This window comes from Mauremys mutica, chromosome 9 (assembly GCF_020497125.1).
Source record: "Mauremys mutica isolate MM-2020 ecotype Southern chromosome 9, ASM2049712v1, whole genome shotgun sequence".
NCBI classification, from domain to species: Eukaryota; Metazoa; Chordata; order Testudines; family Geoemydidae; genus Mauremys; species Mauremys mutica.
In genome coordinates, this window is record NC_059080.1 from 40,056,504 (window position 1) to 40,128,592 (window position 72,089).

At 44.6% G+C, this 72,089-nt stretch overlaps 1 protein-coding gene across 3 annotated transcripts; it reads left to right on the top strand.

Annotated features, from left to right (window-relative positions):
- The first annotated feature begins 1,062 nt into the window (after positions 1-1,062).
- LOC123377047 lies at positions 1,063-28,274 on the top strand. 3 transcript variants are annotated; one of them, XM_045029438.1, is made up of 7 exons: positions 1,063-1,186; positions 1,561-1,638; positions 11,185-11,359; positions 12,724-13,131; positions 22,192-22,320; positions 23,316-23,362; positions 27,248-28,274. In XM_045029438.1, exons 3-7 carry the CDS (start codon positions 11,317-11,319, stop codon positions 27,389-27,391), a joined length of 771 nt encoding a protein of 256 aa, XP_044885373.1. In that variant the 5' UTR covers positions 1,063-1,186; positions 1,561-1,638; positions 11,185-11,316; the 3' UTR covers positions 27,392-28,274. The 3 variants fall into 3 exon arrangements, 2 of the variants coding, with proteins under 2 accessions (XP_044885373.1, XP_044885374.1); XM_045029439.1 differs by having other exon boundaries at positions 11,292-11,359; XR_006582052.1 differs by having other exon boundaries at positions 11,185-11,256.
- The last annotated feature ends 43,815 nt before the right edge of the window (positions 28,275-72,089 follow it).

The following is a 72,089-nucleotide window of genomic DNA, read 5'->3' on the forward strand; positions in this document are numbered from 1 at the left end:
TGCATGTTCCAAAGGTGAATCAAACAATTTTGGTCCAAAATTCCACCACCAGGTTTAGTGCCCTAGTTAACACTGGGTATAAATTGCACAGATAGAACAACTAATACTCAAGTGTTTTTCAAGGTTGGAACCATCTCTTTGTACAAGACCTAGGACAATGAGGCCCTTATCCATGGTTGAAGATCTAGATGTTACTGTAATCCAAAATAATAAAAATCAAGAGTTACCTGTTTAGATTTATTTCAGCACAGATCTAAACCAGATGCTCAGTACTTTAGACGAAGTATAATTTTATTTTCATTTCTAAATTGTGGACATAATATTAAAGGAAGGAAAAAGAGTAATTGCCCAGGAGGCTGCTGCTTTCTATACATAAAACCATGTATCAGACATTCCATTCTTAGCAAACACAAGTACAAAGTGACCATGGGTCAAATAACATTTCAGTTGCACACTAATTGAATATAATGCAACTGCATAGAACAGAGCTTTAAACACGTACCTACAATTCCCTTCTGATGTTCTGCAACAACATGAATTACTACCATTTAGGGTTGCCAACTTTCTACTTTCATAGAACTGAACACCCTTGCCCTGCCTCGTTCAGCCCCTCTTTCGAGTCCCCACCCAGGCCCCGCTCCTTCTCTGAGGCTCCACCCCTGCTCACTCCACCCCCGCCCATCAATCTCTCTCCCCACCCTCACTCACTCACTCATTTTTGCCGGGCTGGCTCAGGAGGTTGGGACGTGGTGAGGGGCGCGGGCTCTAGGATGAGGAGTTCAGGGTGTGGGAGGGGGATCCGTCCTGAGGCAGTGGGTTGAGGTGTGGAAGGGGGTATGGGCTCTGGCCTGGGGGTACAGGTTCCAAGGTGGGGCCATAAATGAGGGGGTTCAGAGTGCGGGAGGGGGCTCCAGCCTGAGGCAGTGGGTTGGGATGTGAGAAGGGGTGAGGACTCTGGCTGGGAGTGTGGGCCCTGGTGTGGGGATGGGAATAAGGGATTTGGAGTGCAGGAGGGGGCTGATGCTGAGGGGTTCAAAGTGTAGGAGGGGGCTCTGGGCTGGGGTAGAGTGTTGGAATGTGGGGGCGTGTCAGGGCTCCAGCTGGAGGTGCAGAATATGAATATGACCTCCAGTTTGGTTAGCAAATCATTTATGAACTGTTCCTGATTTCTGCATATTCATTATTTGTAAGTATTCACCAAATAGTTTCTATGAAAAATTTGCAGCCTGTTGATTACTTGCACATTGTTCAACTAGTATATCTTCCATTCAGCATGGGTGTTGTATGAGTGGTTGCCTAGGTTGCATGGTATTGTTGCTGTTTTGACTTAATTTTAAAACCTTTCAATCATCAACTTCTGTAACAGGTTTTTGGATGAATAATCATGGAGACTAAATTTTGAGAAACTCCTGGCACTTGCAAGCGTCGTCAGAAATTCCCAGCAGTTGACTAAATATTTGCAAGTGGTGGATAACAGGACCTCACAAATCACGTTGAACTGAACTAGGCAAAGCAATTTGCTAATCAGTGTGTTTTGGTTTTTATGTCTTTCTGTTTAAGAATTTGACCAGCTTTGCACCTAGTGCACTCAGCAGACACTTCAGAGTGGAGAGAATGGTTGCTTCAGAAAATATTAAGGTTAGTCAACAAATATGTTTCTTTACTTTAAAAGGAGAGAATAAAAAAATGAGAAAAAAAGTCAGTGTAAACACTCTGCTTGAGCTCATTTCATGCACATATATCCGCATTCTATTCTGAAGAGCTGACCCATTACCACATTTGCTCTGTCTACTAGCTGCTACTTGTGTGTGGGCTGAATTTGTGGCATCTTTTACTACCACACCATATTTGCTGCTGCTGCTTGGAACTATTCTCTGCATGTTATTCATCTTCAGGCTGCTGCCCAGAAGTTGTATCTTTGTAGCTGAATTTACTGCTTTGTACAACTGTTATTACTTACAGAAATGTGAGGGGGTTTTAAAGGCACAAGGTACAAATTTCAAGGATGAATGGTGGATGTTAACTCTGTTCAAAATGATTAGATCAGAATGAGAGGAATTGAGGGAGAAATGGCCGTCCCATTTCCATTCTCCCCTTTGCTCAGTGAAAGCAGCCCTATTTCACTGGCCTAGTTGCTTGCTGGGAAAGAAGGCTCAATCAAGTGGCAATTTGCAGCATGAGGCAATATGGCCCAGAATGAAATTGTGATTTTTTTCATGACGTTTCAGAGATTGTTGTTGTATTTTCCACACAGCCCTTGCTGACATCCAACTCACTGGCCTTATGATGGGATGAGATGGGAAAATATGACAGAACATGAGTTCTGAAACTCTTAACTATGATAGCTCGGAGTTAATCATAGACTTTAAGGTCAGAAGGGACCATTATGATTGTCTAGTCTGACCTCCTACACAATGCAGGCCACAGAATCTCACCCACCCACTCCTGTAACAAACCCCTAACCTATGTCTGAGCTATTGAATCCTCAAATCATGGTTTAAAGACTTCCAGGTGCAGAGAATCCTCCAGTAAGTGACCTATGCCCCACGCTGCAGAGGAAGGCGAAAAACCTCCAGGGCCTCTGCCAATCTGTCCTGGAGGAAAATTCCTTCTCGACCCCAAATATGGTGGCCAGCTAAACCCTGAGCATGTGGGCAAGACTCACCAGCCAGCACCCATGAAAGAATTCTCTGTAGTAACTCAGATCCCACCCCATCTAACATCCCATCACAGGCCATTAGGCGTATTTACCGCTAATAGTAAAAGATCAATTAATTGCCAAAATTAGGCTATCCCATCATACCACCATCCTCTACATAAACTTTTCAAGCTTAGTCCTGAAACCAAATATATCTTTTGCTCCCACTGCTCCCCTTGGAAGACTGTTCCAGAACTTCACTCCTCTGATGGTTAGAAAACTTTGTCTAATTTAAAGTCTAAACTTCCTGATGGCCAGTTTATATCCATTTGTTCTTGTGTCCACATTAAATCATTCCTCTCCCTCCCTGGTATTTATTCCTCTGATATATTTATAGAGAGCAATCATATCTCCTCTCAGCCTTCTTTTGGTTAGGCTAATCAAGCCAAGTTCTTTGAGTCTCCTTTCATATGACAGGTTTTCCATTCCTCAGATCATCCTAGTAGCCTTTCTCTGTACCTGTTCCAGTTTGAATTCATCCTTCTTAAACAAGAGAGACCAGAACTGCACACAATATTCCAGATGAGGTCTCACCAGTGCCTTGTATGATGGTACTAATACCACCTTATCTCTACTGGAAATACCTCTCCTGATGTATCCCAAGACCGCATTAGCTTTTTTCATGCCCATATCACATTGGCAGCTCATAGTCATCCTGTGATCAACCAGTATTCTGAGGTCCTTCTCCTCCTCTGTTACTTCCACCTGATGCGTCCCCAGCTTATAACAATTTTTTTTGTTATTAATCCCTAAATGCATGACTTTGCACTTTTCACTATTAAATTTCATCCTACTACTATTACTCCAGTTTACAAGGTCACCCAGATCTTACTGTATGATATCCCAGTCCTTCTCTGTATCGGCAATACCTCCCAGCTTTGTGTCATCTGCAAACTTTATTAACACATTCTCACTTTTTGTGCCAAGGTCAGTAATAAAAAGATTAAATACAATTGGTCCCAAAACCGATCTCTGAGGAACTCCACTAGTAACCTCCTTCCAGCCTGACAGTTCACCTATCAGTATGACTCTGTTGTAGTCTCCCCTTTAACCAGTTCCTTATCCACCTTTCAGTTTTCATATTGATCCCCAACTTTTCCAATTTAGCTAATAATTCCCCATGGGGAACTGTATCAAATGCCTCCATACCCTCATTCCCATTTGTCATCCTACCATTATCCCTAAAATCCTCATTAGCCTCATTAAAGACTGAGGCAAAGTATTTGTTTAGATATTGGGCCACGCCTAGATTATCCTTAACCTCCACTCCATCCTCAGTGTTTAGCGGTCCAACTTCTTCTTTCTTTGTTTTCTTTTTATTTATATGGCTATAGAACCTTTTACTTTTGGTTTTATTTCCCTTTGCAAGCTCCAACTCTACATGGCTTTTGGCCTTTATCCCTATATGTTCTGACCTCAATAAGGTAGCTTTCCTTGCTGATCACTCCCATCTTCCATTCCTTGTAGGCTTTCTGCTTTTTCTTAATCATCTCTCTGAGAAGCTTGCTCATCCAGCTTGGTCTACAACTCCTGCCTATGAATTTTTTCCCCTTTCTTGGGGTGCAGGCTTCTGATATTTTCTGACTTGAAGTAATTCCAGGCCTCCTCTTCCTTTAGATCCACAAGTTCTTCAGTCCAATTCACTTCCCTAATTTCCTTAATTCTTTAAAGTTAGCCCTTTTGAAATAAAAAACCCTAGTCCCAGATCTATTTTTGTTTATCTTTCCATTTAGTTTGAACTGAATTAGCTCAGGATCGCTCGAACCAAGTTTGTCTCCTAAAACCATTTCTTCTATGAGATCTTCACTACTCACCAAAACCAAATCTAAAATGGCATCACCTTTTGTAGGCACATCAACTACTTGGTGAAGGAATCCATCAGCTATCACATCCAGGAAAAACTGAGCCCTATTATTATTACTGTTGTGTATTTGGTTGTCATGGTTTTGTTGCTATGGCAACTGAGTTAGATTATTATGGGTTAGCTCAACCGGTTTCAACCGGCCGAGGAAGCTCTCTGTATATATGTAAATAAAATGGAGGTTTTGGTTAGCTGCCTGCTCTCTGGCCTCAAGTGATTGCTTCCTACACCGGCTGCCCCAAGGATATAACACTGGCGACGAGGGTGAGACTCCGGTGCTGCTCCAGTAACAGAAGGAAGTAGAAGTTAAGGTAAAGAACAAACAAACAAAAAAGCTGCTTGTTGCACTGACTGTGAAAGTGAAACTAAAAATCATGGCTACTCTGACCAGGCCCCTGGAGCCTTTTGATGAGAATACAGAGCAGTGGCATGTGTATACTGAGCGTTTTGAGCTTTTTGGTATTGCAAATGACATTACAGAAGCGAAGAAGGTGCCAATATTCTTAACTGTTGTAGGGGCTAAAACCTATTCTCTGCTACGCAGCTTACTACACCCTGTTAAGCCTGAGACTAAATCTTACAGTGACATTGTGGAAATCCTGGGGTCTCATTTCTCCCCAAAACCACTGGTAATTGCTGAAAGATATAGGTTCCACAAAAGAGACCAAAAGGAAGATGAAACAGTTGTACAATTTGTAGCCATTTTAAAAAAGCTAGCAGAACACTGTGAATTTAAAGAAATGTTACATGATGCCCTGCGTGACAGGTTAGTGTGTGGCCTGTACAGTGAAGCTATACGGAACCGCCTACTGACAGAGGCTCAGCTTACCTTACAGAAGGCTGTTGATATTGCTGTCTCCATGGAACTGGCTACAAGGGAGGCACAATACATCGGTGCACCCCCTAGGGTGCAAAAAGTGTCACAAGAACCGACCCACAAAACTGTGCAGAGTCAAGAATGTTACCGCTGTGGTAAGCCGGGTCACCAGGCATCAGAATGCTGGTGTAAGGACCTGGTGTGTCGACACTGTGGCAAAAAGGGACACATTGAGTGTGCCTGTAAACAAAAGAAAAAGAGGCCTGTGGTCTGGCCGACAAAAAGAGGAACCCTGCATACCCTAGAGCAGACCCAGGATGATCATGGTGACACCTCATCGCAAGAGGAAGTGCCACTGCATGTTTTGTCTTTGGCAATGGGCTCACATGAATACTGGGTAACCCCGTTATTGGATGGCAAACGTATACGCACGGAACTGGACACCGGTGCAGCCGTCTCACTGATCTCCGAGACTGTGTATAAAGAAAAGCTACAGCATCTTCCGCTTAAGGCAACAAAAACTGTTCTGAAGACGTATACGGGAGAAGCTGTGCCTATGCTGGGCACTATTGATGTTAAGGTGGAGCTCAATGGAGGCAGTCTACCCTCCTTCTCTAGTCTAGTGTGTGTTTTATTTAGGGGATGTTCTTATTAGGGGGGGAGGAATATGTTGTGTATTTGGTTGTCATGGTTTTGTTGCTATGGCAACTGAGTTAGATTATTATGGGTTAGCTCAACCGGTTTCAACCGGCCGAGGGAGCTCTCTGTATATATGTAAATAAAATGGAGGTTTTGGTTAGCTGCCTGCTCTCTGGCCTCAAGTGATTGCTTCCTACACTGGCTGCCCCAAGGATATAACAATTACTAGCACTTGTCCTCCAGTCCATATCTGGGAAGTTAAAGTCTCTCATGATCACACAATACCCATTAGTATTTACTTCATTAAAAATATTAAAGAGGTCTCTAGCCATAACCAAATCAGATCCCAGTGGTCTGTAGCACACCCCAAGCACTATCTCAGGGGAGGATCTAGTAGCTCTCTTCCCCAACGTGATTTTTGCCCAGACAGACTCTGTCTTATCTATTCCATCACTTCTTATTTCTTTACAGTCTACCTCATCATTGATATACAACGCTACTCCACCACCTTTGCCTTTATTTCTGTCTTTCCTAAACAGCACATAACCTTCAATACCTGTATTCCAGTAATGACTACTGTTCCGCCATGTTTTTGTTATCCCTATAATACCTGGTTTCACTTCCTGCACCAGTAGCTCCAGTTCCTCCATTTTGTTATCTAGGCTCCTCACATTAGCATACAAACATCTTAATGTTTGCTGTTTTGCTTCACTCACATTCTTTACCCGATTAGGCACAGACATTCTACTGCTAGTATCACCTATTAGACTGGTATCTACACTTCCCTTCCTCCTTATGTCTATTCTCCTACCCACGGCTGTATCTTTTCTTACTTCGTTTTCTTCCCTCTCAATATTAAAATCCGGTGTGGAGCTTACCTGGACATCTCCCAATCATCTCCCCCAAATTCCTAGTTTAAAGCTCTCTTGATCAGTTGTGCCAGCCTCCATCCTAGAAGTCTATTTCCTTCCCTACTCAGGTGAAATCCATTCTGAGAGAACAGTCCTCTGTCCATGAATGCTTCCCAGTGGCCATACATTCCAAAGCCCTCCTTATAGCACCACTGCCTGAGCCATCTGTTGATCATCATAATCTTGTCACACCTTTGTTGCCTTTCTCTAGGAACAGGCAGAATCCCACTGAAGATCACCTGAGCCTCGATATCCTTAAGCATCTTCCCCAGCCTGGCATAGTCTCCCTTGATACGTTCCAGCGAGAATCTAGCTGTATCATTTGTTCCCACATGAAGGACAATCAGTGGATTCTTTCACGCTCCCATTAGGATCATCTTCAGCCTCAGGTCCACATCCTATATTTTAGCACCCGGCAGACAGCACATCCTTCTGTTCTCTGGATCAGCTCTGGTTACAGGCCTGTCTATTCTTCTCAGTAATCCCTTTGCTATGCAATAAATTGCACTGAGGATAACAAATACGTTCTGAGGGAGAGAATATCTGTTATCCTCTATTCACATGCCTCTTCATCGGAGCCTAGTCTACAGTACATTACTTGTAATACCCTGTGAGTGGAGCCCCACCAGTGATACCAACAATGGACGCTACAGCATCAATGATATGCAGGCATTTTTACCACCTTCCCTGAGCAGGTCTAGATGACACAATTGGGAAAAAAAAAAAAGAGGTCTCCAAACCTCTTTCCTCTACCATTGTCACCACCAGTCAGTCTGCATCTGTTAGGAATAATTATGGGTAAGACAAAAACTCAAATTCAGACACAACCTAGACGTGAACTAGTGGGGGGATAAAACCCGTTCTTCCACCAATACTAAATGACAGCTAAACTTCGGCTTCACTGTGCCTGGTGGGATATTTGGAGGTTTAAGGTTATATTCTACTCTCAGAACTCTGGAGGAATGCCATGGAAGTCAATGGAATTATTCTAGTGTGTGTAAGAACAGAACTGGACCTGAATCTGTTACTGCAATAATAATGTAGGTTTGTGTGTTGGATAATACAATACATCTCTGTGGGCCCCAGCATGACGTAATACAAATGCATTGTGTAAAAGAACAGGCTTGTCACATAGCTATGTCCACTGGCCATGGTAGTGACAAAGATTGGGTTAGGTGATAAGAGGGTTTTCTCTCTGTTTCAAACACCTGGTGGTCACAGCTCAGTGAATACACAAGAAGAGAAAGCCCCATCTTTTCTCAGTCTCAAAACCAGTGAAGCAGGAAGCTGGAGTCGCTTTAGCTAAAGCAGAGTTATCATTGTGGTTAGCATGAGCTCTTGAAGGGCTGCGTGTCTGAGTAAGGGGGCAACTACGTTGCCTACAGGGAGTTGTCTCGTATATACAGAATTCCACAGGAAATATTTACTGTCTTTAATATTCAGTACACTGAATTATATTTAAATTGTTGTATTCCCTATGTCCTTTCTGGTGATATAGAAGTTCCTCTTGGGACAATTAGAAGGCTCTGTGCATGGGTTGATGTTGCAGCATTTCATTCACCCCATGCAATTAAGAGTTTTTGCTTGAGTCTCTAAGTAACTGGGCCAAATTCCACTGTCAGTTAGAACTTGCAAGCTTGTTGAAGCCTGTAGGGCAGCACTCGTTAACTGATAGCAGAATTTGCTCCTCTAATTGAACCTGGTCAGCTCTGTTTTAGAAATGATGTCTCCTTCTCTTTCGTATCAGTTTCATGTCATCTGGCATTACCAGTTATAGACACCAGTGGCTAAGGAAAATTACAAACAGGGTTTCAGCTCCATGTGGATGAGGATATGCCTTGACTGTTAGTTCAGTGTGTGGCTGGATGGAGAGAATATCCATTATCCTCTCCCAAAAGTGCTCTCCTATTTATACATTCTTGCTGTATTTATTGGAAGCAGGACTGGTAGAAATTCTAAGAAACCTGGGGTTTGACTGCTTCTTATAGTCACTGCCTCAATATTTATTTGGTCCCAGAAATACACTGAAGTTGACACCTCACCAAGAGTGGGAAGTTGACTGGACTTCATAATAGAGTTAGTTGAAAAACTAAAGTTTTTTTTGGACAGTTGTAGAACAATTCATGTTTTTCACCAAAAAGTGTCTGCTTTTCTCAGAAAAAAAAAAGACTGTTAGAAAAATGAAAATGGAAAATATTTTGATTATCAGTAGAGCTGGTTGGGAATCTTCCATCAGAATAAAAAACTGAACAATAATCAGAATCTTTTTGTGTGGAATTAAGAGTAAAATTGGAGGGGTTTTTTTATTATGGATATGGAGAAGTACAATTGGGTAACAGACCCTGAAAATTCCATGCCTATTTATGAACCACATTTTGGCTTTGTGATGAAGTGTGACACATCTCAAGTAACTCGGAAGGAGGAGATACCTGAGAACAGCTTGAGAGAGTAATTTGTTTTGAACTGGTGTTACAGAAACCAAACAAAATGATAACATGGATATTTTCTTTTCAAAATGGTTGGATGGATTATTGGCATTAGGCAAAATACATTCATTCAAGTTTTGTGACGATTTGACTCTTTGTTAGTAAGTCATCAACGATGACACATAACTGAAATTAACTACTAGTGTTTCTTCTAGGAACAGAATTCTTGAAGTAGCTGTATTGGCTAATATACCAGCATACAGAATAACTCACATAGGTACTGTAAAGGATGAGTTCTGAGATGTGGGTCTAAATACTGTTGTGCTCTACTTCCACACACATGGAGATCAGGGTATTTAATTTTTGGTGGCTGCTAATTCTGTTTGTGTAAAACTGAGTAACTAGTGAGACTTGAACTCCAACAGGTTGGATGGGTTTAGTGTAACATGGCTTAATATTAGGTTAGGCAATCCTTCTTCTCAAAGTAGCATGGAGCTAAACCACAGGAGATTTGTAAATAGGTACTAGGCCCAGAAAATTAAGAGCTAAATGAAAGTATTTTCCCATCTATATAAGCATACTTTAATGAAAGACTAGTTAGGTATATTCTCCTTGCTTCCTCCCCCTATTGCCCTCAGCACTTTCCCCAACGTTTTCTGATTAATTAGTGGTCTTATGTAGTCTTTCCCCTGAATTAAGTTTGAGGATCCAGCTATGTTTTTCTTTAAAGTACTTTCTCTAATTATTTTAAAATCTAAGAAGTGACACATTCTATAATGCAACCGGAGCTAAAACCTATTTTAGGGCATGATTCCAGAAAGCACTTAGGTCCCAGTCCTGCAAAAACTTGCTCGCATGCTGCTTAACTTTGACCACTGTAAGTAAGTCTGTAGGAGTGTTCGATTATTTACAGTGAGTAAAGTTAATCACATGAGCAAACTTTTGCAGAATTGGAGTTTTAATCATGTACTTAGGTCCCATTAACTTATTTTGAAGGAAAGCACATGCTTAGAACTAACCATGTGCTTAAATACTTTCCTGATACTAAGGATGCTTTCCTAAATCAGAGCCTTCAAATATAACGTACTGGTATTTTTGAATAATTTGCCTTGTGAGGCAAGGTAGTAATTGTTAATCACAGTTGCTGCTGTGTGGGGAATTTTTAAATATCCCAACTAAGAGAAGATGGTGTTTATGGGTTTTTGTGCTTCTTTTTACAGAAGGTCTCTTTTTTTTTTTCCTGCTTATTTTTGTATATTAGACGGCCTGGTCTTATCTGCTTTGTTTTTCCTCCAAGAAACTATGAAAACTGGAAATAGAATTATGACATCATGGGTACCAAAGAAGTGTAACCAGGTTGAGAGGGAAAGTGATTTTTATTCAAGACTGTTTAAAACTTTGTTTTATTTTCGCATCTACTAAATACAAATGCCCTGCCACCGCTTAAAAAAGAATCTCTTTGTTAGATAACACTGCCTCTTCAGAGAAGGTTTGAAAAGTGTTATGGTTCATCTCCTCTCAGAGATAGCTATGCAATACAGAGTTTGAGCCCAGTGGGTGTAGAATTATGTGCAAGGGGCCATATTCTGCTCTGTTACTCCAATGTAAATTCATTGACTTCAGTGGAGTTACTGTGGATTTACACCAATATATCTGAGAACAGAATTTGACTCACAATGAGGTTCAGACCTTATTTTAGTAAGTACTAAGTTTAGGAAGAGGTCAGCTAGATTCTATTTCAAAACTTCTGCAATTTTGCATACCTGTTTCAAGTGAGGGGGCAAAAAGCTGAATCTTTTACATTTATAAATAAAGCCCTTTGCCTATTGTAGAGACCCTGAGAGCGTCAGTAACTTCCTTCCTGGCTGAGATGATATTTCAGAGACGTTCACTTGGACTATGAGGTCAGTAATGAGGGGCTCTCCTTTCTCTGCTTCAGCCACATATACTGATTCTGAGGAGACATGAAGTCATGCAGGAGCTGCTGGTCTATCCTGCTGTTCCTCGGTAAGTACAGGAAGGGGAGAGATCTGAAAATGCCTCATTGGAAATGTTCTAACTTGAACTTGATGAATAGGCTCTGCATCGTTTCTAAATTGTAACCAGCACTTACATAGTTTCACATCATGTGAAGAAAAGGGAACTGGTTGGTACAGTCCAAAAAAGGTTTTCTGTTTGTATTTGATTTAATTTAATAGCCTGTAATGGCTTGATTGTATTAAACAGTTAAGCCTTGGGGGCACAGTGAGTATACAAGGTGCAGCATATGATAAGATTTTATTGTACAGGCATCTTTTCTGAATGGGTTCATTTGCTGTTAACTATTACAACCTACTTTACCTTATTTCCCTGTAGATTAGTATGGACGCTATTTGAACTGGTTTCTATTGGTTTGAAGCTCACACATTGTGGACTGGGTTCACTGCTGTAGGCAGAGGTCTGTCTTCAATGAGAGGATGAAGTTTGATTAACTTGAACTTCCAAGGAGAAGACCCCTCTCCCCGGCACCTCCTAGCCCAGTCCTTCCTTTCCTCCTTTTGATGTCTTTGGAAGGGAATGACCCATCCCCCACTAACCTAGTACTAAGCAACTTCTTCCATCTCCCCTGTGGGGGTCTCCAGGGTGTACCAAGGAGTCTCTGCACCGAGGAAGGTCTTTGGGGCCAGCTTGGTACAAGTTATTACATCTCCAAGCCCTTCAAGGGTCTTCTCAGAGGCAGGAGTCAGCTGCACTTCACCCTCCCTCTTTCTCCCAGTGCAGATGCCAAGAGAGTAACCCATTAGCCCTTACTCTTTTTTATTAAATGAGTAAAAACTAAACATTCTTGAGATCTTTGGGTTATTTAAGAAAGCCTATTTCCCAAAATGATGGAATCACATTTCTCACTATTACTGTCATGACCTGCCCATTGTTGGTTTATTCATTGAAACCCTGGAAACAGCTTTATTCTGAGAGATTTCATGGGGCCCAACCGTCTCCTCACATGCACATACACAACTTCCACTGACTTCAGTTGGAACAGCCCCAGATGTCTGAGGATGAGCATATCCCTGGAGATTTGTTATTCACCATGAACCAAGGTTACTGCCTTCTCCTCATATGCAGATTTCGTTCTGTTCAAATTTGCAACCCAGTGTACCCATATAAAGCACTGTTCTTGGAGCTACAAACACGATACATGCAGCTAGAGTTTACATCAGTGTGCCCAGTTTTGGTGCAGTTTGTAACACTGCATATTTTGTGGGAAGCTGTCCTTAACAATAGCTTTAGGTTATTATTTTTACAAACACTATGAATTATTATAAGGGGGAAGTTTTCTCTGGTGCCAGGTGCAGGTGATTTGCTGATCTCTGTCTGTGTGTTTACTGCAGGTTCCTCCCAGACTCTTCTCATTGACATTCTTCAGGATTCCATCAATGGAACTGTCAGTCATTCTGTCCTTCTGCCCGTCTACTATAGGCTCCAGCGGCCATTTCCCTCTCCTCTGTCCATTCAGTGGTATTTCAGTAACACCCCTAATCCACTCACCAGCTACACACTGACTAACTGCTCTGTCAGTGCTGAGGGGATTCCTACCCATTGCTCTGGATATAATTATACACATGAAGCATACCAAGGCCGGACTGAATTTTTTCCTGGAAATGCTTCTCTGCTCCTTCAGAACCTTCAGCTCAGCGACAGCGGAGTGTACAGCGTCACCTTCAAAGTACCACAGCAAACCAGAAATATCACATTAACTGTATCTGAATCTCACCTGAACCATGGAAATGCAGACGATGGTATGTATGTAACTTACAATGCACACAGCACTGAGGAAATCTGTCCATCCATTGGTAACAGTGACAAGCAGTTCCCTCCAACGTGCATCATTTTGTGCTTATGTACATTAAACCACTTCTACTATATCGTTACTTAATTGCAATAATAGCCTCTTGTGAAGGACTTTACAAAGGATTTTGGAAAGTACAAGTAAATAATGCCAAATATTATTTTACGGATGCACTGGGAGAATTCTAGCAGAGTTGAGAGGCAAATGTTCTTTCCCAGATGCCAAACTGACTGGTTTCTATCAGATCATGTTAATTGCATCAAAGGTAATTTCATCATAGAGCAGCTGCTTCCTCAGTTTCCTCTTACTCATTGGGTAGTTTAGTCATTTGGCCAAACCCCAAAGATCCTTCCCAACTGGGATAAAAGCAAGAGTCCAAACAAACTAACTGAGTTATTTCCAGAACCCGGTGATGGAGACTCACAAACAGCTATTGATCTCTTCTGGCTTCCCCCAGTCTCTAGTTTTCTAGCCCAAAACAAAACTTTCTAAAGTTGCTTTACCAAGTCCATCTAGGCCGCCCACAAATTTTTCCTAAACCCTTATTGGGCCTTTTGCTTGGAGAAACTAATAACAGGTCTTATTTCCTTCAGGTAGAGACAATCACAATAGAGCCTGACTCTTCTCTGGTGTGTCTCTTACTAGAACAAATGTTCTTTTATATTCCTGCCCCTCTGCCCAGGATACATTGCTCCCCGGTCTACTATTCTCAGTCCCTTTGGATTAGAAGTCCCAGGATGCCTTAGTCTTGGGATCAGGGACCAGGGACCAGGGACCAGGAACTGAGAACCAGATCTGGAACAGGACTAAAGTTGTACGTTTAACCCCTTTCATGGGACCAGCTCACCCAATGACATTCATCTAGGTGCCTTATAACATTCTATAGTTATTAGTTCCATCAGCTTATTTAACTGTAATTTACAGGATCATCTGTATTACATTTAGCATTTATTAATAAATACATTAATAAATATTTTCCATTGTTCAATAACTCATTTAATGATACAATTAGCTGGCTTTAATCATATGATTTTTAGCAGCTCAGCCACTTCATTCTTAGGATCTTTTAGAACTCTTGGATGAATGCTACCTGGTCCTGATGACTTTTTTCCTCTTTATCTTCTCAGTGTGTTCCAGCACCTCTTTTGACACGTCAGTCTTTGACAGTGCTTCTATTTTATTGCCTGAAATGAGTGCAGGTGAAACCCTGTCCCCAGGATAGGTATCTCCCCAATGTACACTGTGTGGAAGACTGATGTAGTAGTCATCTAAGCCAAAAGTTCCAAGACTGTTCTCACTAATTTTGGATACCTTCATTTTGGATACCCAAACTGGGGATTCTTAGGGCCTGATTACCAGGGGTACTGAGTACTCACAATTTGCGATTTCAAGTGCCTGTGAGAATTAGGTCTTAACCAGTGTTGCCAACCCTTGTGATTTTATTGCAAATCTCATGATATCTGGTGCTTATCTGAAAGCTCCTGGAGTCATGTGAGAATCTCTGATTTACATTAAAAAAAAATTCTAGCACCCTATAGTTGTGGAGAATACTTGAAGACATGTTTCCTAAAAGCTAAAAAGCCAGAAGGGAAATAAAGATTTCATATCTATTTTTTTTAAAATCTCATCATTTTAAAGCCAATTTCATTATTTTTTTCTGGCCTGAGTCATGAATTTTGAATTCTTGGGGTTGGTAATCATGTTTAAGTCTCACAAATAGGGAGCTCAAAAACTGAAATGCCCAAAATCAGAGGACACTTTGAAAACCTAGGTCTGAGCTTTTCTAAAATATCCTTAGGCTAGCATCTGATTCTCTCAGGCTTCGTACACCAAACACATTTACGTAATTTGGAGCAGTTTCTTTTTATGACTTTGGCTAATTGTTCATCATATTCCTTTTTAATCCCCCCTCATTTCTACTTTACAATTTATCAGCTTTAGCTCCTGGTCCTTTCAACTGGTTTCGCTTTTGAAGTACACCATTCCTGCTTGAATATTCACTGATTCCCTGACACCTGCCTATTTTTTCTTGACTTGCATATTCCTTGTTTTATTTATTAGTATGGATGCCCCTCTTATTTGATATGCTGTTTCATTAGCGTCTGGGCTGATTCTATGGATTTTAAACTCTTCAAATTTTTCTTTAATTACTTTCTAATTGGCATCCTCTTTCTTTTTTTTTCTTCTTCTTTTTCTTTTTTAAATCCCCCTTTCTAAAGCTTAACGCGACAGGACTAGTTTTTGATATTTTCCCCTCCCACATAGATATTGAATTCAATTATATTTTGAGTATTATTATATTACACAGTTGCTCAACTATCGCTACTTCTGAAACTAGCTCCGGTGAGTCAATTGAGACTCAAGCGAGAATAGCCTCTCCTCTTGTGTGCTGTAGAACTAGCTACTCTAAGAAGTAATGTTTTGTGGCATTGAGAAATTGCTTCTGCAAACTGTCTCTCAACATGTCATTTGCTTAGATGATATGCAGTGTGCTGAAGTTATCCACTGTCACTGTTTCAATAGATTTTGTGGCTTCTTTGATTAACTTTGTTGATCTGCCAATTGCTATCATTAATGTGGTTAGAAGGCAAGTAGTATAATCCAGTATTCCTGTTATATTCCAATCATTTTTAGCCATGCACATGTTACCGAATGCTTCTATCCCCTCAGAAATGCTATTTCTTTAGATGCTACTGGAATCATTTAGGTACAGGGCTACTGCTCCTGTCTTTACAACCAAATCTGTCCTTCCTATATAGTATATTTCCATGTATTACCATATCCCTTTGGTTGTGGTCATCCACTGTGTTTCTGGGAACACTACTAGGTCTTTTTGCATTGTTTTAGACTGTTCTTTCCAACAAAACAGTCTGAAATTTGATATATTAGACATGGGATTAAGCAAGGTAGCATCTGAATCTACTCACACAGCTAATGGCACTCAGAGAAGTGAACATCAGGAAGGGACTAACCACACCCTTATCCTGTTCCAACTTTCTCCTCCTCCAGGCTGAGATCAGAATGTTACTACAATACCATCAGAGGAAAGGAGCAACCAAACAAACCCCCACTCTTAGAATTCATGGATCTAGAGGATTTTGCACTGCAAAGCTGGAGAGCTGCTTATCTGTGGATCTGTTTACACTGCAAGTGAAGGTATGATTGTAGCATGGCCAGGCATACCTGTGATAGCTTTAATCTAGCCAGCAGGGGTACCAACAGTGTACATGTGGTGGCACAGGTTGGCAACTTGAGTGTGTACCCAGGTTCCTGGGTGGGTTTGTGCCACCACGTCTTCACCATTATTGTAACCCTTGCTAGCTGGATTAAAGCTCTCATGAGTATTCCTACCTGTGCTACATCACCTTCTATTGCAGTGTAGACTTACCCTATGAGCCCAGTCTGTCAATGGTCTGGTCAAACACTAAACTTTCTCCTATCCACATCCATTGACACATTGTTCCTAAATGTCCCTATCCTCTCCATTACCCGCACAGATTGTCATGGCTTACTGATAAACAGTGACCTATGAAATGTGAGAACAGGAGGCTTGATCACCAGTGGTGGAAGATCCACATGGAATTTGACCAATGATGGTGTAAGGAATATGTGATCCTAGACCATGATTGGGAAGAAAACAGGGATCTTTCTTTTCTAAAGCAACAGCACCTGGCAAATTTTGGCCAAAAGAACAGTTCTAGACAATGACCATGGTCAATCCAGACTGCCTTGTGCCTACCATAGACCTGAGCACCTTCTTCTCTGAGGAGGTCTCCTCATATTTTGCAGGGAAAACTGCACATATCCTAGACAGTCTCTCACCCTTTGAGGTTTTACCTTGAATTTTGTGTTGAAATGAAGCATCAATTCAAAATCATCACATTTCATTTGGTTTTGCTAGAGCCATGTGGAATTGTGCATGATTTCAATTCAAAGCCATAAGTCAGCCTAGGTTTCCTAGAAAGGTATGTGCGCCTTCTGAGGATCCAAGTCTGAGTTTCCAGGTTGTAACAAAATCCAAAAATAGCTGAGTTTTGTGCGGTTTCAACTTTCATTGCAAACATTTTGCACAGTGCCAATACTGAATCAAACTAATTAGTACTGTATGTAAATCATAGAATCATAGAATCATAGAATTCAAGATCAGAAGGGACCATTATGATCATCTAGTCTGACCTCCTGCAAGATGCAGGCCACATAAGCCGATCTACCCACTCCTTTAGCAAGCGACCCCTGCCCCATGCTTCGGAGGAAGGCGAAAAACCTCCAGGGCCACTGCCAATCTGCCCTGGAGGAAAATTCCTTCCCGACCCCAAATATGGTGGTCAGCTGAACCCCGAGCATGCGGGCAAGACTCTCCAGCCATACCCTCTGGAAAAAGGTTAAGAATATCATATCATTGATCCATTGTACTATTTACCAGTGTGGCACTTAATTGACCTATTGACTAAGCCCGTTATCCTATCATACCATCTCCTCCATAAACTTATCTAGCTTAATCTTAAAGTCATGGAGGTCCTTCGCCCCTACTGTTTCCCTCGGTAGGCTGTTCCAGTATTGCACTCCCCTGATGGTTAGAAACCTTCGTCTAATTTCAAGCCTAAATTTCCTGACTGACAATTTATATCCGTTTGTCCTCGTGTCTACATTAGCACTGAGCTGAAATAATTCCTCTCCTTCCCTGGTATTTATCCCTCTGATATATTTAAAGAGTGCAATCATATCTCCCCTTATCCTTCTTTTGGTTAAGGAAAACAAACCGAGCTCCTCAAGTCTCCTTTCATACGACAGGCCTTCCATTCCTCGGATCATTCTAGTGGCCCTTCTTTGTACCCGTTCCAGTTTTAATTCATCCTTCTTAAACATGGGAGACCAAAACTGCACACAATACTCCAAATGAGGTCTCACCAACGCCTTATATAACGGGACTAGCACTTCCTTATCCCTACTAGAAATACCTCGCCTAATGCAACCCAAGACCGCATTAGCTTTTTTAACGGCCACATCACATTGCCTACTCATAGTCATCCTACGATCAACCAGGACTCCCAGGTCCTTCTCCTCCTCCGTTACTTCCAACTGGTGCGTCCCTAGCTTATAACTAAAATTCTTGTTAGTCATCCCTAAATGCATAACCTTACACTTCTCACTATTGAATTTCATCCTGTTACTAATACTCCAGTTTACAAGGTCATCCAAATCTCCCTGGAGGATATCCCGATCCTTCTCCGAATTGGCAATACCTCCCAACTTGGTGTCATCCGCAAACTTTATCAGCCCACTCCTACTCTTGGTTCCCAGGTCAGCAATAAATAGATTGAATAAAATAGGACCCAAAACCGAACCTTGAGGAACTCCACTGGTAACCCCCCTCCAACCCGACAGTTCCCCTTTCAGTACTACCCTCTGCAGTCTCCCCTTTTCTAATCCTTTTCTATGGTTTAGTTTCAGGCTCATCTCTAGATAAAAGTGAATTAAGTCTAAGGCTAGCTGGATGGTTCTCTTTCTCAGGCCATGTCTATGCTATTAAGTTAAGTCAAGGTAACTTACTTCAGCATACAGTCGCTGCAGTAATTACATCACTTGTGCATGTCTAGACTTTGCTTCTTGTGCTGGTAGTGCACATCCTCACCAGGACCGCTTGTACTGATAGTGTCAGTGTGGGGCATTGTGGGATGGCTCCTCAAAGCCAGTAACAATCGATGTAAATAATGCAGTGTCTACACTAACACTGCATCGACCTAACTACATTGACTTTGACACTATGCCGCTTGTGGAGGTGGAGTTATTAAGTCAGTGTAGTGGGGCAGTTACGTTAGCAAGAGTGAAATTTGAGTGTAGACACTTCCATAGTTAGGTCGACGTAAGCTGCTTTGTGTTCACCTAACCTAACTCTAGTGTAGAGTTCAACCAGGCATCAGTTTTGTTGTTGTATCAAGTAAAAACCAAAATAAAACATAGAAGCAAAAATCAAAATTAGCCTGTGGCTGTTACACAACAATGGGAAGTAAATATATGGAATCCAAACAATGTGTAATAATAATCTGAGTCATAGTACTGCTCAAGAACACCTCCTCACTTCCTGTGTCGTATTGCTGTGTTCCATTCATTAAGCAGGTGTGCTTGTACCAGCTTAGGTCAAAGTTCTATTCTTAGTTCTCGAAACTTTCCAAAACTTTCACTGATCAAGTTGAAATTTTCAAAGTGTGGTGTCTGACCAAAGGTTACTTGTTTTGGAAAGACTGAGCAAAAATAGTTCAGCAATTTTGGAAAATGGAAAAAACTATTTTCTTCATGACAAAAAGTTTCTTACAGCCCACGTTTAATAGCTCTCGTGCCAAAAAAAGTTAGGGATAGAAAACTGAAATTGGCAGGGAACTAGTGCTCATTGAGGACAAATGCTCTTAAACATTCCAGTAAACACTGAGTTTAATTAATTGGAGTTATAGTCCAACTTCAAAAAGATCTCATAAAACGAAGTGATTGGGCAACAAAATGGCAAATTAAATTTGATGTGGATAAATGTAATACACATTCGAAAAAATAACCCCAACTATACATACAATATGATGGGGGCTAATTTAGCTACAACTAATCAGGAGAAAGATCTTGGAGTCATTGTGGATAGTTCTCTGAAGACGTCCACGCAGTGTGCAGAGGCAGTCAAAAAAGCAAACAGGATGTTAGGAATCATTTTAAAAGGGATAAAGAATAAGATGGAGAATATCTTATTGCCCTTATATAAATCCATGGCACGCCCACATCTTGAATACTGCATACAGATGTGGTCCCCTCATCTCAAAAAAGATATACTGGCATTAGAAAATATTCAGAAAAGGGCACCTAAAATTATTAGGGGTTTGGAACAGGTCCCATATGAGGAGAGATTAAAGAGGCTAGGACTTTTCAGATTGGAAAAGAGGAGACTAAAGGGCGATATGATAGAGGTATATAAAATCACGAGTGGTATGGAGAAAGTGAATAAGGAAAAGTTATTTACTTGTTCTCATAGTATAAGAAGTAGGGGCCACCAAATGAAATTAATGGGCAGCAGGTTTAAAACAAATAAAAGAAAGTTCTTCACACAGCTCACAGTCAACCTGTGGAACTCCTTGCTGAAGACGTTGTGAAGGCTAGGACTATAACAGGGTTTAAAAGATACATTCATGGAGGTTAAGTCCATTAATGGCTATTAGGCAGGACGGGTAAGGAATGGTGTCCCTAGTCTCTGTTTGTCAGAGGGTGGAGATGGATGGCAGGAGAGAGATCACTTGATCATTACCTGATAGGTTCACTCCCTCTGGGGCACCTGGCATTGGCCACTGTCAGTAGACAGGATACTGGGCTGGATGGACCCTTTGTCTGACCCAGTATGGCCATTCTTCTGTTCTTATGTTCCTTTGGAAATTACATTTCGTGCATGCATAGAATGAACAGCATGATTTTTAGCACTGTTTGGCAGTCATCTGAATAAAGCAAGGATACACTACTGTGCTCAGGGAATGACACAGAGTGCTGGGGTCTGATTCTCCAAGCATGTGCTGTGAAGTGCTCACTGCTCCGAACTCCCACTTAGAGCTGGGTGAATATCTTCAGACAAATTGTTTATTAATCAAAAATGACATTTGCATTGATCAAAAACTATTTTCAAATTTGACTTGAATTAGCTGAATAGTTTCAGCCAGAACAAAATAAACAAATAAAATTGGGAAGCGGGTCTAGATTCACAAAACTTCTGGAGGAGGAGGAGGAGTTGCTACTGCTTACCTTATAACCTTTAGCCCAGTGGTTAGGGCACTCACTTGAGACATGGCAGACCCAAGCTTGAATCCTTACTTTAGACCACAGATGTGAATGAAGATCTCCCTTATCCTTGGAGAGGGCCCTGACTTCCAGGCTACAGACTAGTCTGGGGTGACACTCTCTTCTGTTGAAGCTGTAGCACTTTGTGTTAAATACTTGAATGGTCTCTGGGTCAGAAAGTAAGAGAGAGAAGGACTCTCGCACTCACCTGAAAGGGGGGTGACACGAGTTCAAGTCTCTGCTCCAATGAATAGTCAATACAAAGTCCAACAGCTTCAGCAGGGGCTTTTGAGACCCTCACCCCAGAATAGCTGATAGCCTGGTGGTTAGGGCACTCAGCTAGAAGGAAGAACTGATGGGTTCAAATCCCTGCTCTAAATGGGGGATATGAACCTGGGTCTCTGCTGTCCCAAGTGAGTGTCTTCACCACTGGGCTTGAAGCCCTAAAGTGGGCATCTTTTTCTTACCCACAAACTGAGAAATCAGTTATTTGCCCAGCTGAATCCCTCTGCCTGTGTCTTCTAAGCATGCAGTGAATGAGGCAGGGCTCTGCAGAAGCCCTGGTGTCACTCAGTGCACATCTTTCAAGGTGTAGTGGGAGCAAGTGCTCCACAGCTGCATAGTCAGCCAGGTAGCAAGTACTAAGAGCCATTATCTGAAATCATCACTTATGCCAGTGGTTCTCAACCAGGGGTACATGTGCCCCTGGGGGTATGCAGAGGTTTTCGGGGGTACATCAACTCAAATAGCTATTTGCCTAGTTTTACAACAGGCTACATAAAAAGCACTAGCAAAGTCAGTACAAACTAAAATTTCATACAGACAATGAGTTGTTTATACTGCTCTATACACTGAAATGTAAGTACTATATTTATATTCCAATTGATTTTATAATTATATGGTAAAAATGAGAATGGAAACAATTTGTCAGTACTGGTGTGCTGGGATACTTTTGTAATTCTATCTCTGATTTTGTAAGCAAGTCGTTTTTAAATAACTTGGGGGTACGCAAGAGAAATCAGATTCCTGAAAGGGCTACAGTAGTCTGGAAAGGTTGAGAACCACTGACTTATGCTGTCCTAGCACTGCTGCCTGAGTTCAGCACAATCCTGTAACCTACCAAGACCTTCTCTGAAAAATATACATTTGCCATTATAGTTATTTCTTTATCAAATATTCAGACAACTTATTTCCTTTTATATGTCAGGAACAAGAAAAGAAACAGGAAATGAACCGAATCCATTTCCAGACCTCCTTCTTGGACTTCAGATCACTGGAGGCTTCAGTTTCCTCCTGCTCCTTCTGTTGCTGTTCTTCTGCTGCAGAGAGCATAAAGGTGAGTGGTCTTCCTCATACACCTCACTCGCTGCTGTTGGTGCTTCAGATTCTTCAAAATTACTTTTTAATGAACAAATCCAAATGACCCTGACTAGCTTCTGGGAAGTCCATGTGCTGCCCTCCCAGCCAGAGTGAAGCTTTTCCATTACATTGCGTCCTGAAATGTGCACAATGCTTCTGATCCACTGGGAAGCCATAGGGAAGTTATCACAAGACAACTAAAGGGACATGGATTTATTTAGGGTTTTCTGACACAGTGTCAGGATAAAGACTCACAGATTGACTCCATGCCATCTGTATATAAAGACATTGTGCTGGTGCAATGCAATATTGCAACACATTGTCTCCATGTTGTGATTCAAGATGCAAACGCTGGAGTGTTTGCAGCTCAATATCAGGGCACTACAATAAATTGTCCCATATCACAAATAATAATAGGTGATGTCTCTAGTACAATATGGAGCCTTTGCAGGTAGAGGGATGGAAAGTTGTGAGCGACACTTTAGGACCTCCCCCTGAAGGAAATGTCACAGGGAGACACAGTATTTTGGAGGGATATGTAACTAAAATACTATAGTTAATGCAAATGATTAAACCTAAAGGCCTGATTCTCCTCTGATTTATACCAGTGGAAATCAGGAGTAATGCCACTGAAGTTGCTGCGGCACATAGTGTAAAACTGGTGCTAGTGAGGAGAGAATCAGTCTCATAATCTTTAGACACTTTCCAATGAATCTTTCAGGAATGTGAGGTTAATTATTTGTAAATAAATTTTCCCCCTTTGCTCCCAGAACACACACACACACAAATCTCTAACTCAAAGACAAAAATCCATTTTTCTTTGTGTCACTGATGGATGTCTTTGGTTTCAAAAGCACAGTGCGACTACTGATTACAAGAATTAACAGATCCACATAGATACAAGTGATTTATCTGAAGCACAGAATGTCTACAGTCCCTGTAAAATATTAACTATTCAAACAACTTTCACAGGTGCAGTTCAGCAGAGGAGGACAAGAATTATAAAGCAACAAGAAGAGGTACTGTACAACATAATAAAACACAGAGATCTGGTATCTCCATATATAAATTGCACTGGTTTAACTACAAACAGATTTTAAACTGAGTTAAACTGATGTAAATTCCTGTGTTGGACACTCTTAGATCAGTTTACAACTGGCTTGTGTTATTTTAGATTAATTCATTACCTGACCAAATTAAGCTAAATTGATTCAAAAGCCAGTTGATTCCAATGGAACACTGCTGATTTAGACCAGCAAGGGATTTGGCTCATAAGCAAGTTTGTGAAAATATTTAAAGAAGGCAAATTTTGAACAAACAAATATAAGCATTTGCACCAGAAGCCTGCATGAAATAACATGTAAAAAGATGGAGAGTGATTCCTTCCTCCTTCCCCCAAATCACCCATTTAGGCTTTGGAATCTTCATGTACACAGAGCTGTGAAATGGTCTTCTTAATGGTTCTATAAGTGACATCATCCATATATCCAATTAAGAATTTTGAATACTTACAACAAGCTCTTTGCAAACAATCTGCACACCTAGAATTGCTTCCCAACAATATACATCATTAACAGGACAAAACAGAAAAAGAATATTTCTGAAACGATTAAAGATTAAATATTTGCTCAGCTCTAAAACTAACTAAGGTGATTAATAATATATACAGGTTGCCTTAGTGAGATATCTGTACTTTTTATGTGCTTAAATGATCAGTTATACATTTTTATTTAGATTTTGGGGAATAACAAAAACAGCTAAATATGCAAATACATAATCATATGGCTGTAAATGTGAAATTCCAATACAACAATACTCTGAAATGATGCCAAATGGGATACAGTAACTCCTCACGGCTCCAGTTTCCCCTGCCATTCTTCTAATGCAGCTTCAGCCCCAGTTCAGTCCACTAGCCTGGCTCTTCCATGTTGCCAGCTGCTTTTACATGATCTCAGGCTCTTCCCTGCAATGAATGTGATCAGCAGCCACCATGGTATTGCTGACAATATTTTGGGACTCTGACATAACATTATGAAAGCAAATCTCATTACAGAGATTGAAACACCAAGAACTGAGCAAATGCATAATCAAACACTAACCCTAGTAAATGCAAACTGCAACATGCCCTGCAAGGCACTCACTAGACTCTGACCCTGGTGCACTGCAAAGGGAGCAGTTGCCTTTGATTTGCACCTCTCTATGAGTCATTCTTGGCCTGTTTCCACAACTACAGAAGAAGCTTAGTTGGATGTTCTCTTTTATGATCATTCACATCCCCTTTTCTTCTTGTTCTACCCCCTCCCCCCCCACACACACTATACACTGAAGCCTCTGACCACTTTGCATACAAGAGGAACTAATTTCATTTTGCGTATCCACAGATTATCTCATTAGCACAAATTAGATAATTGTACTTTGCCTCTTTCAATTATCTTCTGCCTCTCTCTCCTATCTATCGAGTAATTTACATCACTGCATATATCACTCCTGAGCTGTGCTCATTGCTACTAGAAATTATAGGGCTACTTTTTAATTAATCTGGGAGACAGACAGAGACAAATGATAGGCTGCTGTCAGGATGCACCTAACTAGTAATGCCTGTTTTCTGTACAGTACTAACTGGGACTGGATTCTTCAAAACTCTTGTGCACAATGGCTAGACTGGGGAAATAGATGGTTTAAAGCATTTTAACACCACTTACCATTTAGTGCAGACTGGGTTTAACACATTTAAAACATTAGTGGGAAACTGATGGTTGACCATGAAGACAGAGCATATTTTTAAATATGCTAAATCCTATTTACGCTAACATGTTGGCTAACACATTCTAACCTATAACCTGTTTTCCTAGTCTAGACAGGCCCATTGAATAGTACTTAGAACATGTGCAAGCCTCATACAGTTTTGTATGATGTGAGTGCTGAGATGTAGGAGGATTGACATTGGCTGTTACCACTACTCCCTCCCAACACGGTGGCAGATACTGGAGGGTGGGCCTTCGGGGAAGAGAAGCGCTTGACTTTCGTGCAGGCTGTTAAAACCCGGCTGCTGAAACTGTGGGTTTTGTGGCCCTGGAGGCTTCGTCATCAAACCTTGCAGCCTTCTCCTCCCAGCTGCATGGCCAGAGCGAGTATCAGCCCACAGGGTCTGAGCAATGACACTGCTCCAAAATCATTAACTGGTTTGTTGCAACATTTCTCTGAGTGAGCAAAAGTGACTTCACTAGAGAAGGACACAGATATTAATGGGAATTAGCATTTGTAAAAGGGAAGGAGGGTTGTTAATCTGAGAGGGAGGTCAAATCTGTTCTGTGATGCTGGATAATGGTGGTGATAATGATTATTATTTAGTATTTATATCATGGTAGCACCTATCGGCTATCCTGGCCAGGGCCCCATTTGCCAGGCTTGGCTTGGCTACACTGGCGCTTTGCAGCGCTGCAACTTTCTCGCTCAGGGGTGTGAAAAAACACCCCCCCTGAGCGCAGCAAGTTACAGCGCTGTAAAGCACCAGTGTGAACAGTGCCCCAGCACTGGAAGTGCGGCTCCCAGTGCTGTAAGCTAATCCCCTCGGGGAGGTGGAGTACCGGCAGCGCAGGAGAGCTCTCTCCCAGCGCTGGCGCCGCGACCACACTCGCACTTCAAAGCGCTGCCGCGGGAGCACTCCTGTGGCAGCGCTTTGAAGTTTTGAGTGTAGCCAAGCCCATAGTAAAAACTCCCCATTAACTCTCTCAGCGTTACAGGCATTTTCCTTCTCATTCTTTCTGACTCTGATCATGTTCCTCAGCATGGATGCTCTTACAGCCCTGACATTGGTCATTCTGGGTGGCTATTTCCCCTTGCTGAGGGTCAGTGTGGTTTCATGATTTTCTTGCTATAGCTCTGCATGGTGTGGTTTTGTGTGCTTCTCCTACATACCCTGGTGACGCCTGTCTTTGCAAGACTAAGTTGTCTGCTGCTGGGAATGAAAGAACCAGCTCACTTTAAAACCAAAGCTGCACGAATCACCATGCACATGGCTAAACACAAACTTGTATAAAGCTGAGCTCGGTGTGAATACTGGGTCCCCCATATGTCCCCATCTCCATCCCCCAGCTCTCTGTCTGTCCTTCCCTCTCCCCATTCCATACCTCCCACCAAGCTCTGCATGGTTGACTCTCATCCTTCCCACTAATACTCCTTTGCTCCCTGTGACATCCACTACAGAGAAAAGCTCAGACAGTTCCACTGATCCACTTACAAACAGGCCCATGACTAAAGCTTTATAAATTATTCAACTTGAGTCACAAATGAGCTTGACCTCAGTCCTGAGCTCAGACTGCCTCAGCAAATCAGCACTGCTCTGTTCTAACTGTGATAGCTTCTCTGATCTCTCCATAAAAGGCTTTTTGCAAATGTTTATCTCTCTCTGGATAGTTGTGTTCTGCACCGATCTGCTGTGCAAGGCACATCCCGAGTTTGCGCCTGGCCTTTAGGAATAGGTCCATGGGGTAAGCACATGGGAGAAATATCATGTTATTTCTAGCATGTGATTTGAGCCATATCCCTGATTGGCTGAACATGCTTTCCATACGTTGACTGGTCCAGGGCCTCAGATCACAATACATTTGCAGTATGTCACAATGTCAGTCTTGGCCTCTGTAAACTTAATTTGTCCCTTATTTTATTGTTTTCAATTGCAGTCAGTAGTTCCTGGCCCAACTTTAAGCTCAAGGGAGGAGGATGTAGAAGGAGCAGCTGCTGAACCAATTATTGCTCCTTGGTGTTATATGATAAAGAAATATAAATAAATAAATATATAGTAGATATATAAATATACAAAGAAATTTCTTTTTAATTAAGACTGATCCCCAAGAACAAGTTTCTTAACTCAGTTGGGGGCGGGGTGGTTTGTTTTTATCTAGGTCCCAAACCATGAGGAATCTCACATGGAAAGTTCATTACCAATGACGGTATCAACAATTTATGCAAGAATTGGAGAAGACACTGGGCAGAGGCAGCGCAGATCAGAGTCACAGACTGAATACGCCTCTATAAGCTTCTCTTAACAGCAGCTGTAACCCCAACATGCAGAGCTGGTTTTAGGTATGATCAGCACATGTAGTTACTCGGGAGCCATCTCAGCCATGCAGTTCAGGAGCTCTGCTGTAAATAATCAAATTATCCTATTTAATGGGAACGGTACAGAAATGGCAGTATTGTTTAGATGGTTTTTCCAGACTTCTGAAGAGTCTTTCAGAAGAGTGTATTATACACATGTAAATAGATGATGGATTAAATTCAAAGGGTCTTTGTGAACTCAGGACTCATCTGTTTAAGGTGCAACTTGAGGCACTGAAACTTGTAGATTATCATCATTGTCTCTTCGTACTGAGGTAGAGCCTGGAGGCCCCAGTCAGGGATCAGGATACCATTGTGCCAAGCAAAGTACAAACACAACATAAAGATGGTTCCAGCCCCAAAGCATGTGGGACATCTTAAGCACTAATATGGGTTCCATTGATATGTACCCTGTGTGCCCCTGCTCCACTAGCTCTCTGGGTGCATAGGATATGTAATATGTGTAGCATTTGGAGCCACCAGGTGGTATCCAGAATAAGAAATTTACTGTACCTTGTTCTAGGCTCTGCTGTTGTCTGTGTGCTCTGTGAAGATCCTGGAATGAACTGCTCTTTATTCATTCTAAAGTAATTTTGAAAACACAGAGTGAAGATGAAAGGAATTGGGTGAGCTGGGTGTGGAATTGCTACTTATCTGGGGAAGGAAGGATCTTCCTTTTGTAACTGTTTACATTTTTCACTTGGCAGGAAGCTAATGTCCATGGGCCCCCCTTAATTTGGGAGCCTGGAAATGTAACAGAGAATCTTAGACTCTTTTTAAAGTAAGTTTCTTTCCCTTTCACTGTGAAGAAACCCTTAATACATTAAACTGATACAACTCATGCTGAACATTTGTTGTTTATTTTTCCTGGCATCACAGCCTCTCCATGGTTCATTCTGCAGCCAAAAAGGCCTGGCTTTGGGGATCCATGAAAATTGTGGCAACAGAACTCTCCATTTTGGTTCAATTTCCACATGGAAATACTTTGGGTTGAAATTACCTAAAACATTTTGGTGAGAATCAGTTCAAAATAAAATTTTCTCCCTGTTGTGGCTCATTGTGTTACGGGAGTCACAGTTCGGGTGCCCATTCTCTCCTATGGGCTGAGCTCCCTGGTCACACTACTTGTCCCATGAGGCAGCAGTCTTCCCAGTCACTGAACTGTGGTGCATCATGGGAGTCACATGGGTGCAGCCAGGTATATCATGGAGATGTAGTCCAACCAGGGAGTCTGGCCCATTGGGGAGTGTGACATTCCCCTATGGTGTTATCTGGACTGGTGATCTGCTAGGTCACTCCAATCCTTGACTCTGGGAGCCAGCCTTACCCTGCTCTGCTGTGAGAATCCCCACTCCTGGGCTGTTCACACACAGCCTCTGGCATGTAAGCTGCTCCCAGCTACTTACAAGTGAATGACACTTGCCAATATCTGCAGTCCCAGTCACAGCCCTAGGAACCTCTGTCTTGCAGTGTCCAGTTATGCCCGCTGGATGCTGCACACTCATATAAGTTCATCAATTTATCGAAGAAATTGATGTGTACCAGGCTTGTTATCCCAAGGGGAGCCTCTGACCCACTTCAAACCAAACACACTGCTTCAGGTAGAATAAAACAGATTTATTAACTATAAAGATAGACTTTAAGCGATTATAAGTCAAAGCATAACAAGTGAAATTTTTCAAATGAAATAAAAGCAAAACACATTCTAAGCTGCTCTTAACACTTCCAATGTCCTTAAAAACTTAGATGCTTCTCACCACAGGCTGGCTGGTTACTTTTCAGTCAGGGTCTTCCCTTTGATCAACGTGTCAGTCACTTGGTGGTGGTGTCTGTAGATGTAGGTGGAAGATAGAGAGCATGGCAAAATGTCTCTCCCTTTTATCATGTCCTTTCTTTCCTCTTGGCTTTGCCCTCCCCTCTTTAGAGTCAGGTGAGCATTACCTCATCACAGTTCCAAACTGACCAAAGGAAGGGGGTGACTCCCTGGAGGGTCTAACACAGGGATCAGCAACTCTTTGGTATGCAGCCCGTGAGGGAATCTGCTGGTGGGCCGGGACGGTTTGTTTACCTGCAGCATCCGCAGGTTCAGCTGATCACAGCTCCCACCGGCTGCGGTTCACCGTTCCAGGCCAATGGGGGCTGCAAGAAGCGGCAGCCAGCACATCCCTTGACCCATGCCGCTTCCCACAGCCCCCATTGGCCTGGAACGGCGAACCGTGGCCAGTGGGAGTAAAAAATTATGTATTTTGCTCAGCTCTGCAGATAAATTTATGGCTCTGAAAAGTTTAAGGAGAGTGCCCTCTTGTGTCCACAATGTATATAATTGTAAACAGGATTATTTTACACAGCCAGGTTCTTAGAAGTGTTCATTGATTGATTTTTTGGGGGGAATCACTCCACTTCTGAGAAACCTGATGCATGATTTTCAGATATACTGAGGACTTGCACTAGTCACTGACCTTAATGTTCACTAATCATAAGTACATACCTTGGGGGGGGAGGAGGATGAAGTAGGTGATGTGGTGTGTCTTTTCCAGCCCTGTTACTATGATCTGATACATTGTATACTGAATAGAGATAGTCAAAAGTGTTCCATCTGATGTTTTTCTATCAACAAATGTTGATTCAACAAAACTGAAACATTTTGGAGGGACTGCATTGATTTTGCAGAAGGTTTCAATGGGAAATTAGTGAAACACTTAATTTCTATAAGGTCAAAATGACTCGTTTTTAATAAGGCTGAAATCTTTCATTTAGACTTTATAAGTTATAACATTATATAATATAAATATGTTACTCCCTTTTTACCCAAGTCAGTCACCAATTTCTGGGGCTTGAGGGTTATTCTGATTAGAAAGAGAAATTGATGATAAAGTCAAATGTGTATTTGATGCAATCCTTTTTATTTACAAACAGTGTACCAAGTCCTGTTTCCCTGAACACAGCAGGAATCAAACAACAGTGGATGGTTTCTTTGCTTATGGTTCCACGCCTCTTTCAGCCAGCACTCTGCCCAAAAGCTCTCTGAGCTAGTTCTCAGGGTCATGCTGCCAGGGTTTCTCTGAGGCTTTTTTGCTCCTTCTCAGAATACTTCCATGTCCATTGTGTTTTTGTTCTCTCTCTCTCTGGCTATATATACACTAGAGAGCTTACAGCAGCACGGCTGTACCTCTGCAGCTGTGTCGCTGTAAGGTCTCCCATGTAGCCGCTCTGTGCATACAGGAGAGAGCTCTCCCATGGCATAATTAAATCACTCCCAATGAGTGGCGGTGTTATGTCAGTGGGAGATGCTCTCTCGCCAACATAGCACTGTCCACACCAGTGCTTGTTGGTGAAACTTATGTCTGTGAGGAATATGGGTTTTTTTCATACCCCTGACTGAAAAAATGTTTTACCGGGTTCTAGGAGCCTATGAGGTTGTAGGGTCCCAGGGCTGAGGCTGCACCAAGCCCAAATGTCTACACTGCAATTAAATAGCCTCTTAGCCCAAGCTCAAGTCAGCTGGCCTGGCCAGCAGCGGGTGTATAACTGCAGTATAGACATACCCTGTGACTCTCCATTTGCTGTGACTCCCCATCGGTGGGGTGGCAGAAGATTTCAGATTGATGGGGCAATTGATCCTTCTGAGAGCTGTTGTTTCAAATTTCCTGTAGACTCACTGTATCGATTACACTTGGTCACATATTGAAGCTTTTCACAACTCCATAGACTAGAAACACTATCACAGAGCAGTAGCTCCACTATCATTCAGATCAAAGCCAGCTGACTCTTTTAACAGCCAGTTTTTCTAAGTGCTCCAACCAAAATCCACATGTTTACTCAGATTGTCTTCGAAATTGCAGTGATTCATGGGAATCCAGGCTGAAGTTAGTGGTCCAAATTTGAGGTAATTTAGCAAGAGATTCCTGGAACACACACTCCCAGAAGAAAAAAAATCATGACAGCAACATGCTAAGATTCTTGTAATATTTTTGTGCCTCCTGTAGTATCAGCTTCTTTTAATTTTCAAAATGCTGTCAAACCCATGTGCACAGTGGGATTATCTTGAATACTGGTAGTCGTCTTCATGCAAATTTGGTTTTCTCACATAGAGCAACCAGCACCCCAATAAGAAGCAACTTTTAAATTCTGATTGCTCTGAAGCCCAGACCAAAATGAGATTGTCTTGAAAACTGGTGTTCCACAACATGGTCTGGGGTAGATGTGGACATCTGTTGAGATGAATGGGCCAGTTAACACCTTTTGCCTCTGCCCTGTTTTTAATAATGCCACAACTTGTTTTTGGCTGACGTCATAGCACTTTTTCCTTCCAAATATGGAGCACTGTGGGAACACAGCACGTGGGGACAGTGAGAGGGCTTGGCTACACTTACAAGTTGCAGCGCTGGGAGTTACAGCGCTGGTCATGCAGCTGTGTAGGGCCAGCGCTGGAGTGTGGCCACACTGACAGCTACCAGCGCTGCAGTGTGGCCACACTTGCAGCACTTTCCAGCGCTGTATTGAGAGGTGCATTGTGGGCAGCTATCCCACAGAGCACCTCGCGCCGTTTTGGCGCTGAGTATTGTGGGAAGGGGAAGGAAGTGTGTGGGTCATTCCGCTTCCTGTTCCAACGCCCCGTGGTGCATCGCTTCACATCCCAGCATTCTGTCTTTCCGGCAACGTTTGGCGCCATTGTGAGTGTCTTTCTGCTCTGTGTGTGAATCACGATTTCTGTGGGAAATGGAGCCCGAACTGCTGAGGACTGTGCTGATGAGTGTCGCCAGCACAACACGTTTGGCAGTCGAGCTATTCCTTCAGCTCCAAAGTGACAGTGAGGAGTCTGACGATGATATCGATATGGATTTGCCTGCCGCGTGTGACACTACAGTGCTTGTGGCATTCATGGAAATGCTCAGCACCGTTGAATGCCGCTTTTGGGCTCGGGAAACAAGCATTGACTGGTGGGATCACATCGTCATGGAAGTCTGGGATGACGAGCAGTGGCTGCAGAACTTTCGTATGAGAAAAGCCACTTTCATGGGACTGTGTGCTGAGCTCGCCCCCACCCTGCGGCGCAAGGACACAAGATTGAGAGCTGCCCTGACAGTGGAAAAGCGGGTAGCTATTGCAATCTGGAAGCTGGCAACTCCAGACAGCTACCGGTCGGTCGGGAACCAGTTTGGAGTGGGAAAGTCGACCGTTGGAATCGTTTTGATGCAAGTTTGCAAGGCAATTAATCGCATCCTGCTAAGAAAGACCATGACTCTGGGGAGCGTGCAGGACATTGTGGATGGCTTTGCACAAATGGGTTTCCCTAACTGTGGAGGGGCGATAGATGGGACGCATATTCCTATTCTGGCCCTCCCCCCCCACCTGGCATCAGAGTACGTTAATCGTAAGGGATATTTCTCTATGGTTCTCCAGGCGCTTGTGGATCACCGTGGGCGTTTCATTGACATTTACACAGGCTGGCCTGGAAAGGTGCATGATGCACGCATCTTTCGGAACAGTGGCCTGTTCAGGAAGATGCAGGCAGGGACTTTTTTCCCAGACAGGAAGATCACAGTAGGGGACATCGAAATGCCCATTGTGATCCTTGGAGACCCCGCTTACCCGTTACTGCCTTGGCTCATGAAACCCTATACAGGGAAGCTTGACAGGAGCAAGGACCGGTTCAACTACAGGCTGAGCCGGTGCCGAATGACTGTGGAGTGTGCTTTTGGGCATTTAAAAGCCCGCTGGCGTTCCTTGTATGGGAAGCTAGACTTGGGGGAAAGCAGCATCCCCGCGGTTATATCCGCTTGCTGTACCCTCCATAATATTTGTGAAGGGAAGGGTGAAACATTCAGTCAGGCATGGACCACCGAGGTTCAAGTCCTGGAGGCTGAATATGCACAGCCAGAGAGCAGGGCTAATAGAGAGGCCCAGCACAGGGCTACAAGGATTAGGGATGCCTTGAGGGAAGAATTTGAGGCTGAAAGCCAACAGTAATGTTTGCTGCCTTGCATGGGAGTGAATTGCACTGTTTACACTGTTATTCTATTATCCCTAAAATGATTTGCAGTGCCTCTTTCTTTACTGGGCTAAGGTATCTTTCACTATCTGCTATAATAAAGACTGTTTTCAAAGCCAAGAATTGTTTTATTGAAAAGAAAAAAACTTCCTTGACAGACAGAAACACAACATTTCATGAACACAAGAGGGCAGGGGTGTGGGTTGGTGAACTGCACAGTCACAAGTTTGCATACGTCCTGTCTGGAGTGCTGTGCAATGAATCCTGCACTTCAGGGTGCATAAACTGCATGGTGATGGGGGTTGAGTGCAGAGGGTAAGGGTTGTAGTTAGCAGGGCTGGTTGGTGAACGTACAGGTGTTGGAGGCAGCTGGTGGTGGTAAGAACCTGGATGCTGGGGAAGGGGGGTTTGAACTGACATTGGTGCACAAGGCAAAAAGCTTTGGGACGGGGGGGGTGGGTTAGTAGCACGGTAGTGCTCTGCTTGCATGGCAACGAGTGACTCGATAGAGTCCGCTTGGCGCGACAGGATGCTTAGCAGCTTCTCTGTGTTTTTCCTCTTGGCCACTGAATTTCTCTTGCGGATCCTGCTTTCCTTCTCTCTCCACTCCTGCAAGTTTTTACTCTCTCTAGCAGAGTGAGCAATAACAGTCCTCAGCATGTCTTCCTTGCTCTTTCGGGGATTTTTTCTCAAATTCTGCAGCTTCTGTGCTGTGGAACATCTGGTCAGTCCAGCAGTCAAGGTCACTTTAGAAAAAAAGAATTGACAACATTTAACAGGGAAGCATTGTGTTCATTATCTCAAGACTGAAATTCCCACACACTGAAGGAGTTCTTAGTCCTCACTTTAGCATTCTTTTACCACACACATAACACAGCAGAAGCCACAAAATGGTGAGTGAGGGGTGCTTATAGAGGGAGAAGTGGGGCTTGAGTGATAGAGGGGTGCTGGTTGCTTTGGGTAAGCTTCAGTGATAGAGGGTTTGAGTGAAGATGCAGCTGCAGGGGTGATCTTCACTATCTCCCTATCTCTATCACTAGCTTCACTAAAGAGTCTCCCAACATTTTTCACAGGAGTTAATCCTGGAAGATATCTCCCTGCTGCGAGTCACTAGGGAACAGCGGGAGGCTCTTCTACAGCAATGTGGATTCCGCCCTGGACCCTATGTGGGTTGCCTGTGTTCAGCAATGGTCCCCCCCCCTCGCGGCACAGTGGCGCGGACGCGTTAGCCTGACTGGGACAAGGACTACAGTGGCTCTCCCTATAAACCTGCGCAGGCATATTGCCCACGCTCTGGCTGAAACTTTTGCTGAGATAACTGCAGACGATTACCGCGACGTGATAGACCACATCAATGGGCTATTCCACATCTAGGCTGGCATGCATACAGCCCGAACCCCCCTTCCTCTCCAGAAACATTTCCACCCAGAAAATAAAAGCTGCTTACCGGTAACCCACTGCTCTGCTTGTCCTTCTGCAACTGCTGGCTGCTGTGATTGGGTACTTTCCTCCTGGCTTGAGAAGAGCTCCTGGCTGCATGCCTCAAGGGACTCTGGGGTGTCTTCTGGGGTGTCACTCGCGTATTCCTCCCCCCGCCTCCTCCTCCTCCTCCTCCTCTTCCTCCTGTCCCCCACCCGGCTCAGAAGTGTCCATCGTGGTCCTGGGATTGGCAGTGGGGTCACCCCCAAGTATCGCGTCCATCTCCCTGTAAAAACGGCAGGTCGTGGGGGCAGCTCCGGATCGGCGATTACCCTCGCGGGCTTTGTAATAGGCACTCCGCAGCTCTTTAACTTTCACCCTGCATTGTAGTGCGTCCCGATCATGGCCCCTATCCAGCATGGACCTTGATACCTGCTCAAAGATATCGTAATTCCTACGGCTGGAGCGCAGCTGGGACTGCACAGCTTCCTCCCCCCAAACACTAATGAGGTCCTGCAATTCGCCAGTGCTCCATGCTGGGGCTCGTTTGCCGCGTGGAGGCATGGTCACCTGTAAAGATTAACTGATTGCACTCCACACACACCTGGCTGCAGCAAACAGGAAGGAGATTTTTAAAATTCCCGGGGCATTTAAAGGGCGGGTCACCTGAGGCAAGAGCAGTAGAGTGCAAACTGATGAGCAGAGTGGCTGAACAGGAATTCTGGGATAACTCCTTATTCCCTGGAGGACAATTAAAGCGCTGGTGAGTGTCCACACCTGCTGAGCAGCGCTGGATCACCAGCGCTGCACTCCTTATACCCCAACCCTGACGGGTTTTCAGCCAGCGCTGCAACCAGGGAGTTGCAGCGCTGGTTGTGCCCTGCAAGTGTGGACGGGGTGTAATTGCAGCGCTGGAAAGCCTCCACCAGCGCTGCAACTTGTAAGTGTAGCCAAGCCCAGAGAGATGGAAACTGGTTAACCACCAAAAACAAACAAACAAAATTATTATTCAACATAATGTAAAACCAGGACATTTACAAATGAAACAAATAACAGGAGGAGAACATCAAGCTTCTCCTCTGCTTGAGCATCACCCCCAAAAGTAACAGTGCCCATCATGGTAAACTTGAGGCTGCCATGCCAGGAGTGGCTTGGGAAAGGCTAGTAATACCCCACCCTGGCATGTGAGTGGTGAAGGCAGAGTACCCCCTCATGCCCAAAATCTCAGGCAGGATAGAACTATGAGAAGCATCCCTTGTACAAAGCAAAAAAAAAGTGAACTGATGCACTTTTAACCACGGTAACCACAGACATTAAACACCTGCTCCTGGAAGCGGTGCTGGCTCTTGCAATCTCGGTGCAATAATCCATAGTGCCTGCACTGAGCACTGTGCGTGGGTGCAGTGCTCTGTGGGCACCTGAAACAAGATGGCTTGTGCTGGGTCACTGCCACTGGTGCAAGTTACATCAGTGCAATTCTCTAGAGTAGACGTATCCTTCTGAAAGAGATTCCTCCTATTATACTTCAAAAGGTCAGTAGCTATAGTTGCCTGTTGCAGATGATGGGCAAAAACTCAGATCCTTTACATTTACAAAGAAAGCCTTTCTGCATAGTGTAGAGATCCTCAGAGCATCAGTAACTTCCTTCCTGGGCTGCAATGACATATCACAGACGTTCATTTGGACAGTGAGGTCAGTAACGAGGGCTCTCCTCTTGCATGTCTGCTGTGGCCACGTACACTGAGTCTGAGAAGCCATGAATTCTCACAGGAGCAGTCAGATTTGCTGTTCTATCCTGCTGGTCTTTGGTAAGTCTGGGAAGGGGAGAGAGCTGAAAATGCCTCATTAGAAATGTACTAACTGGGACTGGATGAAACCCAGTATATGACGTACAGCAATTGAATAGTTTCACATCATGTGATGAAAGAGGAAATGAGGTGGTGACCATTCAAGATGTTTCTATTTGGATTTAATAGCCAACAACACTGTAATTTTAATCATCTTTGTATTATTATACTCTGTTAGCTCCTAGGAGGTACAGTTTGTATGAAAGATAACATACACAGTAAGGCTGGTGTATTATACAGGGATCTTTTCTACATGGCTCTGTTTGCTGTTAACTCTTTAAAATGTCCTTTGTCTCTCTTTGGTGTTAGTTATTGAAGAAGATTGTTGGTTTGGGAATCACAAATTAAAACCTGTCTGTTAGGCTTATACCAGTCGGCTCAGGTCCATCACATGCACGGTCCTTTGGAGATTCAAGTTCACACTGTGCATGTGTCTATGTCCTGCCCACCTCCCCACTCCAATCCTGAATTGTCAGGGGCATTTCAGAGCTTCCCTCCCAAGCAGGCTGATAGATCTACACATTGTTAAAGGGTTTTCGGGAGGCAGGATTTGCTTTGACCTCCCCCTTCCCTAATGATGCAATCTGGGCACACCTTCTCCCATGGCAGAGAGCAGCTCTTTACTGCAACGGTTCTCAGCCAGAGGTACATGTACCCCTGGGGGTATGCACCGCAAGGGTCTTCCAGGAGGTACATCAGCTCAGCTAGATATATGCCTAGTTTTACAACATGCACATAAAAAGCACTTGCAAAGTCAGTACAAACTAAAATTTCATACAAACAATGACTTGTTTATGCTGCTCTATATAGTATACACTGAAATGTAAGTACAATATTTATATTCCAATTGATTTATTTTATAATTATATGGTAAAAATGAGACAGTAAGCAATTTGAGTAATAGTGTGCTGTGACCCCTTTTATGTCTGGTTTTGTAAACAAGTACAGTAACGCCTCACTTAAGTCCTCCTGGTTAATGTTGTTTCATTGTTACTTTGCAGATCAATTAGGGAACATGCTCGTTTAAAGTTGTGCAATGCTCCCTTCTAACGTTGTTTGGCAGCCGCCTGCTTTGTCCACTGCTTACAAGAAGAGCAGCCCGTTGCAGCTAGCTGGTGGGGGCTTGGAACCAGGGTGGACCGGCAGCCCCCCATCAGCTCCCCGCTCCCCTAAGTTCCCTGTGCAGCAGCTGCCCAGCAGGCTAGCAATTGCAGATGTCCCTCCCCCACTGCCATGTGCTGCTCCTGCCCTCTGCCGTGGAGCTGCTCCCGGAGACTTCTGCTTGCTGTGAGGGGGGGAGAGAAGGAAGAGGGGGGCTAATGTCAGGGTGTCCCCCTCCCACTGCTCCTGCACCCCGCTTACCCCATCTTCCATAGAGCAGGGGGGACACACGACAAGGCTCAGGACGGAGGGAGCTTGCAGCAGCTGATCTCAGCAAGTTGATCTAATTAACAAGGCAGTGTACTTAAAGGGGAAATGCGCAAATCTCTCTCACACACATACCTCCTCTCTCCATTCCTGCTGCCTTGTAGAGTGAGGCCTGGGCTACACTACGCGTTTAAACAGAATTTATCAGCGTTAAACCGAATTAACCCTGCACCCATCCACACAACGAAGCCCTTTATATCGATATAAAGGGCTCTTTAAACCGCTTTCTGTTTTCCTCCCCGAGAGGTGTAGCGCTGAAATCGGTATTGCCATGTTGGATTAGAGTTAGTGTGGCCGCAATTCGACGGTATTGGCCTCCGGGCAGTATCCCACAGTGCACCATTGTGAGCGCTCTGGAAAGCAATCTGGACTCGGATACACTGGCCAGGTAGACAGGAAAAGCGAACTTTTGAATTTCATTTCCTGTTTGCCCAGCATGGAGCTCTGATCAGCACGGGTGGTGATGCAGTCCCAAATCTAAAAAGAGCTCAAGCATGGACCGTACGGGAGATACTGGATCTGATCGCTGTATGGGGAGACAAATCTGTTCTATCAGAGCTCCGTTACAGAAGACGAAATGACAAAGCATTTGAAAAAATCTCCAGGCTATGATAGACAGAGGCCACAGCAGGGACTCAGCACAGTGCTGCGTGACAAGCTTAACGGAAAGCCAAAGAATCAAATGGATGCTCCTGGAGGGAGAGAGGGGGTACTGAGGACTCCAGCTATCCCACAGTCCCCGCAGTCTCCGAAAAGCATTTGCATTCTTGGCTGAGCTCCCAATGCCTGAAGGGTCAAAAACATTTTCCCGGGTGTTTCAGGGTGTATGTTGTCAATTTACACCCTTCTCCCCCCCACCCCCGAAAGAAAAGGGGAAAAAAATCGTTTCTCGCCTTTTTTCAATGTCACCCTATGTCTACTGCATGCTGCTGGTAGACGGGGTGCTGCAGCACTGAACACCAGCATCCTCATCGTCATCATCAGCCCGTGAGTGCTCCTGGCTGGCCTCAGTGAGGTCGGCCGGGGGCGCCTGGGTAAAAATGGGAATGACTCCCAGTCATTCCTAGCAGATGGTACAAAAGGCTCGGTAACCGTCCTCATCATAGCAGCTGGAGGCTGAGCTCCATCAGCCCCCCCCCCCCGCCCTTTCATGTCTAAAGAAGATTCTGTACTCCCTGGACCATCATAGCAGCGGGAGGCTGTGCTCCTCTCCCCTGTACCCTTTAATGTCCTGCCTGGACTATCATAGCAGCTGGAGGCTGCCTCCCCCTCATTGGAGCTCACTACAAACTCAGTGTTTCTTATTCCTGCATCCTTTATTACTTCATCACACAAATGGGGAGACACTGCCACGGTAGCCCAGGAGGGTTGGGGGAGGAGGGAAGCAACGGGTGGGGTTGTTGCAGGGGCACCCCCTAGAATGGCATGCAGCTCATCATTTCTGCGGGATCTCTGAGGCTCTGACCTGGAGCAGCTGTGCTCTCTGGTTCTCTAATACACTTGCCCCATAGTCTAGGCAGGACTCCCAGCTGGGGGCACCAATGACAGCAGCAGACAATACAAAAAGGATTGATCACCATCATTGCCAATTTCCAATTGCAAACAGTGCAAAATGACTTATAACCATCATCTCATCGCCAATTTACAATGGCAGACGATGCAACAGGGATGGTAACCATCTCTGCTACCTTGCAAAGGCAAACGAATGCTGCTGTGTAGCACTGCAGTACCATGTCTGTCAGCAGCATCCAGTACACATACGGTGACAGTGACAAAAGGCAAAATAGGCTCCATGGTTGCCATGCTATGGCGTCTGCCAGAGCAATCCAGGGAAAAAGGGCGTGAAATGTTTGTCCGCCGTTGCTTTCACGGAGGAAGGATTGAGTGACGACATTTACCCAGAATCACCCGCGACACTGTTTTTGCCCCATCATGCATTGGGATCTCAACCCGGAATTCCAATGGGCGGGGGAGACTGCGGGAACTATGGGATAGCTATGGGATAGCTACCCACAGTGCAACGCTCCGGAAATCGACGCTAGCCTCGGTACATGGACGCACACCACCGAATTAATGTGCTTAGTGTGGCAGTGTGCACTCAACTTTATACAATCTGTTTTAAAAAACCGGTTTCTGTAAAATCGGAATAATCCCGTAGTGTAGACATACCCTGAGAGAGCTAACCCTTGAGGGCTCAGCCAATTGCCAGTTCATCATTTAGCAGTAAAGGAAATGTCCCACCCTCTGACTCCTCCTTCTCAACCAAGCTTCACAATCATCATCACTGTGTACCAGTATTGTTTGTTTAAAACTTATATTTATATATATAGTCTTTTGTCTGGTGAAAAAAAATTCCCTGGAACCTAACCCCCTCATTTACATTAATTCTTATGGGGAAATTGGATTTGCTTAACATCATTTCGCTTAAAGTCGCATTTTTCAGGAACATAACTACAATGTTAAGTGAGGAGTTATTGTAGTTTTTAACTGCAGTGAAACTTGGGGGTATGCAAGACAAATCAGACTCCTGAAAGGGGTACAGTAGTCTGGAAAGGTTGAGATCCACTGCTTTACTGAACAGGAGCATGGAATTACTCAACAGATCCATTTGTGTAGTTACTGAAGTTGTCAATGTATCTTAAAAAGACCATTTCCCACATGATAGACTCATCTTTCTGAGCATTAACCTGTGCTGCTGCCCTCCCCCGACATGCAGACTTAATTTTTATCAGAATTCCCAGTCCAACGTGCTCCTTCGGGAGCATTGTTATAGAACCTACTTGAGTCCTATTATAACCATTAAGTTATTGGAAAGCAATAAAATATATAGAATATGGTGCTAGGCTTTGCCATGATATTTGTAGTGTTTCATGTTGGAAAACCTGGGTGCAAGGAAATAAACTCTTTAAAATACCAACAGATTAAAATTTTCCTATAGAAAAGCGGTATTCAATTAGAATGTTTTCTCTGGACTCAGGTTTTGCTGATATTTGTCTGTTTATTGCAGGTTTCTCCCAGCCTGTCTTCATTGAAATCCCTCAGAGTTCAAGCAATGGAACTGTCGGTCATTCTGTCCTTCTGTCCGTCACCTATAAATTCAATAGGTCTTTTCACCATCATCTGTCGATTCAGTGGAATTTCAGTAACACCACTGATCCACTCACCATTTACACAGTGACTAACTGCTCTGTCAATGCTGAGGGAATTCCCATCCACTGCTCTGGACATAATTATACACATCTCGCATACCAAGGCCGGACTGTATTTTTCCCTGAAAATGCATCTCTGCTCCTTCAGAACCTGCAGCTCAGTGACAGCGGAGTCTACAGCGTCACCTTCAAAGTACCACAGCAAACCAGGCCCATCACATTAACTGTATCTGAACCTCATTTCAACCATGGAAATGCAGGTTCTGGTAAGTGTGAAATTTATAATGTGCTCAGCACTGATGCAGGCAGATCCATCCCTGATGCCACATACGAGCAGGAAAAGGGGTGTGCAGAAATCAAATATTTATCCTGTGAGCAGACATAGGTCTAGGTGGGCAAGACAATTCAGATGATGTCACAGACTCTGATGTAAATGGATCTTCAATAGCAACAGCCACTTCCCATCCCCTTCTCTCAGATTAAATCACAAGTGTAAAAGGTGCCATGTAAAGTACAGCACAAAAGCAAATATTTTGTCTCAGCCGAACACAATCATTTTTGCTGGTCCTCCTCAGCCTCAGGCAAGAAACAAAAACTCACAGCCCGTTACATGTCCATGACTTATACCAACGGTTGGCAACCTTTCAGAAGTGCTGTGCCGAGTCTTCATTTATTCACTTGAATTTAAGGTTTCATGTGCCAGTAATACATTTTAATGTTTTTAGAAGGTCTCTTTCTATAAGTCTATAATACATAACTAAACTATTGTTGTGTGTAAAGTAAATAAGGTTTTTAAAATGTTTAAGAAGCTTCATTTAAAATTAAATTAAAATGCAGAGCCCCCAGACCAGTGGCCAGGACCTGGGCAATGTGAGTGCCACTGAAAATCAGCTCGCGTGCCGCCTTTGGCACGCGTGCCATAGGTTGCCTACCCCTGACTTATACCATAAACACCCCTGATTGAATCTTAGGGGGGCCACTGCCCACAGCACCAGCCACTGGAGGGAGCCCGGGGGTGTTCCCTGCCATGGGTGGAGCTCCGGGGGGTCAGTGGCTGCTCCAGCCACCCCGGGACCGCTGCTCAGGCAGTCACCAGGGCCAGCTGCATCGGCTGCTGCTCAGATGGTCCCTGGGACCAGCTGCCTGGGGCTGCCAGAGCAGTGGCCGGTGCATCTGGCCCCAGGGCTGGGGCCGCTCCAGCAGTAGCTAGTGTGGCCACCTGAGCAACTGGTTCCAGGGCCAGCTGTTTGGGTGGTCCTGGAGTCAGCCACACTGGCCACTGCACAAGTCACAGAGGCTGCAGGAAGTCATGGAATCCGTGACCTCTGTGACAAACATGGAGCCCTACTAATAGGGTTAAGGAAGCAAATATAAATTCATTGCCAGGAAAATTTGCAGATGACACAAAAATTGGTGGAGTGCTAAATAATGATTGAAGCAGGGCAGTGATACAGACTGACCTGGATCCCTTGGTAAGGTGGGCTTGCTGGAAGAGCACACATTTTAACACAGACAAATGTGAGATGAGTTATCAAAGTACAAAGAATGTAGATCACCCTTACAAAATGAGGCACTATCTCCTGGAATGCAGTGACAATGAAAAGGTTTTAGGGATCACATTGGATTACCAACTGAACATGAGCTCCCAGTGTATTGCTGTAGGTAAGAGGGCTAATGAGGTCCTTGGATGCATAAGGATAGGAATATCCTTTATGAGTGGGAAAGCATTATTACTTTTGCCAGAAGCTGGGAATGGGCGACAGGGGATGGATAATTTGGTGATTACCCATTCTGTTCATTCGCTCTGAGGCAGCTGGCATTGGTCACTGTCGGAAGACAGGATATTGGGCTAGATGAACCTTTAGTCTAACCCAGTATGGCCACTCTTATGTTCTCTGCATACAGCATTACTGAGACCATTACAGTAATATTGTATTCATTTCTGATACCACATGCCAGAAAAGATGCTGAAAATTGGAAAGGGTTCAGGAAAGACTGACAAGGATGATCTGATGTCTGGAAGTCATGCCTCATGAAGTTCAAACAATCTAGAATCCTGTGGCACCTTATAGACTAACAGACATATAGGCGCATGAGCTTTCGTGAGTGAATACTCACTTTGTCGGATGCAAGTGGGTATTCATCCATGAAAGCTCATGCTCCTATATGTCTGTTAGACTACAAGGTGCCACAGGACTCTTTGCTGCTATTACAGATCCAGACTAACACGGCTACCCCTCTGATACTCAAACAATCTAGTTTATACCAGAAAAGGTTAAGAGTTGACTTGGTTACAGTCTACAAATACCAGCATGGGGAAGAGCTTTCTGACAGCTCTTTAATTTAGCAGGCATAATCCAGGAGATCCAGGGATTGGAAGCTGAAGATAGAATAATTCAGACTAGAAATAAAGTGCAAAGTTTTAACAATGAAGGTCATTACCTGTTGGAGTAACTTCCCTAGGGATGGATGATGGATTCTCGGTCACTTGAAGTCTTTAAATGACTGGATTCTTTCTAAAAAAAGATGTTCTAGTTCAAACAGACCTTGTGGGCTTGATGCAGAAATTACTGGGTAGGTCCCATGGCCTGTTTTATGCAGGAGGTCAGACTAGTCGATCATCTGGCCTTAGAATCTCTGAATCAGGATTAGTTGGAGGATCAGCTGGCCTCTGAAATGCTGGGTGCTCCCAGCTCATGTTGTCTGAGTCTCATAAGGTTTGCAGTAAATGAGGCAGGGCTCCACAGAAGCCCTTGCATCACTGGATACCCATCCCAGCTTAGAGGATGAAGTGAAGGCTTCACAGCTGCTAAGACATCCCAGTAGTAAGTGTAAGAAAAGAAGCTCCCTTATGGTTGGTTCCAACTTGACTGAAAAATTGGCCCTTCATGTCCATCAATTACCTTAAAACAGCAGCATCTTAACTGCAGTTGTTACCTATTTGATATTAACACTGCTGCCTACATAAGAACATAAGAATGGCCATACTGAGTCAGAGTAAAGGTCCATCTAGCCCAGTATCCTGTTTTCTGATAGCGGACAATGCCAGGTGTCCCAGAGGGAATAAACAGAACAGGTAATCATTGAGTGATCTGTCCCCTGTCGCCCATTCCTAGCTTCTGCCAAACAGAGGCTAGGGACACCATCCCTGCCCATCCTGACTAATAGCTATTGATGGAGCTATCCTCCATGAATTTATCTAGTTCTTTTTTTAACCCTGCCTGTTTGAGGATCCTTTATGGAAAATGTATGTACACCTATCTGAGTATTAATTTATAAAATACAAATACAGCATGTTTTCTTTCATGTATCAGACAGTGAAGGAGAAAAGGACTCTTCTGTCTACATCATTGCCTTAATTGCTGTAGGTGGCTGCTGTTTTATCTTGCTGTTCCTGCTGCTGCTCTTCTACTGCAGATGGCTCAGAGGTGGGTGGATCTGCTCTTGCTTCTCGCTCACTTCTGTTGGTGCTTTTGTTTATTAAATTACCGGTTTAAAAAAAATCTGAGTGATAGTAGCTGGCCGCTGAAAAGTTCATGCTCTGCCCCTCCCCCATTCCAGAGTTAAGCTCTCAATGCCATATTGCCCTGAAATCTGCAGGACATGCCAAGTCTTGGGACAAGATGAGCTCATAGGACAGCAAAGGAGCCATGAGTTTATTTAGATGTGATGATGTCAGGGCACAATGGGATGGCGAATGTTGGAGTGTTGTGACTCCATATCTAGGTATTGCAACAATTCTGTTGTTCCCTAACACAAATACACATTGCTGGCATCCCTGCTGCAACAAAGGACCTTTCAGGGTGGTAATTGTAAAGTTAACTTATAGGTTTCTATAGGATACTCCTGTAAAAAAAAATCACAGAGACACACATACCCCTCCAAAGCTTACATATCTCACAGTCATTAAAAACTCCTTGGGATGAATCATTCAGGAAATTGATGCAATTATTTATAAGTAACATTTTCTCATTTTTCTCCCAGAATATATTTTCAGAAATGTGTAACTTAAAAACAAATATGAACTTTTCTTTAGGTCACCGGCCGGAGTTTCTGTAGTTGTCATTAGAGCTAATACATTTGCAAAAATGAGAGTGGTGCATCTCCAGCACAGAGCATCTGACAGGAAAATATTAATTAATCAAAAATGTTCACAGGTGCAGTTCCACAGAATAGGGTCCAAATCATAAAGCAACAAGAGGTAGTATAAGAAATAACAAAACACTATGATGTGGGTGGATCTGGTTAACACTTGGCAGTCTGGATTTGGCTGGGTCAGTTTTTAAGGCTTATTTTTTTGAGTACTAAAAGTATAAATTAACTCTAGTTGGTGGAACATTACAAACTGCTTGTGTTTATTTGTTCATTTTGTTAAATGTATTTGCCTTGTGTTTGCACCTCTTTTGCTTTCCATGAATATTCAAGCCAAGCTGTTTACTGTTTGCAGCAAACAGGCCAGATCATCATCCAGTGTAAATAAGTGTAGTTCTCACTGGCGTCTGTGGAGCTGTGCTGATTTACACCAACTGAGGATCTGGCCTATTGTGAATCTAGAAGGCACAATTGGTTTTCAAACATTTTTTCTGGTGACCCAGCTGAAGAAAATTGTTGATGCCTGAGACCCAATGGAGCTGGGGATGAGGGCTTTGGGGTGTTGGAGGGCCTCAGGGATGGGGCAGAGGGTTGGGCTGCAGGGGTGAGGGCTGCAGGGTGGGGCCAGGAGTAAGGGGTTCAGGGTATGGGAGGGGGCTCTGGGCTTGGACGTGGGATTGGGGTTCAGGAGGGGGTCAGTGCAGGCTCTGAGGTGGGGCCAGGGATGAGAGGCTTGGGATGCAGGAAGGGGCTCCAGGTTTGGGGGGCTCAGGGCTGGGGCAGAGGATTGGGGTGTGGGCTTACCTTGGGTGGCTCTTGGTCAGTGGCGCAGTGGGGGTGCTAAGGCAGGCTTCCTGCCTGTCCTGGCACTGCAGACCGTGCTGTGCCTCAGAAGCGGCCAGCAGCAGGTCTGGCTCCTAGGTGGAGGTGCGCAAGCAGCTCCATGTGGCTCTCACTCACAGCCACCTCTCCCCTCCCCCCAGCTACCGGCCATTGGGAGTGCGGAGGTGGTGCTTGGAGTGGGGACCCATGCTCCCCACCCCGCCTAGGAGCTGGACCTGCTTCTGGCTGCTTCTGGGGTGAAGCATGGTGTCAGAACAGGTAGGGACTAGCCTGCCTTAGCTGGGCAGCACTACCAATGGGATTTTTAATGGCCTGGTCGGCAGTGCTGAGCAGAGCCGCTGTTGTGTATTTGGTTGTCATGGTTTTGTTGCTATGGCAACTGAGTTAGATTATTATGGGTTAGCTCAACCGGTTTCAACCGGCTGAGGTGCTCTCTGTATATATGTAAATAAAATGGAGGTTTTGGTTAGCTGCCTGCTCTCTGGCCTCAAGTGATTGCTTCCTACACCGGCTGCCCCAAGGATATAACACTGGCGACGAGGGTGAGACTCCGGTGCTGCTCCAGTAACAGAAGGAAGTAGAAGTTAAGGTAAAGAACAAACAAACAAAAAAGCTGCTTGTTGCACTGACTGTGAAAGTGAAACTAAAAATCATGGCTACTCTGACCAGGCCCCTGGAGCCTTTTGATGAGAATACAGAGCAGTGGCATGTGTATACTGAGCGTTTTGAGCTTTTTGGTATTGCAAATGACATTACAGAAGCGAAGAAGGTGCCAATATTCTTAACTGTTGTAGGGGCTAAAACCTACTCTCTGCTACGCAGCTTACTACACCCTGTTAAGCCTGAGACTAAATCTTACAGTGACATTGTGGAAATCCTGGGGTCTCATTTCTCCCCAAAACCACTGGTAATTGCTGAAAGATATAGGTTCCACAAAAGAGACCAAAAGGAAGATGAAACAGTTGTACAATTTGTAGCCATTTTAAAAAAGCTAGCAGAACACTGTGAATTTAAAGAAATGTTACATGATGCCCTGCGTGACAGGTTAGTGTGTGGCCTGTACAGTGAAGCTATACGGAAGCGCCTACTGACAGAGGCTCAGCTTACCTTACAGAAGGCTGTTGATATTGCTGTCTCCATGGAACTGGCTACAAGGGAGGCACAATACATCGGTGCACCCCCTAGGGTGCAAAAAGTGTCACAAGAACCGACCCACAAAACTGTGCAGAGTCAAGAATGTTACCGCTGTGGTAAGCCGGGTCACCAGGCATCAGAATGCTGGTGTAAGGACCTGGTGTGTCGACACTGTGGCAAAAAGGGACACATTGAGTATGCCTGTAAACAAAAGAAAAAGAGGCCTGTGGTCTGGCCGACAAAAAGAGGAACCCTGCATACCCTAGAGCAGACCCAGGATGATCAAGGTGACACCTCATCGCAAGAGGAAGTGCCACTGCATGTTTTGTCTTTGGCAATGGGCTCACATGAATACTGGGTAACCCCGTTATTGGATGGCAAACGTATACGCATGGAACTGGACACCGGTGCAGCCGTCTCACTGATCTCCGAGACTGTGTATAAAGAAAAGCTACAGCATCTTCCGCTTAAGGCAACAAAAACTGTTCTGAAGACGTATACGGGAGAAGCTGTGCCTATGCTGGGCACTATTGATGTTAAGGTGGAGCTCAATGGACAGGTGGCTAAATTGCCACTGTTTGTGGTGAGAGGTAACTACCCAGCCTTAATGGGTAGGTCTTGGCTTGGGAAGATTCAACTGAACTGGGCAGAAGTGCACCGGATGACTAAAGAAGAAACCAGTCTAACCCCTATACTAAGGAAACATGCTGCTGTTTTTGGAGATGATTTGGGAAGTATGAAGGGAATCACTGTGACATTGAACATTAAACCTGGCAGTCCACCAAAATATCTGAAAGCCCGAACTGTGCCATATGCCATCAGGCCAAAAGTTGAAGCAGACCTGGAGCGCCTGGTCACCAATGGAGTCCTAATACCAGTTACCCATAGCTCATGGGCCACTCCTATCGTTCCAATCGTGAAGAAAGATGGCTCTCTCCGGATTTGCGGTGATTTTAAAGTCACTGTCAACCCAGTGTTGTGTGCAGAGCAATACCCGCTTCCCCGCATCGATGACCTCTTCGCAGGCCTGGCTGGGGGACAAAAGTTCAGTAAGATTGATCTGAGTCAAGCATATTTACAGATGCACGTCGATGAAAAGTCCCAAGATCTGTTGACTATTGTGACTCATAAGGGGCTTTATCGATACTGTCGTCTACCCTTCGGAATAACATCTGCTCCCGCCCTGTTCCAGAGGGCTATGGACCAGATCTTGTGTGGCTTGTCAGGAGTTCAGTGCTATCTGGATGATATCCTGGTCACTGGAAGAAATGAAGAGGATCACTTAAAGAATTTAGAGGCTACCCTACAAAGACTGGAAGAGTATGGCCTACGAGTTCGCAAAGACAAGTGTGAATTCTTCAAGCCCTCTGTTGAATATTTGGGACATATCATTGATTCTGCAGGTCTTCATAAGGCCCCTGCAAAAGTTAAAGCTATTGTGGAGGCTCCCCCACCTCGAAATGTAAGCCAGCTGCGCTCGTTTCTAGGACTCCTGAACTATTATGGAAAGTTCATCTCACAGTTAGCCACACTGCTAAAACCACTTCATGAGCTCCTTGGGCAGAACAAGGCCTGGAAGTGGACTGAAGCCTGTGATGTTGCGTTTAACAAAGCTAAGGATGCATTGCTAAATTCTGAAGTTCTAACGCACTTTGATCCATCCTTACCACTGCAATTGGCCTGCGATGCCTCCCCTTATGGAGTGGGAGCAGTCGTGTCACATATTATGCCTTCAGGAGAAGAGAGACCTATTGCTTTTGCTTCACGCACTCTAAGCAAAGCAGAAACTAACTACGCCCAAATCGAACGTGAGGCATTAGGAATTGTTTTTGGAATTCGGAAGTTTCATCAGTACCTGTTTGGGCGAAAATTTACTCTTCTCACAGACCATCGACCTCTGACATCAATTTTTGGACCTTACACAGGCATTCCCCCATTAGCTGCTAGTCGTATGCAACGTTGGGCATTGTTACTTTCAGCACACACATATGAAATCAAATATCGGAAATCCACTCTACACGGCAATGCAGATGGCCTCTCAAGGTTGCCTTTGCCGGTCAAACACCAAGATAGTGCCCACAAGGAAATCTTCTACTTTGAACAGGTAGAGAATACACCCATCACTGCTACTCAGATAAAGAAGGCAACTCGCGTTGACCCAGTATTGTCCCACGTTATGGACCTGGTGATGCATGGAACATCTTGACAAACCTCTCCGGTCTCATCCGACCTTGTTCCCTACATGTCCAAGAGGACGGAGTTATTGGTCCAATCTGATTGTTTGTTGTGGGGGAGACATGTCATTATTCCACCACCACTGAGATCACAGATGTTAGAACAGCTACATTCCGGTCACTGTGGAATAGTGCGCATGAAGGAAATTGCACGAAGCTATTTTTGGTGGCCTGGACTGGACAGTGCTATTGAAGAGAAGGCAAAAGCTTGTATGTCATGTCAGGGTGTGAGGAATGCACCCCAGTGGGCACCCCTACACCCATGGGACTGGCCTGAAAACCCGTGGCAACGTATTCACGTTGACTTTGCTGGCCCCCTTGAAGGAAGCATGTTCTTGGTGGCAATAGATGCCCATTCTAAATGGCCAGAAGTCTCTATAATGCAGTCCACTTCTGCAGAGAGTACTATCCAAAAACTACGAGGACTCTTTAGTCGTTTTGGTCTGCCAGAACAACTTGTGAGCGACAACGGACCGCAGTTCGTTTCTCAGGAGTTTCAAAACTTTATGAAAGCAAATGGGATACACCACATCACGTCAGCACCATATCATCCATCCACCAACGGATTAGCTGAAAGATTTGTGCAGACAATGAAAAACGCTTTGAAATCAGCAAGGGGACAACACTCCATTCAAAAGCGTCTGGATGCCTTTTTACTTTCCTACAGAAACACACCTCATGCTACGACCCACGCATCTCCGGCCTTTCTAATGATGGGACGACAGCTGCGCACTTGCTTTGATCTGCTGAAACCTTCTGAACCCCGACAAATTGTGCAACATCAGCAGCAATATCAAGTCATCAGACGGGCACCCAGAGCAAAAGACCGAACCTTTAGCCCGGGACAACCAGTTTTGGCTCGGAATTATACTTCCAGAGCTAAATGGGTTCCGGCCACAGTCATCACTCAAACAGGACCTGTTTCCTACACAGTCCGGACTGCAGAGAATCTTACCTGGCGGCGACATGTAGATCAGCTGTTGCCAGGTCATGCCAGTCCTCAGGACCCATCTGCAGTTGAGGGGTCTGACTTCACCTCTTCTGGTGAGGGATCGAATCACGAGTCACCTGTTTCTGACTGTTCTCCTCCATTACTGCCGGCGGCTGAGATACCCCTTTGCCCAGCACGAGCTGATACCACCTCCTCACCTGTTCGTGCTGCGGACCCTGAGCCCCTAGTGCTTTCGGGTGCAATAACACCAGTAGTTCACCGTAATCCACCTAGAGACAGAAGGCCTCCTCATCGGCTGGAGCTTTAGCTAGGGCGAACCCACGGTTATGGGGCAAAATAATCCCCAGGGTTTAGCCGGGAATGGAGGCAGTCTACCCTCCTTCTCTAGTCTAGTGTGTGTTTTATTTAGGGGATGTTCTTATTAGGGGGGGAGGAATATGTTGTGTATTTGGTTGTCATGGTTTTGTTGCTATGGCAACTGAGTTAGATTATTATGGGTTAGCTCAACCGGTTTCAACCGGCTGAGGTGCTCTCTGTATATATGTAAATAAAATGGAGGTTTTGGTTAGCTGCGTGCTCTCTGGCCTCAAGTGATTGCTTCCTACACCGGCTGCCCCAAGGATATAACAGCCGCCATGACCCAGTGCCCTACATTCCACCACCCAGTACTGGGTCATGAGCCACAGTTTGAAAACCACTGATCTAGTCTAACCCCCTGCCAAAATGCAGGATGTGTTGTGTCTAAATCATCCAAGACAGATGGCTATCCAACCTTTTCTTGAAACCTCCAGTGAAGGAGCTTCCAGAACGTTCCTAGGCAGTGTGCTCCAATGTCCTACTATTCTTACAGTTAGGAAGTTTTTTCCTGAAATTCGATCTAAATCTGCTATGCTGCAGTTTGAACCCATTGCCTCTTGCCCTGCCCTCTGTGGCAAGAGAGAACAATTTTTCTCCATCTTTTTTATGGCAGTCTTTCAATTATTTGAAGACCGCTATCATGTCCCCCCTTAATCTCCTCTTTCCCAAACTAAATATACCCAGTTCCTTCAATGAGATTCTCTTATTCATCAAGGGCTGATCCACATGGGTAAGATTCTTGTCTTCTTTTTTATTTCTGATCTAGGTTGAAAATCCTGAGGAATCTCACATGGAAAATTCATCACCAAGGAGGTTACCAACCATTTACACAAGGGTTGGAGAAGACTGTGGGCAGAGACAGCCCACATCAGAGTCACAGACTGAATACACCTCCATAAGCTTCTCTGAACAGCAGCTGTAACCCCAATGTGCAGAGCTGGTTTAGGGCAAGGTCATCACATGCAGCTACTCTGGAGGGAACATAGTTCGAGAGCTCCACTGTAGATAAGAACATAAGAACATACATAAAAGAGGCCGTACCGGGTCAGACCAAAGGTCCATCTAGCCCAGTATCTGTCTACCGACAGTGGCCAATGCCAGGTGCCCCAGAGGGAGTGAATCTAACAGGCAATGATCAAGTGATCTCTCTCCTGCCATCCATCTCCATCCTCTGACGAACAGAGGCTAGGGACACCATTCTTACCCATTCTGGCTAATAGCCATTTATGGACTTAGCCACCATGAATTTATCCAGTCCCCTTTTAAACATTGTTATAGTCCTAGCCTTCACAACCTCCTCAGGTAAGGAGTTCCACAAGTTGACTGTGCGCAGCGTGAAGAAGAACTTCCTTTTATTTGTTTTAAACCTGCTGCCTATTAATTTCATTTGGTGACCCCTAGTTCTTGTATTATGGGAATAAGTAAATAACTTTTCCTTATCCACTTTCTCAACATCACTCATGATTTTATATACCTCTAACATGTCCCCACTTAGTCTTCTCTTTTCCAAGCTGAAGAGTCCTAGCCTCTTTAATCTTTCCTCGTATGGGACCCTCTCTAAACCCCTAATCATTTTAGTTGCCCTTTTCTGAACCTTTTCTAGTGCTAGAATATCTTTTTTGAGGTGAGGAGACCACATCTGTACACAGTATTCGAGATGTGGGCGTACCATGGATTTATATAAGGGCAATAATATATTCTCAGTCTTATTCTCTATCCCCTTTTTAATGATTCCTAACATCCTATTTGCTTTTTTGACCGCCTCTGCACACTGCGTGGACATCTTCAGAGAACTATCCACGATGACGCCAAGATCTTTTTCCTGACTCGTTGTAGCTAAGTTAGCCCCCATCATGTTGTATGTATAGTTGGGGTTATTTTTTCCAATGTGCATTACTTTACATTTATCCACATTAAATTTCATTTGCCATTTTGTTGCCCAATCACTTAGTTTTGTGAGATCTTTTTGAAGTTCTTCACAATCTGCTTTGGTCTTAACTATCTTGAGAAGTTTAGTATCATCTGCAAACTTGGCCACCTCACTGTTTATCCCTTTCTCCAGATCATTTATGAATAAATTGAATAGGATTGGTCTGAGGACTGACCCTTGGGGAACACCACTAGTTACACCTCTCCATTCTGAGAATTTACCATTAATTCCTACCCTTTGTTCCCTGTCCTTTAACCAGTTCTCAATCCATGAAAGGACCTTCCCTTTTATCCCATGACAGCTTAATTTACGTAAGAGCCTTTGGTGAGGGACCTTGTCAAAGGCTTTCCGGAAATCCAAGTACACTATGTCCACCGGATCTCCCTTGTCCACATGTTTGTTGACCCCTTCAAAGAATTCTAATATATTAGTAAGACACGATTTCCCTTTACAGAAACCATGTTGACTATTGCTCAAGAGTTTATGTTTATCTATGTGTCTGACAATTTTATTCTTTACTATTGTTTCAACTAATTTGCCCGGTACCGACGTTAGACTTACCGGTCTGTAATTGCTGGGATCACCCCTAGAGCCCTTTTTAAATATTGGCGTTACATTAGCTAACTTCCAGTCATTGGGTACCGAAGCCGATTTAAAGGACAGGTTACAAACCTTAGTTAATAGTTCCGCAACTTCACATTTGAGTTCTTTCAGAACTCTTGGGTGAATGCCATCTGGTCCCGGTGACTTGTTAATGTTGAGTTTATCAATTAATTCCAAAACCTCCTCTAGTGACACTTCAATCTGTGACAGTTCCTCAGATTTGTCACCTACAAAAGCCAGCTCAGGTTTGGGAATCTCCCTAACATCCTCAGCCGTGAAGACTGAAGCAAAGAATCCATTTAGTTTCTCCGCAATGACTTTATCGTCTTTAAGTGCTCCTTTTGTATTTTGATCATCAAGGGGCCCCACTGGTTGTTTAGCAGGCTTCCTGCTTCTGATGTACTTAAAACCATTTTGTTATTACCTTTGGAGTTTTTGGCTAGTCGTTCTTCAAACTCCTCTTTGGCTTTTCTTATTACACTCTTGCATTTAAGTTGGCAGTGTTTGTGCTCCTTTCTATTTGCCTCACTAGGATTTGACTTCCACTTTTTAAAGGAAGTCTTTTTATCTCTCACTGCTTCTTTTACATGGTTGTTAAGCCACGGTGGCTCTTTTTTAGTTCTTTTACTGTTTTTCTTAATTTGGGGTATACATTGAAGTTGGGCCTCTATTATGGTGTCTTTAAAAAGAGCCCATGCAACTTGCAGGGATTTCACTTTAGTCACTGTACCTTTTAACTTTTGTCTAACTAACCCCCTCATTTTTGTATAGTTCCCCCTTTTGAAATTAAATGCCACAGTGTTGGGCAGTTGTGTTCTTCCCACCACAGGGATGTTGAATGCTATTGTATTATGGTCACTATTTCCAAGCGGTCCTGCTATAGTTACCTCTTGGACCAGCTCCTGCGCTCCACTCAGGATTAAATCTAGAGTTGCCTCTCCCCTTGTGGGTTCCCGTACCAGCTGCTCCATGAAGCAGTCATTTAAAGTATCGAGAAATTTTATCTCTGCATTTCGTCCTGAAGTGAAATGTTCCCAGATAATTGAAATCCCCCACTATTATTGGGTTCTTAATTTTGATAGCCTCTCTAATTTCGTTTAGCATTTCATCATCACTATTACTGTCCTGGTCAGGTGGTCGATAATAGATCCCTAATGTTATATTTTTACTAGAGCATGAAATTTCTATCCATAGAGACTCTATGGAACATGTGGATTCGCTTAAGATTTTTACTTCATTTGAATCTACACTTTCTTTCACATATAGTGCCACTCCTCCCCCTGCATGACCTGTTCTGTCCTTCCGATATATTTTGTACCCTGGAATGATTGTGTCCCATTGGTTGCTCTCAGTCCACCAGGTTTCTGTGATGCCTATTATATCTATATCCTCCTTTATCACAAGGCACTCTAGTTCACCCATCTTATTATTTAGACTTCTGGCATTTGTGTACAAGCACTTTAAAAACTTGTCCCTGTTTATTAGCCTGCCTTTTTCTGATGTGCCAGATTCTTTTTTATGTGACTGTTTATCATCTGATCCGGCCCTTACATTATACTTTTCAGTCCTCTGCTCCTGACTATAACCTGGAGATTCTCTATCATCAGACTCTCCCCTAAGAGAAGTCTGTGTCCGATCCACACGCTCCTCTGCAGCAGTCGGCTTTCCCCCATCTCCTAGTTTAAAAACTGCTCTACAACCTTTTTAATGTTTAGCGCCAACAGTCTGGTTCCACTTTGGTTTAGGTGGAGCCCATCTCTCCTGTATAGGCTCCTCCCATCCCAGAAGTTTCCCCAGTTCCTAATGAACGTGAACCCCTCCTCTCTACACCATCGTCTCATCCATGCATTGAGACTCTGAAGCTCTGCCTGCCTACCTGGCCCTGCGTGTGGAACTGGGAGCATTTCTGAAAATGCCACCATAGAGGTCCTGGATTTCAGTCTCTTCCCTAGCAGCCTAAATTTGGCTTCCAGGACATCTCTCCTACCCTTCCCTATGTCATTGGTACCTACATGTACCACGACCACCGGCTCCTCCCCAGCACTACACATAAGTCTATCTAGATGCCTCGAGAGATCCGCAACCTTCGCACCAGGCAGGCAAGTCACCATACGGTTCTCCCAGTCATCAGAGACCCAGCTATCTACATTTCTAATAATCGAATCTCCCATTACTAACACCTGCCTTTTCCTAGAAACTGGAGTTCCCTCCCCCGGAGAGGCAACCTCAGTGCGAGAGGCAACCCCAGCACCATCTGGAAGGAGGGTCCCGACTACGGGAAGGTTTCCCTCTGCTCCCATCGACTGCTCTGCTTCCCTGGGCCTTTCTTCCTCCTCAACAGCACAGGAGCTGTCTGAGCGGAGGTGGGACAATTCTACAGTGTCCTGGAAAGCCTCATCAACATACCTCTCTGCCTCTCTCAGCTCCTCCAGTTCCGCCACCCTGGCCTCCAAAGTCCGTACATGGTCTCTGAGGGCCAGGAGCTCCTTGCACCGACTGCACACATACGCCACCCATCCACAGGGCAGGTAATCATACATGCAACACTCAGCGCAATAAACTGGATAGCCCCCACCCTGCTGCTGGGCTTCTGCCTGCATTGTCTCCTAATTAATGTAAGGGTGGTTTAAAGAAAGAGGTTTTGAATGTAGTTTGGTTTATAGGTTTTAGGATTTTAGGGGGGGGCCACAGGGAAGGGGTTACGGCCGGCGAGGGACTCCCGCTCCCTTCCCACTCCCCTTCTACACTCCCTTGCGAAACTCCCTGTTAGCAGCCCCTGGTCGCTTGTGCGCGGCTTTATAAAGCCCTGGCCTGAGTGAATGCCCCGCCCACTGATTAAGGCTCAGCCAATTACCAGAGGCTTCGAGCTTTCAAACCTGCCTCCAACTGCCAGCCAGAGCACACGGTCCCTCAAACAACCAACCAAACAAACAGACTGACAAACACAAGCTCAGCACACAGCAAGTAACCCCCAAACACAAACAAACACACACTACAGACAGTCACTTACCCGACAGATGCTGTATTAGCTCCTCCTTCACCTGGAGAACTCCCTTGCGAAAGTCCCTGTTAGCAGCCCCTGTTCGCAAAGCTCCCTGGTCGCTTGTGCGCGGCTTTATAAAGCCCTGGCCTGAGTGAATGGAACGTTCCTATTTAATGTAAAAGGTGCAGAAATAGCAACACAGTTTAGAGTTTTCCCAGATTTCCAGAGCCTAAGAAAAGTTTATTTAAAAAATATAAAGTGATGATTAAGCCTGAAGTGTTTCTGTGAACTCAGCATTCACCCTCCACCTAGGAGCCAGACCTGCTGCTGGCCGTTTCTGGAGCACAGCACGGTCTGCAGTGCCAGGACAGGCAGGAATAGCACTCCCACTGCGCCACTGACCAAGAGCCACCCAAGGTAAGCCCGCACCCCAATCCTCTGCCCCAGCCCTGATCCCTCCAAACCCGGAGCTCCTTCCTGCATCCCAAGCCCCTCATCCCCTGAAGGCAAGCTACATGTGAGCAGGCTTTTCATCCAACTCAAAGAGGTTCTGGCCCATGACTAGGGCTCCTAAGGCTCTGGTAGTAATAATAATAATAATAATTAATAATATGAGGTGGGAAACAATCAACTTTTTTTATAACAGCAGCCCTGTAATCTAATTTGAGTTTCATAGCACATTAAGGATCGGTGTTGGTTTTGAAACTGGCTACGAATGTTTAAGGAGAGCTGTCTCTTGTATTCAGGATGGCATATTATCGTAAACAGGATGATTTCATGCAGCCAGATTTTCAGAAATGTTCACTGATTTTGTGTCCCTTGATTTCTCAGACACCTGGTGCCTGCTTTTCTGATACTAAGGACCCACCGCTTCCATTGACTTTCATGTCTACTGGTTGTATGTGCATAGCTGGGCACTATGTCCTGTCCTTTGGTGGAGTACATGATGCAGTGTGGCTTTTCCAGGTCTACTACTATGATCCTATCCATTATATACTGATGTTCCTAATGCACCAATATGCTAATATGGCAAGCACATCTGCCCATGTTATTGTGCAATATGTTCTCCATACACTGGGGAATGGGACCTGGGTACCTTACGCTGTAAGAACATTAATTTCAGGCCCAGTGATCTGACAGGCAGGAAGTAAATTTGGACAACTTTGAACTGGTCAAAGCTACTGGATGTTCTCTCCAGTGACTCTCCTGTTTTCTGTGACTTCCTCCTTCCCACTTCCCCTTATGAGACATCTTAGTCTTATAAATCTTCAAGAGAGATCTCCCTGTCCTGTCTTATTCCCAGATTATATCTTTAAGCTTCCTTTGCCCTCACTGGCATTCTTCTAGCTCCCCACCAAAACTCCAGAAACACCTGTGCCCTTATATTTCTAGAGGTGCTGAAGATTAACATTAATAATGAACTTTTGTCTTGTTACCAGCTAAGCCAAATTTCCTTCCCAAATTTCGGGTATAACACACATGCTTTGTTCATTCAGTTCTGGGGAACCAATTCCAACATATGAAACCCAAGAAGAGCTCAAGTACCAATTGTATATTCTATTCTGAATCAAACATTCTGTAAAGCAAAATGCGACAAAGAGTCCTGTGGCACCTTATAGACTAACAGACGTACCGGAGCATGAGCTTTTGTGAGTGAATACCCACTTTGTTAGATGCATGTGGTGGAAATTTCCAGAGGCAGATATAAATATGCAAGCAAGAATCAGTCTAGAGATAATGAGGTTACTTCAATCAGGGAGGATGAGGCCCTGTTCTAGCAGTTAAGGTGTGAACACCAAGAGAGGAGAAACTGCTATTGTAGTTAGCTAGCTATTCACAGTCTTTGTTTAATCCTGAGCTGATAGTGTCAAATTTGCAGATAAACTGAAGTTCGGCAGTTTCTCTTTGGAGTCTGGTCCTGAAGATTTTTGCTGCAGGATGGCTACCTTTAAATCTGCTATTGTGTGTCCAGAGAGGTGGAAGTGTTCTCCTACAGGTTTTTGTATATTGCCATTCCTAATATCTGACTTGTGTCAGAAATCAACAGAACTCCACTGGCCATCACCTACAGTCCTCAGCTAAAATGTCTCCAATGCATCATCAGTGATCTACAACCCATCCTGGACAATGATCCCTCGCTTTCACAGGCCTTGGGTGGCAGGTCAGTTCTCACCCACAGACAATCCACCAACCTTAAGCATATTCTCACCAGCAATCACACACCGCACCATAGTAACTCTAACTCAAGAACCAATCCATGCAACAAACCTTGATGCCAACTCTGCACACATATTTACACCAGTGACACCATCACAGGACCTAACCAGATCATCCACAACATCACCGGTTCATTCACTTGCAGGTCCACCAATGTAATATACACCATCATGTGCCAGCAATGCCCCTCTGCTATGTACATCGGCCAAACTGGACAATCCCTACGTAAAAGGATAAATGGACGCAAATCAGCTATTAGGAATGGCAATATACAAAACCCTGTAGGAGAACACTTCAATCTCCCTGAACCTACGAAAATGTATGCTCCAATACTTCTGTTAGTCTATAAGGTGCTACAGGCCTCTTTGTCACTTTTTACAGATCCAGACTAACATGGCTACCCCTCTGATCTATAACGCAAAATGTTACCCAGCGAGGATATCTGGAAACTACAGTGCAATTAGCTGAGTATTTAAAAATGCTGCTGGACTGGAACATGGATTAATATCTCACAGTTGAGAAATTCAAGTAGCAAAAGGTTTTCTTGCATTTTTTTCTTGCAAGTAAGAAGGGGGTGAAGGGTGCCAAAGTCTCCCATTGTGTTCCCTCAATCTCTTATACTTAGTCCTGTACAAAGAGAAGAGGAATAGTTGTTCCAACAAGTGAGTAAGCACTGAAATGGCAATAATTTAAAGCCTGACTGGCTGACTGACCACTGGAACTCACCCCATGTAAGCAGCGCAGGAAAAGGGCCCTTCTAGCACAGAGCACACAGATGATAAATTTGACACTTACAACTTCTGATGCATTTTTGCTCCTGCATTTCTTCAGTTCCTCAAATATTTCATGGGAACAAAGAGGAACAAAGAGGTCACTGTGATCCAGGTTAACCCACACATTGATGACTGAATGACTAATTTGTTTGGTTGGGGCCCTTTTCACTAGGGAACTTAGAGCCTCTTATTCTTTTCTGTAGTTTGTTTTCTCCTAAGTGCAATGGTCTTAAATTTAACAAAAAATTTACTCTCAAATATCAATCATCCAATCATATATGAGTATCAGACACAAAAAAACTACATAAATGAACACTATTAATATTGCAAAGTCAAGCACTCAACGTTAGGAAATGACAGAATTATGATTGCCTGGTCACCCTTAATTTGACTGCCTTGTGTATATGCATTGTGATAGACTCAGGCCAGTTGGGTACAGCAGAATAGCTGAAGGCAGATATACTGGCCACTGGATTAACAGTTTTCTGTTCCCTGACTGACCAGAGCAGGGGCTGCTCCAGGCTAATGAGAACACCTGACTCTAATTAACCTGTAAAGAGTCAGGTGAGACCATTCAGTTAATGTGACCGCCTGACTCTAATTAAGGCCCTGCTGTTACTATAAAAAGGGCTCACTCCAGTCAGGCAGAGGAGCCAGGGAGCCAGAGGAGAGGAAGTGAGGCTGAAGGGCTGGTTACTGAAGACACCCTAAAACATCGTTAAAGGAGCCCTAAGGTAAGGGTGAAGAAGGGAGAAGCAGGAGATCTGTGGGGAAGTGGCCCAGGGAAATATAGCAACTCTGGCAGTGAAAGGTTGGCTGCCAACAACTGCTACCATTAGGGTCCCTGGGCTGGAACCCGGAGTAGAGGGCGGGCCCGGGTTCCCCCCAACCCACCACTACAGGAACAGGTCCTGGAAGGGGAAGTCAGGTCCCTGTCAGGACAGGAGGCTGAACAGAGACTGTGGGAGTTCTCTCACCAACCTCCTTGCAGCCTATGATGAAAAGGGCTCAGTAGACTGTAACCCTGGCCCTAGAGAGAGAAGGGCTACGTGAAGGGTCACAGTGAGCCACTGAGGCTAAGCATAAACCGCCTAGAAGTGCAGGACCCACAGGAGCAAGGTCAGAGCTCTGCCACACCTGGTAATGGTGACTGTCCTATGCAATTACCAAACCCCTCCCCCCCTTCACACAAAGTCTTCTGTAAAGAAAAATGACGGAAACAGTAATGAACAGCAAACTATTTTTAATAATCAACTACACAGTTAGTGGATGAAACTGGGATTTGGCCTTGGGTGATCCAGAAAGGGAAGGACTTCTCAAAATTTAGCGAATGAGAGCTTTTTGGTACTTGAGCACTCTGCTGGGGTGGAATGACAGTGTTCACGGCCCTTGGCACACCTCCTTCTTGTTATTTTGGGTGAGGGGGGTATTGCACTTTGTGGCGGGGGAGGGCGGTTGCAGATACAGTGCAGGGGGGCTCTGTCCTCCTGCCTGCGGTCCTGCAGAACATCCACAAGGCGCCTGAGCGTGTCCGTTTGCTCCCTCATTAGCCCAAGCAGCATTTGAGTCGCCTGCTGGTCCTCCAGACGCCATCTGTCCTCCTGTTCGCTGTGTGAGCGCTGCTGCTGAGAGAGGTTCTTCCTCCACTGGCTCTGCTGGGCCGCCTCGGCTCGGGAGCAGCCCATAAGTTCTGCGAACATCTCGTCCCGTGTCTTTTTCTTGCGCCGCCTAATCTGCACCAGCCTCTGTGAGGGGCATGCTGGAGCAGGTCGGGATACAGTTGCAGCTGTGTGATGGGAAAAAGGGAGTGAATTCCTTACAAAGATACATTTTTGCAAAGAAGAAACATAGTCTAGTCAGTGTCTGTGAACAAGACCATGCACAGCACCTATCTCATGCACACTCACTCAGGGAAAGTTTGAATTTTTGGAATTCGCTTTCATTGCCTGGGGGATTGCACTGCAGATCAGACAAGCGGGGCAGGACAGCAGAATCCGTGGAGCAGCCAGGCATGGTAAGCCAAAGACTTTTGGCTGCTTAAAAGTGAATGTATACCACTGTCCTCTTGCTGCAGGCAATCCTGAAAGCATAAACTCTGCCCCTGTTCCACCCCCTCGCGTCTGTTCCCTGGGAAAGATCCCTGTATGCTGCCACTCTGCAGCCTCCACCACGTGGCTGTAAAGTGATGCTTCTTGTTATGCAAAGGAACAGTGAAGCACTCCCAATACTAATAGTAAACAAATTACTCTAATTAAATGCAGGAGTCTCCAAGCGAGATCACCCTGAGGAGGGTCACAGAAAGAGATAGAGAGCGCATGCTGCGTGAAAGCCAGCACAAACCAGGGGCCTATGCTGCCATGCTCGTTGAGGCAATGGTCCCGGAGTACCAGATGAAAGCCTGGCACGGAAAAGTGTGCTACTTCGGAGCACCCAATAAGGCAGCTCTCCCCAGGAACCTCATGCAGAGGCTTTTCGATTACCTCCAGGAGAGCTTCTCGGAGATCTCCCAAGAGGATTTCTGTTCTATCTCCATATATATTGACCTTCTTTTCAACTAGTAACTATTCCTGCTCCATTAAAAATAAATGTTAACGTGTTTAAAGCACTTACAGACTGATCCTTCCCCTGATTCAGGGTCTGGGGTAACGGCTGGGGAGGGTTGGTAGGGGATCTCAGTGAGGGTGATGAAGAGATCCTGGCTGTCTGGAAAATCAGCATTGTAAATGCTGTCGACTGCCCCCCCTCCTCATCTCCTTCCTCATCTTCCCCGTCTGTGAACATCGCCGAGGAAATGGCCGTTGACACTATCCCATCCTCAGAGTCCACGGACACTGGTGGGGCAGTGGTGGCAGACCCACCGAGAATGGCATGCAGTGCCTCGTAGAAGCGGCATGTCTGGGGCTGGGCTCCAGAGCGTCCGTTTGCCGCTTTGATTTTTTGGTAGCCTTGTCTCAGCTCCTTGACTTTCACGCGGCACTGCGTTGTATCCCGGCTGTATCCTCTGAGTGCTATGGCTTTGGAGACCTTCTCGTAGGTCTTTGCATTCCGTTTGTTGGAGCGCAGCTCCAAAAGCACAGACTCATCGCCCCACACAGCAATGAGATCCAAGACTTTCTAGTCAGTCCATGCTGGGGCCCTCTTTCTACTCTGAGATTCCCTGGACTCCTCTGCTGGAGAGCTCTGCATCGTTGCCAGTGCTGCTGAGCTCGCCACAACGTCCACACAGGAAATGAGATTCAAACTGGCCAGACAGGAAAAGGAATTCAAATTTTCCTGGGGCATTTCCTGTGTGGCTGGTCAGAGCATCCAAGCTCGGACTGCTGTCCAGAGCGTCAACAGAGTGGTGCACTGTGGGATAGCTCCCGGAGCTACTAAGGTCGATTTGCATCCACACCTAGCCTAATTCGACATAGCCATGTCGAATTTAGCGCTACTCCCCTCGTTGGGGAGGAGTACAGAAGTCGAACTAAAGAGCCCTCTATGTCGAATTAAATAGCTTCGTGGTGTGGACGGGTGCACGGTTAATTCGAATTAACGCTGCTAAATTCGAATTAAAGTCCTAGTGTAGACCAGGCCATAGTGAATCTTCAGCTCAATATACCCTTGCTCCGCAGTTCAGAGATCCCACTCTACAATGGAGCTGTCAGTCAGGAGCCCTAGTCTTTGACCTGTGCTGGCCTCTTTAACTTCTTCCCCAGCTGACAACCCCTTCTTCTGCTTGGAACTGGAGGAGTCATCCCATGTCACCTAAACATTATCCTTGGGCTGTGCAACCCACAGCCACTGCCCACGGGAAACTTGCTCCTTCAAACAATGGGTTTCCTATGGTGCTGTAGAAACCCTGGACTCTCATATTGCTTCTCCAACTGTGGGCTGAATTAAGCCCTTTACTTGGAACATGGCAGTTTTCAAAGGTAAGTTGAAATAGCTGAAATGACATCCAAACTAGGCTCAGTGAAGTAATGGCTAAGATCCTGGTCTGTGTTTCACAGCAGCTCATTAACATGACTGTTGTTGGAGGGGGAGAAATGTGATTAAATAAACACAGGTAAAAAATTATTTATGGACATTTTCATCCACTTCCCTGTTTTCCTGTTTAGTACGTTACTATTGAACTAATGATATGTTAACAAATCAGGTATTCATCTTTCTAATGTTTGGCAAAGAGCTGGGCCTGAACCAACACCCCAGATCTAATCCCCCAACAAACTTTAAGAGGATTCAGATTCTAAATGTAGAGCCAGATCGACATTTTGCAAATACCCCTTTCTCCATAGTGGGTTGACCCAAAATGCCATCCCCAAACACCCCCAAATGTTGAGATGATTGAGACCTGGATCCAACTTCCAGATCTTGAGCCCTCTCTAGTTTGAAAGCAATTATTTTTAGCTCTGGTCCCTTTCTAGACTCTCCAAGAAAGAAGATGGGACTGCAGCTATGGACCCGTCTGTAAAACAACATAGATTCTGCTCCAGGTGCACAGCAACAGCAGCTGTTATGTGGTAAGAGGCTCTTTTGTCATTGACCTCATGGTTCAAATGAACATCTCTGAAATGTCCCTTCAGCCCAGGAAGGAAGTTGTCACCACTTGTGAAACTCGCTCCCTTGTTAACCTTTCCGCTGCCTTAAAAAGTCTCTGAGTGTTTCTCCTTTGTTGGACAATGTCTATACGGGTTTCCTTTGGAAATTACAAGGATTCCTGCATTTCCACTGCCTTGCCCGTCTCCCCTGGAAAGGAGAATTTTGTTGCAGAACTTTTAATCTTAAAATATGGTGTGATCCTAAACAAAAGCCTGAAGCTATAGTGGGTAGGCTGCTCATTGCTACTAAAGAGTGGACAGATGCTCCGCAAGGAAAAGGAGCTCTCTGTCACCATCTTTAGGTGAACAGGGAAAGTACAACTACAGATGGTTCATTTGCATAAGATTTCTATCCAGAATTCCTTCAGTGACACTTTGCACATGAACTCTGAACTGGTGGGGTAGAGAGACTGAACTGAGCAGAGAGAAAGGGGGCTCTTTACTTGTGGTAAAATGTGCATCCCAGCTGGGAAGGACTCTGGCTGAGGGTTCTATATGTTGTTTGTTCTGCACTGAAGGTTTTTCAAAGAGAAGATGCAGGGGTGACTGTGACACAGAGACACTTGTAGTGAAAGGCAGTAGCAGGATTACTCTTTGCTGAAGGTGCAGAGGGCAGCAACAGAGCTGAATGATCTCTGGTGAGGGTCCTCTCCCCAGCACCAACAAAGTTGATATCACTATAGGTGGGTGAGGTGGTGAAAACCCCGGACCAGACCAGCCAGCATTTTCCCTAGGGGCTGGAGGCAGGGCTTGGCTAGCTGTACTCCTGGAGTCTTGGACTTAATTTACCATTGACAACAAATTGGGAGTGTGGTGTAGCAGAGAGAAAAGCAGGGCTGGGGCTAGGGTGAACTGGGGTAAAAGATTACTGGTAAAGTTACCCAGAGGTTGGATGTTGTGCTGGTTATTCATTTATACAGATTGATACAGTTTACTGCAGTGTTTCCTTGTCCCCTGATAAAGTTTTTCCTTGTTTTATATGCAGGGTCAGTGCTTGGGGGCAGGGAAGTATTACATGCTATGAGTGCTGGGGGAGGTATTTAGTTTTTCCCAGGTTTGTGTGTTAGCTCACATGTTTCAACAAGCTAGTATAAATAGGGCATACTTCCTTTGACACATGCTAAGGCGCAGGCTTTAACTCAAGAAATTTAGCATATATTAAATTGGACACAGCCTTGTCTACACTAGACATTTCAAATATATTAGCACGTCCTAATGTGACAGTCATGATCTTGGCTTATGTACTGAGGACCTCCCAAGTGAAATGCATGAGCTGTTACAGGATGAGCTAGAGAGCCATGTAGGGTTGCCAACTTTCTAATCGCACAAAAATAAACACTTCTGTCCTGGTCCCTGCCCTCTCCCTTCACTGAAGCCCTGCCCCTTCTCCAATGCCCTGCCACTGCTCAGTCCATCCCCCCTCCCTCCATCACTTGTTCTTCCCCACCATCGTTCAATTTCATCAGGCTGGAGCAGGGAGTTAGAGTGGGAGAGGGTGAGGGCTCCAGCTGGAGGTGCAGGCCCTGGGACCGGGGATGAGGGGGTTTGGGGTACAAGAGAGGGCTGTGGGCTGGGGCAGGGTGTTGGCCTGTGAGGAGGTTTGGGCTCTGGGCAGGAGGGTGGGCTCCTGGTGTGATCAGAAATTAGGGGTTCAGGGTATGGGAGAGGGCTCTGGGTTGGAGCTGGGGGGGTTGTGGTGCCTGGGAGTGAAGACTCCAGCAGAGGGTGCAGGCTCTGAGGTGGGGCCGGAGATGAGGGGCTTGGGGTGCAGGCTCTGGCTGGGGTGTGAACTCTGTGGTGGGGCTGGGGATAAGGCATTTGGGGCAAAGGAAAGGGGTGTGGGGTGCAGGAGGGAGTTTGGATGTGGGAGGGGACTCTGGGCTGGAGCAGGGGGTTGGGGTGTGGGGTCCCAATGTTGCTTACTGCGGCTCCGAGGAAGCAGCTGCCAGGCCCCTGCTGCTTCTAGGTGCATGGGCAACCAGGAAGGCATCACGTGCAGCCCTCATGCCTGCAGGCACCACCCCCGTAGCTCCCATTGGTCACGGTTCCCATCAGGTGGTCCCACATTCTGCTCCTCCTGTGTCTTTCTGGTATGCCGTACCGGCTATAAATAGATTACTGGTATGGCGTAGCAGCTATAAATAGCTTACTGATATGATATATCAGCTATAAATAGCATACTTGTCCGGCATACCAGACCAGACCACCCTACTTGCACCATTGACAGGGCCATAGTGTGGTCATAGAGATGTGATTCTTGATATGGCATCTTGTCGCTGCCCACCTCGGTCTTCAATGGCCTAAGCAAAGAGAAAAGATCATGTTCTGCTCTTTCACCTACCCAGCTCAACTCCCACTGCTGGCTGCCAGAAATTATGGATTTGATTTTTAGCCAGAAAAAAATACAATTTTTAAATACCTTCCCTGAGTAGTTACTTTAGCTTTGTCCACCTTAATCTCTATTCTGTAGAGACGAGTGATGTGAACCCCAAAGCCTGCAGGTACAAGGGCAAGAGGGTAAAAGCCACATACCTCTGCCTTAGTCAAAGCATCTCTGTGAACAAGTCAGAACTAGCACTAGCCCTCTGCTTATTGACTAACTGATTTATAGCCTGTCTTGTGCTGGAGTAGCCTGATATTTTTATTTACAAACTGAAAATATAAACTAAATTTAACTACCCTCAATCTCTTCTCCACTTCTTCTCTCCATCACCTCTTTCCTGTGTTGCTCTTTCTGCCCTAAAAAAGCTGATTAAGGGTCTGAAAGTGCACCACTGAGGGCAGCAGGAGTTCTGTTACTGAGCAGGTTGAGCCCTAATAGCGGACAGAAATACCAGCATTTCCAATACTAGACTATAAGGATCTAGAGTCCTGAGTTATCTGACTCACTCCATATGTGCCCTGCCCCTCACTCTGTCATCATCCTGTCCTTGTCTTCTCTCCTCCTCTCTACCCTTTCCTTCCCTCCACCTCACTGTTCTATCCCCACAAAGAATGGAAGAAGTAGACATTTTCCAGCATAGATAAAACAAAACTCAATCAAACCTCGGCTGATTTGCCTTCCTGGAAGACAAACAGGAATTTTACCTAGTGCCCCTTCCCTATTTGCTAGGGTGGGGAATGGCTGAAAAGGTAGAGCTGAAGATCCACTCAGTCATTGTTCTGCTATTTTAAGTTCAATTGTTTGACTTTTTTCCCCCTTGATCTTTTCTTTCACTTCCAGTTGACATATCAGGCCAATTACCTCTTTGTTGTGCTTTCTCTCACCCCAGTATCATGTCTCATTGGGAAGATGGGGGTCCAACTACCCAGGCCGGCTCCAGGCACCAGCGTAGGAAGCAGGTGCTTGGGGCGGCCAACGGAAAGGGGCAGCACGTCCAGCTCTTCAGCAGCAATTCGGTGGCAGGTCCCTCAGTCCCTCTTGGAGGGAAGGACCTGCCACCGAATTGCTGCCAAAGAATGAGCTGCCGCCGAAGTGCCAACGATCGTGGCTTTTTTTTTTTCCACTTGGAGTGCCCTGCCAACTACAATTCCCTATTCTCCTCAGGGGTGAAAAAAGATCTAGTAATTTGAACACATTAAAAGGCTCTTTCCCCCCAGGTCAGTACGCCCAATGATAACAGGAGGGAAAAGGAAATTTTAGGATTTGGTTACTAATTTTATTATATTAAGCTTAAGAAGAATTGTATGAACCATTTTAAGTAGTAATAGGGAGGGCATCAAATATGCAAGAGACTAGTGCAGAGTTGAGCAATATACAGTTGTGTGTTACAGCATTATTCATACTAAAATTCAACCAGTGATTTGTTGATATTCAATTTACCCCATTCACTCTACCTTTCCCAACATAGTTCAGCTGTTAAAATATTACAAGACCACATTCTTTCCATTTCTCTTCATTCTTTTATTCCTGTGAATTACATTTCTGGGTCTCAGGGTTCTTTATTCTTTGTTTTTAACATGTTGTGTCTGTATTGATGATACAGAGCTAGGTAACAAGGTGCAACAAACACAAATGTGTGTGTTCATTCTGAGGAAATCTTTGGCATCTTTGGGTGGTTGATGTAGCATATGCTTAGCTCCGAAATAAACAGTAACATGGTTCTTTCTTTATATCTTTCTGTAGATTTTATTTGTTGGCATTCCTTCTACTGTCTGTTGGCCCCATACTGTTCTCTCTCTACTGTCACCCTGTTGACAACATTGGGCCAAGTTCTTTGGCCCCTATATTCTTGAAATTCACTGGTGTAAATGAGGGCCGATAAAGTTCATTGTGTTAACAGTAGACCTACCAATTGCTGGTGGAGCTGCTTAAAAACTGGGCTTTTCCTTTGGCTGCACATTTTTATATTTTACATTTTTTATCATTCCAAATTGGGAGAAATGTAGAAATGTTAAATTTTTTTTACAAAAAACTTTCAAATGATCAAATTGGAAATATCAAAATGGAAAATTTTAACTTTTTTGATTTAAACAAAAAAATGGATGTCAAGTGACCTTTTTGCATCAAAACCACATTTTGAATTGGAAAATGTCATTTCAAAGACAATCTGAAAAACAAAAATGTCTTTTCTTCTGTAATTTCTTCAGAAGATTCTGAATTCAACAAAGCCACATTTTCATGGGAATTTTTTGTATGTATGAGAGAAAAATGATGAGCATTTCTGTCTTTCATTTATGTTGATAATTATAATTCCTTGTTCCTGTTGTTGTGAGTTCCAGGTGTTATATACATAAATCAGTAAAATGCACTATAACCAATTTCAAAGGAATCCTAATTGCTTTGTCAGGAAAGTTCAGGTTGTTTCTACCCAAAGCTTTAGTTGAGTTTGCCCTGTGGATTTAGGGGATATAGGAGATCGACTGGTCCAGTGGAGAAAGCACCACATTGGAGCTAGGAGACCTGGTCTCTGACCCTGGTTGTACCATGGTGCCCATGTCACCTCAATTTCACCTCTCTCTGGCTCAGTTTCCAGGCTCTAAAATGAGGAGACTATTGAATTACTTTAGTAAAGCATGTGGAGATGTATGGTAGAAAAGCACCATCAGTATGTGAGCTCTGAATAGTCTTATTCTTCCCTCTGTATCCTCAGCCACAGAACGCTTCCAGTTCTATGTTGAGTTTTGAAGATTCCACACATTCTGCTTATAAAGAAGTCTACAGACCCCTCTTCAAAGCTGATGCAGGTTACCTGGGGACAGCCAACTCTTATTTCATCAACAGGATTCAAAGCTTTCCTGCGGTGAAGGCAGGAGGGACCATGTCTAGAAAAAAAATTGAGCCAGAAATGAAATAACTCAGGGAGGTGAAGATTTAGACCTTGATTCTGCAGCCCTTACTCATGTGAGCAGAGGTTGCAGAAGTGGTCCCACCAGTAGCATGGCAGAGGAACAAAACATTTACTTTCAAACTGCCATCTTTATTTATTTGAATAGTTGTCTATTGTTGAACTTATAACTTTTGGCCCCAAAGATTGTGAACATAAAAATGTAAGAATGGCCTTACTGAGTCAGACCAATGCTCCATCTACCCCAGTATTCTGTCTTCCAACAGTGGCCACAGCATGGCAGTGTGGATGTAGCCTTTTTTCACTGTGGTATGTAGCTACACTTGTAATATCTGCACCCCACACTCCTGGCCATAGACAAAAAACTGTCACAGAAAGCAGGTGGGAGGGGTGCACCCCAGACATGTGCAGAAGCAACCACTTCATTCCAGCATGCTGACTTCTTGCCATTCCTATTTCCTCCCTCTCTCATGCTTAATCCTGTTCAGACTCAAGAGGAATAGTCACTGCAATAAGAATGTGTAGCACAGAACTCCTCAAGATTTAAACCCATTCACTGATTGATTGACCAAACTCACCATGTGTGTGAAGTGCAGGAAAAGCACCAGGAAGAGGGGTCCAATGGTGATGAAACCGCAGAGCACACGAACCGCAAATATGGCACATTCTGTTTTGGACGTACTCCTTGCCTTCGTATCCTCTGATCCTGAACAATTCAATTGGAAATAAAGGGTGAATGTTTGTGGTACTGCACTGGTTGGCAACTAATGCCATTTTCACTGGAGTAGGGTCCTTTTCAGCCAGGGCCGCCCAGAGATGGGGGCAAGTGGGGCAATTTGCCCCAGGCACCAGGTCCTGTGGAGCCCCTGTTAGGATATAGATATTCAGGCCTGTCTGCAAAGGCCTATACTTTAAGAATTTAGGTGTATTCTTATCACTTAGCTAGTTATAGAGGTATAAAAGAAAGAATCAAGATCGCTGTCTGTGTAATGGCCTTCTCTTACTGTGACAAGCTAAGGCCTTCAGCTAAGATGTAGTTAGGCAGCCATAAGCTGGGAAGTGTATGGTCACATCCTCATATTCCAAACTAGTCACATTGAAATAAGGTGCTATTGGGCTATTAGGAATATAATCCTGCCCTGATATTTCTATCACCTCCTGAGAAAGGGAAGAGCCTAGAAGATGGCATCCTGTCTGGCAAGAACTCAGTTATCAATAGACACAGCTGGAAAACCCTTATGTCTGTATAGATGTAGTTGTGAAATCCTCACTTCTGTATTGTTTTGTATGTTTATTTGCATGGTCTCTGTCTGGTTCTGTAATTGTTTCTGTCTGCTGTATAATTAATTTTGTTGGGTGTAAACCAATGAAGGTGATGGAATATAATTGGTTAAATAACCATGTTACAGTATGTTAGGATTTGTTAGTTAAATTTCAGTAAAATGGTTAAGGAATAGCTAAGCAAAACTCAGGTTTTACTATATAGTCTGCAGTCAATCAGGAAGGGGGTGGGGAATGGGAACAGTGACTGGGGATGGGGGTGGGGGAATTGGGATCATGTTTTGCTAAGGGGGGAATAGGAACAGGGAATGGGAACAGGGACACAGGCAAGACTCTGTGGTGTCAGAGCTGGGAAGGGGGACACTAAGGAAGGAAACTGGAATCATGCTTGCTGGAAGTTCACCCCGAACATCGAATTGTTTGCGCCTTTGGACTTCGGGTATTGTTTCTCTCTGTTCATGCGAGAAGGACCAGGGAAGTGGGAGAGTGAAGGAATAAGCCCCCTAACAACCCCCATGAGAGTTTTTCAAGGCCCCTGGAGTAGGGTCCTTCACTCGCACCAGGGGCCCCGGAAAACTCTCGTGGGGCCCGGACCCCGGAGCTTCTTCCGCTCCGAGTCGTCGTCGGCAATTCGGCGGCGGGGGGTCCTTCCGCTCCAGGACCTGCCACTGACGTGCCCTGAAGACCTGCAGCGGGGGGTCCTTCTGACACTTCGGTGGTGGGTCCCGGGGCTGGTCTTCGGCGGCGGGGGTCCTTCCGCTTCAGGACCCGCTGCCTAAGTGCCGGGTCTTCAGCGGTGCCCCCCTCCCCCTCCAGGCCCCCTGAATCCTCTGGGCGGCCCTGTTTTCAGGAGGGAATTTAGAATGTCTTTTCTAAATATTGAATATTGTGTGAATATTATTTTTTTCTATGTGCTGTAAGGACCAGCAGCTCTTTCCTCTTCTGGAGCTGAGAAGCAAAAGATACAGAAATAGAAAAGGCAATATTAGCAATGCAGGTGCTGGGTGGGAACATGTGACTGCCTGGTATATTGGAATTCAAAAATTATAATAACCTGCTTCTGCTCCCATGAAAACTAATGGGATTTGGATGTGGTCCAAAATCTAAGATTGAAAATGGAGCTGGCGCCTTTGGACAAGTTGAAACCAAAATTGATCCTTTTGTCAAAATATGTTCCAAACTACTTTACAAATGGAATAAATGTGATTTCGCTCTACCACTGCTACCCCTGATAAGGGAAGGGGTGGGAATTAGACCTCTTTCCATGCTTATTGGGCACAGTGGCTATCCCTATTCCTGATGCTGAGAGGTGTACCAATGTGCTACATAATCAGGGCCGGCTCCCGGCACCAGATGAGGAAGCATGTTCCCGGGGTGGCACATTGTAAGAGGCGGCATTCTGGCCAATCTTGGGGCAGCACATTTTTTTTGCTTTGGCAGTCTGGCCGCGGGTAGTTGTTTTTTTGGTTTTTTTTTTGCTTGGAGTGGCAAAAAAGCTAGAGCCGGCCTTGTACATAATCTGCATTTTCCTATTTTGAATTGAA

Coding starts and splice junctions, on each gene's coding strand:
- LOC123377047 (XM_045029438.1), top strand. CDS start 11,317: ATGAAGTCATGCAGGAGCTGCTGGTCTATCCTGCTGTTCCTCG. Junction 13,132..22,191: donor CCATGGAAATGCAGACGATG/GTATGTATGTAA, acceptor TTTATATGTCAG/GAACAAGAAAAGAAACAGGA. Junction 22,321..23,315: donor CTGCTGCAGAGAGCATAAAG/GTGAGTGGTCTT, acceptor CAACTTTCACAG/GTGCAGTTCAGCAGAGGAGG.